Source organism: Nelumbo nucifera, chromosome 4 (genome assembly GCF_055504915.1).
Source record: "Nelumbo nucifera cultivar China Antique chromosome 4, China Antique-T2T, whole genome shotgun sequence".
In the NCBI taxonomy this organism is placed as follows: Eukaryota; Viridiplantae; Streptophyta; class Magnoliopsida; order Proteales; family Nelumbonaceae; genus Nelumbo; species Nelumbo nucifera.
The window spans coordinates 45,745,967-45,818,055 of record NC_142652.1 but is presented as its reverse complement, the minus strand read 5'-3'; the positions used below and the strand labels follow the sequence as shown (position 1 = coordinate 45,818,055).

The 72,089-nt window shown below is 38.0% G+C and overlaps 3 protein-coding genes across 4 annotated transcripts; 1 reads left to right on the top strand and 2 right to left on the bottom strand.

Annotated features, from left to right (window-relative positions):
- Window positions 1-19,210: 19,210 nt before the first annotated feature.
- LOC104606998 (lignin-forming anionic peroxidase-like) lies at window positions 19,211-20,729 on the bottom strand. Its single transcript, XM_010272487.3, has 3 exons — window positions 20,352-20,729; window positions 20,063-20,254; window positions 19,211-19,936 (listed from the first exon to the last, which is right to left on the bottom strand). The coding sequence occupies exons 1-3, from the start codon at window positions 20,577-20,579 to the stop codon at window positions 19,379-19,381; spliced, it is 978 nt and encodes a 325-aa protein (XP_010270789.1). The 5' UTR covers window positions 20,580-20,729; the 3' UTR covers window positions 19,211-19,378.
- A 10,210-nt stretch (window positions 20,730-30,939) lies between these two features.
- LOC104606997 (lignin-forming anionic peroxidase-like) lies at window positions 30,940-37,071 on the bottom strand. Of its 2 annotated transcripts, none has more exons than XM_019199378.2 (3): window positions 36,726-37,071; window positions 31,826-32,017; window positions 30,940-31,697 (listed from the first exon to the last, which is right to left on the bottom strand). In XM_019199378.2, the coding sequence occupies exons 1-3, from the start codon at window positions 36,951-36,953 to the stop codon at window positions 31,140-31,142; spliced, it is 978 nt and encodes a 325-aa protein (XP_019054923.1). In that variant the 5' UTR covers window positions 36,954-37,071; the 3' UTR covers window positions 30,940-31,139. The 2 variants fall into 2 exon arrangements, with proteins under 2 accessions (XP_019054923.1, XP_010270788.1); XM_010272486.3 differs by lacking the exon at window positions 36,726-37,071 and adding an exon at window positions 32,117-32,494.
- Window positions 37,072-61,698: 24,627 nt separating this feature from the next.
- On the top strand, window positions 61,699-63,664 carry LOC104606996 (lignin-forming anionic peroxidase-like). The gene is made up of 3 exons (XM_019199374.2): window positions 61,699-62,270; window positions 62,359-62,550; window positions 62,681-63,664. Exons 1-3 carry the CDS (start codon window positions 62,052-62,054, stop codon window positions 63,236-63,238), a joined length of 969 nt encoding a protein of 322 aa, XP_019054919.2. The 5' UTR covers window positions 61,699-62,051; the 3' UTR covers window positions 63,239-63,664.
- Window positions 63,665-72,089: the final 8,425 nt, after the last annotated feature.

Below are 72,089 nucleotides of genomic sequence, written 5' to 3'. Positions count from 1 at the left end.
CAGTCATATCTACCTCTAAAACATTCCAAAATGCCTCTAAAAGAAATAAGAGGCGGTCCAGTGAGTGCCTTTAAAAGCCATGTTGCTAAATGTTTTAGACGCGGCTGGTTGAGAATTAGAGGCGGATTTGTAATCCACCTTAAATTAAACTTTTAGAAGCACATATGACTACCTCTATTGCACTGACGCTAAAAGTCCTATATAGAGGTAGTTATAAGTGCCTTTAAAAGTTCAATTTAGAAGCGCATTTGAACTTCTTTAAATGACTTTGAGGCGATTTTATATGCCTCTAAAAATCTAAGAAAAGGAAAAATGTCAATTAAAAAAGTTTCAATTTTTTAGAGGCACTTTTAGCTGCCTCTAAAGCTGTATGCCTTTGACATTTAGAGACACTTTTGGCCGCCTCTAAAAAAGTTCCAACTTTTTTTTTTAAAAAAGTGCAATATATTGTAAATATTGTTTCATAAAAATTCCAATTAACACACCTATATGAAAATATATTCTTCAATCAAATCATAAAACCTGTATATTTCATCCAAAAGATACACCTTATCCATAAAGTGTGAATAATTCCAATTGACTTCCATCATCATTTCAAGAATAAAAAGAAACAAAAAACATAACATTCAGCCATCATTATATTCGTTCTTCCTTTTCACTAGATGACTTCTTTTTGACAACCAATAAATCAAATTAAATATAATCCAAAAGAAATTCCTTTTAACATATAAAGAAACAAAATGCTCTTTATAGTCTTCATCCAATCCTCTCTTCCTCTACAACGTGTAAAGAAAAACAACAAAAAGAAAAAAACAAAGTAAATAGGTATAGTTTTTGTCTATCTAATTACATATAACAAGAAATATGAAATAAAAATAATTGTATGTGAGTTTGTAATATTAACAAGAATGAAGGCCATGCAATAGTACCTTGAGGGAAAAGTTCAAAGGTCTCTACAAAGTGATAAAAGATGTCTTGGGAGATAAGGTTGAGAAGGTTGTAGTGTCAGACTATGTGGTGGTCTCTCCTTGTTGTTTGGCTACCAGAGAGTATGGATGGACTGCCAACATGGAAAGGATCATGAAACCCCGATTTTAAAAAAGCAGATATGATTTAAAGCTATTAAATGTTGCTTCACATTTCCAGAAGTTCGGTGAATCAATCCCCTCGAATAACAGTAAAGTTAAGCCTATTTTCAATGTTTGTTTCATTCCGATGCAAGTCGTTGTATCTTCCAAAATTAATCAGTTCCAAAGTCTGTTGATACCTCTCCCAAGGTGAGTTAATGAGTCTTCGTTCATGTACGTTGGTTCACTTTCAACCGACTCCATCTTTTATATAAATCCCCCTTCTGTACTGCTTCGTATTATTAGAGAAAAACATCAGAATACAACTTCAATTTTTTCTCTCGATCCATTAAGCTCAGTTCAGTTTTCTCTATCATAATTTTTTATTTTATTTTACTATTACTATCATCCGCAAATCATCAGTAGTATCAAAGCCCGTTCGATCAATCTCTTGGGCGTGAGTTCTTCTAAACAATATGTGTGCAAAAGCCAATCGTTCCACCCTTTCTCTTCCAATCTTCAATGGAGAAAACTATGACTTCTGGTCCATCAAAATGAAGACCTATTTTCGGTCACAAAGTTTATGGAGAATCGTTGAGGAATGATTCTGCATTGCTGAAGACGCCTCTACTCTTTCAGCAAATCAAAAGAAGATCTATGGAGAGAATCAACAAAAGGATTGTCAAGCACTATTCCGCTCACAACAAGCAATGGCTGAGGAGATATTTCCTCGAATCAAGGGCGCATCAACCGCAAAAGAAGCATGGGATACACTACAGGAGGAGTTTCAAGGATTTGTCAAGGTACGCACTGTTAAATTGCAGAAGTTTATAAGGGATTTTGAAAATCTTAAGATGAAGGATAATGAGACTGCAAAAGATTACTATTCTAGAATAAAATAAATAGTAAATCAAATGAGAGCCTATGGGGAGACTATTTCTGACAAGAAAATTGTCGAAAAAATTCTAATCTCTTGTACAAAGAGATATGATCCAATAATTTCGGTGATAGAAGAAACAAAGGATCTAGAAACACTATCACCAACTGAATTGATGGGCTCTCTCGAGACATATGAAAATAGGCGTGATAGGCAGAATGAAAATTTGGTTGAAGCTGCCTTTCAGTCTAAAGTTAATCTACGGTCTCATAAACCAAAAGTTGATGGAAGAAAGTCACAAGAAAAACCAAAAGAAAATAATGACAAGTATTCTTCATGTGGTATTTGCAAGAAGAGAAACCACTTGGAGAAAGATTGCTGGTTCAAAGGAAAACCACAGTGCCAAAACTGTAGAAAATTTGGCCATGTGGAAAAAGTTTGTAGATTCAAGAAAATCCATCAAGCTAATTTTTCAGAAAAAGAAAAATGAGGAAAATAATCTATTTTATGCTTGTCATTCTGCAATAGAAGAGAAAAATGATACTTGGTATCTTGATAGTTGGTGTAGTAACCACATGACTAAAAATGAAAGCATCTTCCATAGTCTTGATAAAATCAAGACAAAAGTCAAAATTGGTAATGGCGACTTCATGAAAACAACCGGAAAAAGCACCATTGTTGTTGACACCAAACAAGGTACTTTTGATCCCCAATATTGATCAAAATCTACTTAGTGTGGGCCAAATGATAGAAAGAGGTTACTCTCTACATTTTGAGGGAAACTCTTGCACAATCTATGACAAGCAAGACAAGCAAAAACAAAAATGACAGAAAACAGATGCTTCCCCATTCAATGGAAAGATGCTAGTTATATAGCAATGCAAGCACAAGTGGACGAGTTGCAGCTATGGCATAGAAGATTCAGACACTTTAATCTCCATGGATTAAGGAATCTTCAGCAGAAGAACATGATACGTGACCTACCAGCTATCAAGGAGTTCAATAATGTCTGTGAAGGGTGTATGTTCAGAAAACAACATCGACACCCCTTCCCATCCGACAAAGCTTGGAGAGCCAAAGTGCCATTGGAGTTAATTCATACAGATGTTTGTGGTCCAATGCGTATTCCATCTAATAATCAAAACAGGTATTTCATCCTCTTCATTGATGATTATACTAGAATGACATGGGTTTATTTCTTGCGAGAAAAATCGTAGGTTTTTGATATTTTTAAAAAATTCAAAGCCCGTGTTGAGAAGCAAAGTGGTCACAACATCAAGACCATAAGAAGTGACAGAGGCAAAGAATATACTTCCAATGAATTCAACAAGTTCTATGAAGATGAAGGCATGGAGCATCAATTTACAGTCGGGTACACTCCAGAACAAAATGGAGTATCCGAAAGAAAAAATAGAACAGTTATAGAAACTACAAGAGCCATGCTCATGGAAAAAAGTCTTCCCAAAATTTTCTGGGCAGAGGCAGTAAGCACTACTGTCTATCTGCTCAACAGATGCCCTACTAAAGCTGTGCAAGATAGGACACTAATTGAAGCTTGGAGTGGGCAAAAGCCATCAGCAAAGCATCTCAGAGTTTTCGGATGCATATGCTACACACATGTCCCGCAAGAGAAAAGAGGCAAACTAGATGAGAAGACTGAGAAAGGAATTTTCTTAGGCTATAGTACTCAATCAAAAGGCTATCAAGTCTATAGCTTAAGGAAAGAAAAACTCATAATCAGTCGAGACATAAGCTTTGACGAGGATGCTGTATACAATTGGGAGACAAAAGAAGTTGAAAGAAAGATTATCAACTTGCCTCTATTACCAAGTCAAAGAATTGAAGAAGATCATGATCAAATCTGTTCGCCAACACAATTGGAACCGGAACAAGCTTCACAGTCTACTCCGGACTCACCACCAAGGTGAACTAAATCCTTAACAGAAATATATGAAACATGCAATTTGATGATCATAGAACCAGAAAGCTTTGAAGAAGCTTTTAAGGAAGAAAGTTGGAGAAAAGCTATGGATGAAGAAATAAAAATGATTGAAAAAAATGAGACTTGGGAACTTGTGGATCGTCCACAAGACAAAGACACTATTGGAGTTAAGTGGGTCTACAAGACAAAGCTTAACTCAGATGGCTCAATCCAGAAGCTTAAAGCAAGGCTAGTTGCCAAAGGATACTTACAACAATACGGTATCGACTACAATGAGACATTTGCTCTAGTTGCTTGCCTTGACACAATCAGGGCATTGATAGCACTTGCTGCACAGAAGAAATGGAAAACTTTTCAACTTGATGTGAAATCTGCATTCCACAATGGCTATCTTAAGGAGGAAATCTATGTGGAGCAACCTCAAGGGTTCGTGGTGCAAGGACAAGAAGACAGTTCTCAGATTAAAGAAGGCATTATATGGCTTCAAACAAACTCCACGAGCTTGGTACAACAGAATTGACAATTACTTCTTGGAGCAATGATTCAGGAGGAGCTATAGTGAGCCAACACTCTACATCAAAACTCAAGGTACAAATGACACTCTCATTGTTTCTCTATATGTTGATGATCTTATTTATACTGAAAATAATGAGAAGATGGTCAAGAAGTTCAAAGAAGACATGATGAAGACTTTTGAGATGACTGATTTAGGCCTTATGCACTACTTTCTTGGAATTGAAATAACTCAAGAAGAAGAAGGGACATTCATCTCACAAAAGAAGTATACAGAAACTCTTTTGAAGGAATTCAAAATGGATGGGTGCAAAACAATCTCCACTTCATTAGACAACATTAAAGCATTCAAAAAGGAAGATGGCTCACCAAAGGAAAATGAATCACAATTTCGAAGTATGATTGGAAGTCTTCTCTATTTAACTTTTACAAGACCAGACATCATGTATGCAATTAGTCTATTATCAAGATTCATGCAGAACCCAAGTCAAGTTCATCATGGAGCAGCTAAAAGAATACTAAGGTATTTGCAAGGAACAAAGAGCTATGGAATTTGGTACAGAGTCACACATGACTCTAAGCTCATTGGCTACACCGGCAATGACTGGGCAGGTTCGGTAGATGACAAGAAAAGTACATCTGGTTATGCTTTCACACTTGGATCAGTGATACTTTCTTGGGCTTCAAAGAAGCAAGCAACTGTTGCCCAATCATCAGCTGAAGTAGAATATATTGTAGTAGCAATAACAACGAGCCAGGCTATATGGCTCAAAAGGATATTTGATGACATGGGAGAACCACAAGTTGGTGCTACTGAAATCTACTGCGATAGCAAATCTGCTATTGCAATGGCAAAGAATCCTATATTTCACAGCAGAACCAAACATATTGGCATCAAATATCACTTTATCAGAGAAGCATAAGGAAACAAAGAAATAGAGCTCAGACAATGCAAAACTGAAGAACAATTAGTTGACATATTCACAAAGGCTCTACCAAAAGGGAAGTTCAAATTGTTACGAGACATGATTGGAGTTGCTGAAATGTGCACCAAGGAGGAGTATTAAATGTTGCTTCACATTTCCATAAGTTCGGTGAATCAGTCCCCTCGAATAACAGTAAAGTTAAGCCTCTTTTCAATGTTTGTTTCATTCCGATGCAAGTCGTTGTATCTTCCAAAATTAATCAGTTCCAAAGTCTGTCGATACCTCTCCCAAGGTGAGTTAATGAGTCTTCGTTCATGTACGTCGGTTCACTTTCAACCGACTCCATCTTCTATATAAATCCCCTCCTGTACTGCTTCGTATTATCAAAGAAAAACATCAGAATACAACTTCAATTTTTTCTCTCGATCCACTAAGCTCAGTTCAGTTTTCTCTATCATAATTTTTTTTTTTTTTTTTACTGTTACTATCATCCGCAAACCATCAAAAGCATCTTTCAATTCTAAAATTGTGGACTCCAAGTCAGGTTCAGCTAGGTTAAGTTGGGTTAAGTTGAGTTGAGTCTAGGTTTAAGTTAATGGTTTGAATAGGTTAGGTTAGGTGAAGTTAGGTTCAGCTAGGTTGGTGTTCAAGTTTGGGTAGATTAGATCTGGTTTCATACTGCAAGTTGAGGTGGAGGGAGTGTGGCTCAGGTCTGTTTTTCTGCTTTGAAAAAAAAAAAAAACAGTGGGTAAAGGGTTTAAATGAGGTGGGTTTGGGACTAGTTTTGCGTCAGTTTTCTGCTGCAAATTGTAGTGGTGGCACGGGTTACTGGGAGCGGGTTCAAGGCTGGTTTCTGGTAAGTAGATAAGAGGGTTTAAGGAGTTGGGTTTGGGCTGGTTTCACACCAATTTTCTACTACAAATTGCAACAGCGGCACGGGTTACCTGGAGTGGTGTTCTAGACTGGTTTTGACTAAAAAAATCAATAGATAGGAGGGTTTAAGGAGGTGGGCATGGGCTGGTTTTATGCCAATTTTCTGTTGCAAATTGCAGCAGCGGCACAGGTTACTGGGAGAAGGTTTGAGGCTGGCTTCTGCTAAGAAAAATTCAGTGGACAGGAGGGTCAACGGAGGTGGGTTCGGGGTTGGTTTTGTATCAGTTTTCTGCTACAAATTGCAGCAGTGGCATGGGTTACCAGGAGCCAGTTTGAGGTTGGTTTCTATTGAGAGAAATTCAGCAGATAGACGGATTAAGGAAGGCAGGTTCGTGGTTGTTTCACGCCGATTTTCTGCTGCAAATTGCAGTGATGGCGTGGGTTTCCGAGAGCGGATTCAGATCCGAAAACTTGCTGCAAAAATATAGTAAGCGGACGGGATGAAGGTGGGCTCGGGGATGGTTTCAAGCTAGTTTTTCTGTTGCAAATTGCAGCAATGGTATGGGTGACGGTCGATAGTTTTGGCTTCAGGGCTGGTTTTTAGCTCTTAGATGGGTCGATAATGATGGTTTTAGGGCTGGTCTTCTGCTGCAAAAATACAGCAGATGGAAGGGTTCAAGGGGTGAGGTTTTGAATCGACTTTGAGTAGGTTTTATACTGCAAATTACAGCAATGGTATGGGTCAAGGTTGATAGTTTCGTGGCTGATTTCGTGCCAGTTTTCGGTGGTGGGTTGCAGTGGTTATGGGGAGTGGGTTCAGGGGTAAAGTCACCTGCAAAGAAAAAAGCAGTCCAATGTATGCATTCATTAATCCATTCCACCCTTATGTCCGAGGGTACCTCCCTCTCTTCATCCATCCATTCCAAGACCACCATTCAACACAAAAATCATAAGAGCATCATATTCATGACAAACTTCATCATAAGACAATAGGAATGAACTAAAGAGAAGAATTTTACCTGACACTAGAAAATTTGTGTTTAAAGCCAAGGCTTCCAGATGCCAATAATTTCTGAAAATCATATTAGAATTGTCAAATTTAAGTCGGCCATCTCTGCTATCAAATTAATTTAGATGTTAACTGATACAGTAATACTTAGTTTCAAAGAAAGGTACGAGGAAGACTTGCTATCAAACTCCAATATGATGCTCGATAGATTAAGAGAGAGTATAACCTGAATTGCTATCTTGAGAAGACTTGCTGCTTCTTTTAAGCCAAGTAAATGTGCAACCTTCAAGCAATTTGGTAAATAAACCAATCAGCATTCAACACAAGATACGTTGCATTGAATTTTAAGAATTGATATTGTGATTGATTTTGGAATTTGGGGATAACATTAATAGTGCCTACTGGATATGCTACTTAGACATTGTTGATGACTTCTGCATATTGGGTGGGGTACCTCCTAAGTATGGTGACTATAAACTATAAGATACTAGGATGGGAATTAGAGGAGCAATTAGAGTTGCTGGGCTGTGAGAATGACATATTGGTTATGTTTGTCTTCCATGGTGATTTGTGTGAGATAGTATTCTATGTTATACAGAGGTTAAATGTGTAAGTGTGGATGACAAATGTAGTGTACCAAATGTGAATGTTGGTGGCCATGGAAAGGAGAGGATAAAATTGAAAGGTGATGGTCATTGTTATGTTGTGGAATTTTTTTAAGATGATGGTGTTCAGTGGGATGGTTTTAAGGGTGTAGTTGATGAAGAACATGATTATGGTGAGGGTTTGGATGGTGATGGTGATGGATTAGAAGATGATGATGCTTGTATAAATAATCACAAACATGATTTTGATTATTGGTTGGATGGTGATGGTCATGGGATTGAAGCTGATGGTGGTGTAGTTGATAATGCATAGGATTATGGTGAGGGGCTAGATGGTGATGGTGATGTGTTGTAAACTGAGGGTGATGTAACTCATGAAGAACAGTATTATGGTGAGAGGTTGGATGGTGCTAGTGATGGGTTGGAAGTTGAGGGTGTTGGTGGTGTAGTAGGTAATATTGAGGGTGTGCAAGGTGGTGGTACACCGGTGAATGAAGAAGAGAACATAGCAACATGGCATGATGGTGCTGGTGTATCATGTGTTGTTAACAAAGATGGAAATGGGGCTACAACTGATTTATCAAATTATGAACCAGTGAGTGATTATGACAAGCCAGATTGAGGGGAATCTGGTTTGAGAAGGGACAATTGATAAGCTCCACATGAATTTGATTTTTCAAATCCAAAATTCCTTATGGGAATGGATTTTGCAATTATGAAGGAGTTTAGGCAAGCCTTAAGGCAATACTATGTGGTAGAGGGTGTGGAGATAAAGAGAAAGAAGAATAAGAAGTGCAGGTTTACTAGTGTGGAGATAAAGAGAAAGAAGAATAAGAGGTTGAGTGTATGTATATTTGCATAAATACATTTATATAAGTATAATTTTAGAGTGGGTTCATTGACCAACCCGAGCCAGGCCCGGGCCCGAGCCCAACACAAGTGCATCAAATTACATGGTGGGCTAGGCTCGGGTTGGGAAAATTGGGCTTGGCCTCAGGCTCAGGCCTTAAGCCCAAATTTTAGGGTTGGGCCTGGGTTGACCATAAACTCAGCCTAACCTGCTCGACTTGCACCCCTACAACAGATGACACATTTGGCATCTTCAAGAGTGTGTTCATCTGCCTTACAAGACCAAAGAATGGTTTCTTGGAGGGGTGTATAAAAATTGTTGGGCTGGATGTAGGGATGAGCAAACAGTTTATTTAGTAAATAACCGAACCGAATAAATCAAAAATTTAAATGAAAAACTGAAACCAAAACCAAAATATTGAAAAATTGGAATAACCGAAATCGAAATTTTCAGTTCGGTTTTCGATTATAACCGATTTTCAACAGTATATATATTTTAATATATACTATATATTAAAAAATATATATAATACAATGTATATAATTAATTATATATTTTAATACATAATATAATAAAATATAATATAGAGAGAGAGACCAAAATTTTACAAAACCAAAATAACCAAACAAAAGTAACCAAAAACCAAAAAAACCTAACTGAAATTTTCGGTTTTAACCGAATAATGCTCACCCCTACTTGGATGGTTACCACACTAAAACTGGTGCAATAGGAGTATTACTCTCTGTTGTAGACCTTGATGGGAATAATGACATATTCTCTATTGCATGTTCTATTGTGGAGGCTGAGAACAAGGAAAGCTGGTTGTGGTTCTTGAATGACCTCAAGGATGCATTGGCTATTGATGACTCACAAAGATGGATTTTTATGTCAAATAGGCAGAAAATATGTATGTTAACAATTGATTGTATTTGTTGTTTGATTGGATTATGTGTATAAGTAACACTAACAAACCCATTGATTGGTGGCATAGTATAGTTGATGGGGTGTTAGTTTGCATGCATGGTGCAAACCATCGCTTTTGCTTGCAACACCTATACAAGACCATGAATCTAGTGGGTTTAAAGTGGGCCTTTCGCATAAAATGAAACCCTAGTGGATCTATAAGCATATATAAGGCAAGACTTGTTGCTAAAGGATTTCATCAACGATTCGGCATTGACTATGCTTAGACTTTTAGTCCATTAGTAAAACCTAATACTATCTACGTTCTTCTTATTATGCTCAAACTTGGTCTATTCATCAACTTGACATACAAAATGCCTTGCTTCATGGTTCTCTACAAGAAACTGTTTATATGCAATAACCTCTCTAGGATTTTCTCATCTTGATCATCCAAATCATGTTTGATGATTGAATAAGTCCATCTATGGCCTCAAACAAGCTCCTCGAGCTTGGTATGAGAGGTTTAGTTCATTCTTATCAGTTTCCCTCTGTATGTTTTAATTTATGTTGATGATATTATTATTATGGATTTTAATACTTCTGTGGTCTAGACAATTATAGCAGTTATGGGGTGATCTTTTGTTGCCAAAGACCTTGGCACTCTTCATTATTTTCTTGGTATTGAAGCTCATCATATCAACGAAGGTCTTTTTCCTCTCAAAGAAAATATACTATTGACTTGTTATGTTGAGCTCACATGGAAGGGTGCAATGACCACAAAGCCTTTGTTGAACCTTGCAAGGATTCCAAGACAGGCTATGTACTACAAAGTTTCATAGCTAGTCATGTTTCCCTTTTTATTTCCTTGTAAATTTATTCTTTGCTTTTTGCTTTCACTTTCTATAATTGTAAAGCTTACCTTTGTAATCATTCTCTCTCTCTTTATATATATATATAGACCTGTTCATGGGCCGGGCCGGGCTTTTACTCTTCATTAATAGAAATATGTTAGGCCCGAGCTCGAGCCCGGCCTGACCAACGGGCCTACAACTTGGGCCCGAGCCCGGCCCTAATAAAAAGCCCGAAGCTCGAGCCCGAGTCCGAAGCCCAACCTAATAAAAAAAATTAGAAATTTTCCCTATTCAATAATCAATATAAATCAGAATTTATTTACATTAAAAAAATATATATAAAGAAGGGAAAGAGGATGTGGAGAAGAAGAATTTGATTGGAAAAAGAAGGGAAAGAGGTGAAAAAAAGAGGGGTATTCAACTAGGGTTTTTAGGTTTATTTATAGGTCGGGCCGGGTCGGGCTCGGGCTGGGCTATTTTGGCAAATCCCGAGCCTGGCTCGAATTTATTGCGGGCTGGGCTTTTTGGCCCGAGATTATGCCCGCGGGCCTATATACCTATTCAAGCCCGTCCGGGGACCGGGCCGGGCTGGGCCAGCCCGTCGGGCCACCCGGCCCATGAACAGGTCTATATATATATATACGCAACCTATCAATTATTGTCTTCTTTAGGGTTTCCCCCAAAAGAGATCATCCCTATACGGACAATCAGGTTAGAATGACTTATTTAGTTAAAAAAAAAAGAAGAAAAATAGAACTGGGGCTTGATCTCAATTTGCTTGCTTGGATTTTTAGGTGGGGCTTGAAATGACTTATTTATTTAAGTTCATTTTGTAGGATTGGATTGGACAATGCCTCAATCATACCCGAACCTGAAGTTAAATAATAGGGTTTATATATTTTAGCCCTAACCTTAAGATAAACTCCAAACTGAACTTTTTGGTTGAATTTTAGATGGATAATATTTACCAGATAGATGTACTATAGAAAATTTCACCTAGAGAAAACTCCTCATCTCTTGCCCCCACCAAGAGAAAATTCCTGGCTCCATCATCTCTTACCTCCTACCAAGAGAAAACTCCTGGCTCTATGAAAAGGTCTTTGCAATGCTGGGTCATTGGTTCAACTGCCTGATCTGGCTGAGTCTGACAACACAGGTTAAAGTTGCTAATCGTTTAGGTTGGCGTTCTTCAAGAGTTGAACCATTCCAAAGTTGATTCTTGATGCTTTAAATATGCAACAAAAATTCAAGATCCGGTTCAAGAGTGGAACCATGCATTATATATATGCAATGTTGGTCCCAGGTTCCCAGATTCCCAGCTACCTGGGGTCTTGAGAGGAGTGGACATAATATGATCCTAATGTGGTCATTCTCACACTTGACAACCCTAATTAAATAATGGCCTTTCACCCTTATAATTTAATTGACTTAACAACCTAGCCTACACCCTAATGCTTCGACATTGATCAACTGGTCTACATCAGTAAGATTCCAACATTTCGATAACTCATATATGCTGGATAAGCACGTAATTTGCTCCATTACTGAATTACAATAACCATCTTACCCAATCCAGTAAAGACACCACTAAAGATGAAAGAAAACAAGTAATTGCACTGGTTGGTACGTAGAAGCTATGTTGTTGTTCTGGTGCTTGCTTTGTCAAGTATCACAAAAGAAAACGCTGGCTTTTGAAACTAATGTTAAAAACATGTAAAAAGAAACTTGTGAATACAATTGATCCAACTTTTGATCGATGGAAGAATGGAATTTAGGCTGGAAAGTGGCTCTGGTATTTTGTAGCTTAAACATTCAAACACTTAAATAGCTATGTTGCAGGTTCTTTTAATGGTAGTTTCTGTTTGTAGTGGTTGGTCACAGTGAGAGCACTTCAGCATTTCCTGACTCCCTTTATAAATGTTTTTTTTTTCTTTTTGTAGGTATTGACACTTTGACTTGCATATATAGAGACCTTATCAGAGCTTTATCACATGTATTATATGAAGAATCATACCCACACTGAGTATAGAGACCTTACTTAACAAATGGATCGATCGAATCGATATAATATCCAAATTTGATTGATGCATATTCAGATTCAGATTAATTGAATCTTGTCAATTGATTATATATCAGATTCGGATTGAATTAGTATATTAAGCATCATTAAGAAAATAATCAGTATTTTTGTATAAATTTACTAATAAACTAAAATGAATTTGTTATCAATATCATGTAAAAAATGATTTAAAATTAATTTTTATAAGACTTGAATCTATAACTCTTTACTAAACATAACATTCAAACTAAGGATCTCTTTGGTTTCCTGGAATAAGAATTGGTTTGGCTGGAATGGATTTTCGATTCCCATTCTTGGGTGATAGGATTTTCGATTCCCATTCTTTGTTTGGCTGGAATGGATTTTCGATTCCCATTCTTGGGTGATAGGGAATGAGATTCCCATTCTAGAGTCTGTCAAAAAGTAAAGAACAAAAACCCTAATATTTGGGCTTCTCACCACAAAGAATAGATCTGTCAAATCCATGTCAATTGTGGAGACTTAAAGCCCATTCTTATTGCCTATTGATAGTCTTCTTCAAGATAACTCATTTGAGGCCCATTAAGGCCTATTTTCAGCTCTTTCTTTTTCTTTTTAAGCCCACTGAGGTATTTCTATTTTGGCCCCTAGAGGCCCTATCTATATAGGCATTTTGTTGGCCCAATGTGGTTTTTATTGGCGGTTAATTTCTTGCCCATTTCGGACTGGCCCGTGGTGGCTTGTTGTCATGTTGACTCAATGATCAAGTGGTTACGTTGAAATGGAGTTTTTGAGATTAGATTAGGATAAGATTGATTAGTTACAGTTGGAGTTTGAATGGGTTGTCTCTTTCTTCTTCTTTAAATTCTCATGTAATTATCAGATTTGGTAATGCAATAATAATGCAATATCTTTTCATGTTCTCTTATGTATTTTAGAGTCTTAAAGGCTGCGTTTGGAAACGACGCAAATATGTAGAGTGTAAAATGGTCCATATAAATTGCAAAGTTAGGTTAGTTTTGCATTGACAAATTTTAGCTGTAATGGATGCAAACACAAATTCCAATAAAGCATATGCCTTTTTTTTATCAAAAGCCCACTGAATGCAAATTAACTTCTTTTCTATTGATGTACTTTTACATCTTATTATCAATGTAAATATGCATTGATCTATCATTTGTCAATGCATAATTGTAATGTTATCAAACTGATACGAAGCAATAAAGAAGACGAGAAAATAATATTTCTTCATTCTATACTTCAACCAGGTTACAACCCTTATTTATAATAGGGCAGGAATACAAGGTCGGCTAGTTTAAGTTAGAATACAAGGAGGATAGGTACACCAACTTTCGATAGGACTGTTTCTCCTAGAATGACATTATCTCTCCTTAATTCTAGGATAGTAATGTCGATATAATACTAACATCCCCCCTCAAACTCAAGATGGTAATGTGTCAGTCATCTGGAGTTTGCCAACTAGAGCACGGAAGCGAAGAGGAGAGTGAGCTTTGGTAAATATATCGGCAAACTGATCTTGGGAAGAGACAGGAACAAGGCGAACAGTACCCTCGAGCACATGATGGCGAATAAAGTGACAATCAGTCTCAATGTGCTTAATGCGCTCATGGAAAACATCATTGTGGTTTGTGGGCAATCTGTATGGCGCTACGATTGTCATAGTAAAGTGAAGTTGCAGATGAATGAGTAAGTCCCATGTCATGGAGTAACCATCATAACCATAACAACTTGGAGGTAGTGTCAGCAAGAGCTCGATATTCAGCTTCAGTACTAGAACGAGAGACAACCATTTGCTTCTTACTACGCCAAGATATAAGAGAATCTCCAAGAAAGAAGCAATAACCAGTAGTGGAGCGTCTATCAGTAGGATCACTGGCCCAATCAGCATCAGAGTATGCGATCAACTGAAGAGAGGAAGAGTTGGAGTAGTGAAGTCCATGAAACCAAGTGCCTTTGACATAACGGAGGATACGAAGCATAGCAGCATAATGAGTAGTGCGAGGGGCAGACATGAATTGACTTACAATATGAACAGCATACGCAATATCAGTACGAGTAACAGTAAGGTATACAAGACTGCCAACTAGTTGCCGATATAAGGTGCAGTGACTAAGAGGAGTACCATCAGTGGCTGAAAAATGGGCATTAGGCTCAATCGGAGTGTGAATAGTCTTAGTATCAGTGAGTCCTGCACGACAAATAAGATCAGTAGCATACTTGGCCTGAGACTGATAATATCCCGATTGGTCGGAGGAGACCTCAACGCCTAGGAAATAATTGAGGTGACCAAGATCTTTCATTTCAAACTGTTTGTTAAGAAAAGTCTTAAGAGCGGAAATGCTCTGCAAATCATCACTAGTAATGATCATGTCATCCACATAAAGGAGGAGAAGTACACAACCCTGAGAGGTCTTACAGATGAACAAGGCATGATCATAGGTGCTAGATTTAAAACCAAACTTACAAACAGTAGAGTTGAATTTGAAGAACCATGCTCGAGGTGCCTGCTTAAGTCCATATAGAGCCTTACGAAGACAACAAACCTGATTAAGTAGATGATCATAACCAGGAGGGGGCTGCATATAAATCTTTTTAGAAAGATCGCAATTGAGGAAAGCATTCTTAACATCCATCTGAAATAGCTACGAGTGCTTAGCTGCAACAATTGCAATAAGACTACGAACAGAGGTGAGACGAGCAACCGAGGCAAAAGTCTCATCATAATCAATGCCATACTCCTGTGTGAACCCTTTAGCTACCAATCTAGCTTTATACCTCTCAATGGAACCATCTGCCCGGGTCTTGATTTTGTAAACCCATTTACAACCAATCACAGATTTATCTGGAGGCAGGTCAACTAAGTCCCAAGTGTGAGTGCTTGTAAGAGCTTGAATTTCGTCTACCATTGCTTTCTGCCATAGAGGGTCAGTACTAGCCTTGCAATAGGTGCAAGGCTCGTATAAAGATACAATGGTAGAATAACAATGAAAATCACGAAGAACGAAAGGTTTAGTGACCCTACCAGAACGACGGAGTGGAGCATCAGAACGGTCAGAGTCGAACTCGTCAGGAGAAATCAAGGGCTCAGAAGAGGCTAGGGCTGGAGGATCCACAACCAAGGTAGATGCAGTCGGAGAGGTTGTAGGTTGTGTAGTACTGTTAGAGCTATCAGAGGAAGAAGTAGTCGGACCTATAGGCAAATCATCAGGAAAAAGCGAAATAGTAGGATCAATAAAGAAATGTGAAGGTGTCGTGGTAACTTGAAATGGGGAGAGACTTGAGAACATTTTGTATTCCCAAAAGGTAACATAAAGAGATATGCGAAGTCGTTGGGAAAGAGGATCCCAACACCGATATCCTTTATGTTCAATACCATACCCGAGAAAATAACATAGACGTGCTTTTGCTTCCAATTTGGTATGTTCATGAGGTTGTAATAGAACAAAACAGGCACAACCAAACACACGAAGAGATTGGTAATCAGGGCAATGGCCATACAAACGTTCATAAGGAGAAATGTTACCAATAACAAGAGAGGGAATGCGGTTGATGGTATAAACCGCAGTGAGGGCTGCTTCCCCCCAAAATCATTCAGGACAAGAGGAAGAGATTAAAAGAGCTCAAACAGTATAAAGAATATGCCTATGTTTTCGTTCTGCACGTCCATTTTGTTGAGAGGTACCGGGACAAGATCTATGAATGATAGTCCCATTTTGTGAAAGAAATTGGATAAGGGTAGAATCTCAATATTCCATGGCATTATCAATGCGAAAAAATTTGATGATAGAGGAAAACCGAGTTTTGATCATGGTGGCAAATTGAATATAAATAGCAGGTAGTTCAGATTTATTACGCATGAGATAAATCCATGTATATCGATTGAAGTCATCGATTGAAAATCACAAAATAACGTGAACCACCCATAGTATTACGAGGTGAAGGTCCCCAAATATCAGAATGAATAAGATCAAAAGGTGCAGAAGAAACATAATCACTTGTATTAAAAGGCAAAGCATGATGTTTTGAAAGAGGACAGAAAACACAATCAAAGTGGGTTGTTTTAACAGGACCCAAACACCCATTATAAATTAAAGATCCTAACCTAGAGGTAGAAATGTGACCAAGGCGAGCATGCCAGACACTAGAAGTGATAGCAACAACAAGGGATGGTAATTGGAGAGATGATAGCTCAAACAGTCTCCCAACCTTACGGCCTGTCCCAATGATCTTCCCTGTCTGTGGATCCTGCACAGTACGACCACGACTTGAGAAATGTATTTCAAGACCAAGTTCGCATAATTGTCCAACAGATATAAGATTTAGAGATAATTGAGGTACCAAAAAGGTGTTAGGAAGTGATAAACGAGGTGTTGAAATAGTTCCTACACTTTTGACAGTTAAGGTGGAACTATCAGCAGTATAAACAATTGGTGCAATAGAAAGATGTGACTTAGAAGTAAAGAATGATGAATTGGATGTCATATGATTGCAACAGGCAGAATCAAAATATCATGATGAGGTAGTACTTGGAGTGACGGACAAGACTGAATTGGAAGTCATACCAGAAGCAGGTTGGAGCTGGTGAAGAAGGGCTTGGAGTTCTCGAAAAGAAAATTTTGGAGAGGTGTTATCAGAAGAATCCTCTGTGGCAGTAGCTGCAATAGAACTCGAAGCCTGAGAACCCACGTACGAGGACTTCTGTCCAGACGCCTTTTTGGCTTGCAATCGGCGGCACTCAGAGATAGTATGACCAGTCTTTTTGTAGTAATTGCAGAAAGTCTGTTTTGAAGATTTAGAGGAAATTGAAGAAGCAACAAACGTACCCGGAGTAACAAGAACGACATCAGTAGATAATAAGGATCGCTCATCTCGAAGTGTTTTTAGTCGGGTTTCTTCAGAGAGCAAATCTTTGATTACAACGTCAAGGGAAGGCAATGGGCTACGATGAAGTAGAGTACCACTAATAGGTTCATACTCATCCCTGAGAGTCATTAGAAGATGTCAAACACGTTGGCGATCGCGAAGTTTAGAATAAGTAGTGGCTGTAGAGGTACTATCCCATTCAGGTTCATACTGTGCTAACTGATCCCAAAGAACTTGTAATTCAGAGACATAACTATGAATGGTTTGTTCGGGTTGCTACTTCATACGGTGAAGACGCCTATAGAGCTGAAACTGATGTACATCATCAGAAATAGAATAACGAGCTTGTAAGAAATCCCATACCTTTTTAGGAGAGTTATATCTGCGAAATTCCAACTTGATGCTTGCAATACAAGTATTGCGAAACCATATCAATATTTGATGATTTTTTTCGTCCCATCTTTCTACACATTCAGCAAACTTATCTTCTGTTTCATCAGCAACTTTAATAGGTTTGGGAATCTCACCAGTCACATATCGCCATAGAAGTCGTCCCCTGAGAAAACTACACATCTCTTGGGACCATAAATCAAAATTTGAGCCATCGAAGATAACAGTGATAGGATGAGAAATATGTTGAGCTGCTTCAGATGAATCCATGAGGAAAGACACAAAACTTTACAGCAACACGAATCAGGGAAAACCTAATACTGACAAGCTTTTGGAGAGAGGAGCTCTGAACAAGTATCTGGAGGAGAAAATCTTTCCTCAGTTGCAAAGAAAAGCTGCAAGGAAAAGCTTTTACGTACACACCAATGTTCAGAGGAGGGAACACTTCCTTAGAATTGCGACCTTGCGATCAGTCTACGAGGCTCTCCCTGTCAACGTCAAAGAGAATTCTAGGCTTCCTCGCTACCTTCGGTCGTTCTCTTCAGCCGACATCCTTTCCAGTGGTTGGATCCTATTGAAGCCAAACACCATCCCAAGCCTCAGCCAGTATGGGTCTTCGGCATTGAGACTGGAATATCGGGAAAAAAACCGTTCCACGAGTTGAGAGCTAGTAAGGCTTGCGGCAGCTGTCAGCTATAGCCTATAGAGTAACAGATCAAAATAGAGATTGACAACCGCAAACCAGATGGATTGGCAAGGACAAAAGCTCTCGGAACAGCTGATGCAGATCTTGCTCGTCTTATTTGCCACGGTGGCTTTTGTCACTGGTTACCTCATGGGTTCATTTCAGATTATGTTGTTCATCTATGCAGCTGGAGTCATCCTAACCACTTTGATTACGGAGCGCTGTCAGTTGAAAAAAGTTAGCAGGCTGGGATTTTTTTGGGAACACGTCCTGAGAAACGAAATTGAGATCCCTGACTTCGTGTATGATCATGACGAGGAGCTGGAGTACCGTCCGATGATGGATTACGGGTTGGAGAGTGATCACCCGAGACTGTACAGCGCACCGGCGATTGATTCTCTGGTTTCTATGGGCTTTGATACCATGATACGAAGCAATAAAGAAGACGAGAAAATAATATTTCTTCATTCTATACTTCAACCAGGTTACAGCCCTTATTTATAATAGGGCAGGAATACAAGGTCGGCTAGTTTAAGTCAGAATACAAGGAGTATAGGTACACCAACTACTGTCTCTCCTAGAATGACATTATCTCTCCTTAATTCTAGGATAGTAATGTCCATAGAATACTAACACAAACACAGGCAAAAGTGAACCAGACTGCAAATTTACCCTGAACCAGGATTTACACTCTACTTGCATCGTTTCCAAATGCAGCCAAAAAGATTAACCAAGCCTGGTCATTTAACACACACATGGGATAAACAGAAGGAGACGGTAAAATTCTTACATCACACTTGGAAAACGAATCAATTTAACATTCTTTTTGGAGAGTTTACAACTTATATTTCAAGAGGAAAAACGTAGAAAAGAAAACTGAAGGAAAAAAAAAAAAAAAAAAAACTCATATAAACACTTGGTACATAAAAATTAAATGCGTCCTAACTTATGTTAGGATAATTTAATTAGTTAACTGCACTGCACAACCTCCTTATCTCCCCCAAGGAGCCTGTGAGAGGATTGATATCGCCCATCTTTATCATGGCAGATGCAAAATCTGATTTAAAAGTATTAGGGCTCTTGCTATATTCAGTGACAATGCTGTCTGTGGATCCTCCGCTGAAGAGAACTTGATCAGAATGAAGGAGACCCTTTCTCTGGATCAGATTCTTGAAGTAGTTATTGTCAAAAGAGTTGGGTGTGACCAAATCGAGAGGGGCCAAATTGCCATCCCCTGAGGCATCAGTAGGACAACGACGTTTCCTTGTGCTTGCAAAGCCAGCATCAATGTCACTAGAATTATCATATATCCGGCCTCGGAATGTCAGGCAGCTTGCTTGTCCTATGGTGTGAGAACCTGAGAGGGCAACCATATCTCTTGCACTGAGACCCTTCTTAGCAAACTGGCCGATAAGTGTGTCAAGGCTTGCTGTAAAGCTCGGAAGGTCGCTGTTAGCTAGGTCTGGGCTTGCAGTGGTGGAGTCTCTTCTTCCAAGCTTCACTGTCCACGATGGGCCTCCCACCTGATTTTCAGAAATATAAATGACAAGTTATTAGTGTATTCTGAATTAAGCAGCTATAAAGTTATACATTTATATGCAGAGCAAAACATATATTCTTTATGAGAAAAGATATCATCAAATACTCACAGCGACAGATGCGTCCCGTGCAGCAACTGCGACGATGTCTGCACATGAAACAACACCCGGACAAATGTTCTCCACCTGAGCTTTCGCCTTGTCTATGACTTCATAACCTCTGGCTGAGTTTTTATTCGCGGGAGCATTCTTCTCACTTGTGATTGAAGAAGAATCATCAAGTAAAATTGATGCATCGCAACCCTGGAAATTAAAACCCATGATCACAAGGTCAGAGCAAGAATTTATCATGCTTGGGAGAATAAAGAATTGAAAGAACGTAAGGAACAATCACAAGTACCTGAACGAAGCAATCATGGAAATGAAGGCGAATGAGTGAGGCGGCCATTCGCCGCTCAGCTGAGACAGCAGATCGGATGACAGTTCTAATGGTGTTGAGTGCCCCAGGACACGAATTATCGTAGAAGCTAGGCGTCAACTGTGCTTGAGTTGGCGTGGTTGACGATACCAGAAACAGGGTAACAACGATACAAGTTAGGGAGATGCCTGAACATCTTCTTGAACCCATATCTACCAACCCAATCTCTCTGTCTTTCCCACTCTAAATAATCAAGAGATGACACAAACTAAAGTACTGGAGAAATAGTAGGGAAATGCTTCGTCTCAAGCAGCTAATGAATGTGTAGAAACGATATATAAAACAAGAACGCAATGCAATGAGCAAGAACGAATGCAAAGCTCATTTTATAGGCAGAGTATTCACGTAGTAGTTTTTCAGGGTGGCTGATGAACTGGTCAGGAGTCGGCTAACGCGTTATTATCAAAGGTTGTTGAATTTCTTTTGCATGACTCATTCAGCCATTCTCTTAACTTACCCTCATTAATTAGTGATCAACTCAACGCTTCATGTAACTCAACGCAGATGTGAGACGATCTCAATATGTGTCCCTCTGTTCTTTCTCATGTTTTTTTCTTAAAATTTAAGTTAAAGTTCAGAATTAATATATTAGAATTAACAAGTTTGGAAAGTCAAAAAGCCAAAAAACGTGTATTCAACGCTGATAGCTGCGTTCCATTGTATTGGTGGAAATTGGAAAGAGAGGACATTCCTAATAAACATGTTGGGCTGAACCTTTCAGCTTCAACTTCAAAGTAGCTGAAGCTCCCCCAAACGGGGCCCTTAATAAAATGCACCAGATCAATGCCGATGGTAGCATGTTGGGCTAATAAACATGCACCATTCATGGTATGACACGTCAAGGCTTCATGATAGCTAGGTGTACAAATCCTCATCAGAACTGGACGTTACTGGGTCAATCACGTATGCTACGACAGACCGAAGTCTGGATCCACATGTATATATGTTACATTGACATTGTGTATATATCTTGATTAACCAGTATTAATTATGCATAAAACTGTTGACGATTGGAACTCGAATGAGCCCTGCATTCTTCTTCGGATAAAATAAGAGGAATTCTACATAATAGCCTTTATTTAACGGGTCACATGCATTAAACGACAGAAAGACAAAAATAAAAAGTAAAAGCTAAGGTCTTAAGCAAAATCTTGATATAATTTAATTAGCCAATAAGAAGATGATTGGTCAAACTCTGACCTCCTGTGGTTGGGCAAACCTTAGCTGTTCATCAAAAGGCAAAAGTCAAATTAACGTTTGTTTAGAGTCTGTGACGTCTCACAATTCTGCAGGGCACTGGTTTGTGTCGCTTTCTTAAAAAAAGGGTGCACTCGTTGGAGGGTAAAGTGTGAGTGTTTGACAGAGACGTTAAAGTGAAAAATGAATGGATAAGATTTATACTTTGAATCAATGTAAAGCTAACTATATATTTATGGTTAATAAGTTAGGCCGGAGCAGTGTGATGCATGGGTTTTGTTAAACAAAATTGAAATAAATGAAATAGGAGTCTTATGATTAATTGGGTCAAGCTAGATCAAATCGAGGTTAGTTCTTGATTCTGTCTCCACATCGATCTGTTCTTGATTCTGAGTACATGTCGTTCTGAGAGGTATGAGCCTTCACTTCACCAGTGAGGTTAGTTCTAAACCATTCTCGTAAATGAGGCTCTTGCTCCATAGTGTAGGATACCCCAAGAAATTTCTCAAAATCCATCAGTTTCAACACTTGATCTGCAATAGCCACCTATCAAGCGCAACCTTCTTCCTCTTGCAAGTCAATATAATGGGCTCGCTCACCAAATCCTCATCTATACTAGGCTCACCTTGCTCCAGAGGGAGCAACTAACTTGGAGAATCCTTGATTCTCTTAAATCTCTACCAAATAGAGTTCAAACTTCACAAAGGGACCTAATGGGCTTCAACGCGGAATAGAACAAGCCCAACCCAAGGCCGACTGTCCTACAACATTGTATCACTTGATAGGAAAGATTTTAGGCTCTTGATTAAGTAGTGTTGTATGGTTTCTAAATAATGCATGAGCATTGTGTTTTGTATATGTATGTACATTGTACTTGTTGTAAGCATTACCCTAGGCCACTATATTGACAATGTCATTAACTTTTAAGAATCAGAGTGTTTTGCTTCTTTATAACTATTGAATATTGAACACTAAGCACTAATATTTCATTGAGCATTGAGCTTCTATTTCTACTTCAATCTTTGAATCTTAAAGCTTTTTGATGGAATTGAGTTTGGGCACTGGGATTATGACGTGCAGCCTTTGCATTATAGAGCTAGACCTTGTAGTGGCATGGAGCCTTTTGTATTGTAGAGCTCGAGCCCAATTAATTGAGGCGTGATGCCTTTTGTATTGTGGAGGTGCAGAGCCTTTTGTATTTTGGGATTACCATTGAAACGGAGACCTCCCAAAGTTACTGACGAGTGTTGAGCTCGTGATGTTCTTTTGTGTGTAGTAGTGATCAATCAAGCCACTATTTAAGCCTAACCTCAAGCCAAAGTCCTAAATTTGACCCCTTGGCACTTATTTAAACAACCCCTATAAGGACCACTTAAAGACCCCTTGTGATCCCACTCCCTAAAATGGACCTATAAAGTTTACCACTAAAAGTCCAAATTCCCTAAAATCTTCATCCTACCTCACCTTTCCCCTGATTATGTAAGATTCTAATCTGTGCTCCTTCATTGGTTAAGGACAAGAACCACAATTGTAGAGACCGACAAAGGATATCCAACTGCAAGTCTCTAACCCTTGATCCATTGACCACAAGAACCAATTCATGAGACCTATCCAACTACAGAATTCAATGTAAGTCCCATTACATCATTACTCAACCCATCGTAGCCCTTCACCTTGTAACCAAGCTAGTTGCACCCTCACCCAACGTACCAAGACCTAAAACCAGCCCATTGTATTCCATTATCCTTTAAACCACATGATTTGACTTAGCCTCCCGTAATCCCAAGCATATCACTTAACCCCTTAGTTTCAACCTTGTAGGTTGTAACAACACATTCAACCATAACCTTGACCTTACAACATTGACATCAATTTAAAATCTCATAAGCCCCAAACTGACATGCTAACCTCACCATGAAACCAAGAAGCCCCTAAAGCTCTAGACGTAGACCAGAAAATCACATTGCCATCTGTAGCTACGGAGCCTACCGTAGAACCAACCTTCCCTCCTAATTCCTAAACTTCACCACAACGTAGCCAACCTCGCCCTATACAACCCCCATTGCAACCCTATGAATCCAAAAGCTTGTTCCCCCAAACTCATATCGTAGACTTCATTGTGCCACCCATCTCGCCATGTCCCCTCACTTAGTTTCCTACATTGCCATCTTAGTGTCCCAAATCAATTCCTGGGATCATAACTTCATTGCTCCTCACTCATCTTTACTTAACTTGATTTCTCTAGTCCTTACTTCGCAGCCATACACCTAGCTCATAGAGACCTGGTGGCAACCCATCGCATCGAATCCATCATAGTATGATCCATTGCCTCACCAACCTATAGCACATTATACCCAGCCCCCATCTCATTGTAGTCTGCTTGACCTCCCATCTTGCAACTCCTCGCTCCTTAACACATCTCATCGTAGTCCACTCAACCAACCTATAGCATAGTTGCAGTCTCTATCACAACCAGGCAACTATGTCTATCTTCTCACTACAATAATGCTCTTCTCATAAGCTTTACCATTGCATCACAACTCGACCTTGCAAACCTTACCAATGACCTCTGAATTCTTCAACCCCTACCTCACAACTTCGCCTTGTCACCTTGCCTTGCTCAACCTCAGCTGTGCTGAATCACATCACACTCGATCTCAAGCCTATCGGCCTCGATACTCAGTGTCTTCATTTTCAAAGTTACCAATCAAGGTCCTACACCCCCTAGAATTCCAAACCTACTATGAGGCCCACTTCATCAAGAGAACCAACCTATGATTCATTGTGTTATTCCTCATTAATTGCACCAAAATCTTTTCTAACCCCGGATCCAATGTCTTGACCAAACCGCATCACCTCATTGCATCAAACGAGAATCTCTTTAAAATCCCTTAATGACCCTCGCCCTCTCCTAACTTACTCCTATTCCCAGAGCTACTTCAAAATACCCAAGGCTACCCCCTTAGGAACAAAAGACCATCCCTAGGAACATCTACCATCCATCTTAGGGACAACTCCTCTCTCTCCATTCACTTGCAACGGTCTCCCAAAACTCCAGTCCTCACAGCTAGATAGCCAACCTCCTTGCACCCTTATGCACCCTAACTGCATATCCCAGCCTTTTCCAAATTCCATTCCTAAAGTTTTGATCACTTGAAATTTCCAAAATATCCTCACTCTTCTCCTTCACTACTAAAACTAGCATGGACCCACCTATATGGCTCCTTTTTCCCTTCAATCTTTTTAAAGTACCCTAGTTGGTCCTCACTTGAATCCTATAAATAGAGGAGTTAGGGGACCCTTCAATAGGGACTAGGAAAAGGAAGAAGGGGCATTGAAAAACCATCAAAAGAAGACCCCCCCTTAAGTAGAGAACCCGTTAGAGATCTTTCCTGTTCTCTTTCATCACTATGCTTTCCCTCCCCTATTATCCTATGTATAAAATTTCACCTATTAAACACCTCCATGTCTTCAATTCTATAACATAAAGAATCTTTTCACTTCCATCAAAGAGCTCCCTTGAATTGAAGGTAACAATAGGAGCAATAGAGCATTGCCTTTTTTCTTCTTTCTACTTCACTACGAGGATTGCTTGGGGTAGGATGTAGAGACTAAAACCTATAGTCTTTTCTCACTATGAGGGATTTAGAACCAAAAATAAAATGTTGAAGAGGGGGGACTCAAGGCCACCAATCAACTAGATTTTAAGTTGATTCAGTGGTGAGGTTAAAGGAGCTTAAGCACCCCCATGACACGAATAGTTTTAGTTTATTGATGTTGTTGTTCTTTCAGTTGTTTCATTCATTTGTATAATTCTTTGGTTTGTTTTTTTATATAGTAAGGGAGATATATATAGGGGTTCACAAGAATGTGCCTAGTCCCTTCCTCCTTTCATCCTTAGAACTAGAAACCCCTAGTGAAGTAGGCTAGTGGTGGAGTCACTATCAAATCAAGTTCTTATCTTCTTTATGGGAGACTCATAACTCCTAACGTGGTGAGTGGCAAATCCAAAACCCAAGTGGGCATCTTCCTGATGTTCACAATCACATCAAGAAAACTTATGATGATTGATAAGATTTTTCATCAAGCTAGAAATCCTCAAATTTATCAATTAGGCATTGGGCCTTAGGCATTGAGACTTTGTACATAGAGCACAGAGCTCATTGAAGAGTTGGACCTTTGTATATGGAATATAGAGATCATTGATGTACTGGGGCTTTTTGTGCAATGCTTAGTGTTACCATCGAGTCAAAATCCTCTAGAGATACTTGGTCTTTTGTGCGATTTTAGGTCTTTGGGGATGGAGTTGAATAGATATAATAAAAATGACGATAAAGGAAAATATATATTTCATTGGTATGATCAATTGAATACAAAGCTCCCTGGTTACATTGCTTTCTTGTTGAAAGAAAAAAGGGGGGAAATCTTTTCTAATTACAATATTCATCATTTTAAAAGACAACAATCTATTATTATTGTATGGGAATGGCAACTTGATATGTAATGTTATGCATAATACATTTTTAATTATTTTTCATTTAATGTTTCATCTTGCTATTTTTATATAGTATCATATAGTGTATACACTACTTCTCATGGATTTGCTTTTTGTATAATGAAAAAGGACCTTGCCAATTAGTAGGTGTGAACTTCATTAAGGTTTTCCTTGTGTAACATGGGCTGCCACCTTAAGGACCATGCATGTTTCCCTCTTTGAACTCTCTTATTGTTATCATTTTATTGTATTAGGTTGCGAGTCTATTTATATTGGAGTTAGTTTAGTAGACTTATTTCCATTTTCTTGTATAAAAGGTCTAGTTGACAATACATTGCCTCCTCCTAAAGTCAGTTTCATTCTCCTTTCTTATTGACATCTATACCTTGGTTGGCAAAATTTGTATCTCAAATAGGGGACTATTTTCTACCCATACACTAAACTAAAATTAGGGGTAAAACTTTCTTTTCTTTTTATTGTTTTGTATGCTTATAATGTCTTTGAAAGCTTGCCCACCCAATTGGTTTGATTTTCCTTTGGTTTTATATGCCTATAGCATATTGTTGAATTCCATAGCCTAGCCCCATAATGACATAGGAGTCCTATGACTTCATTATTATTAAAAGAAAAAGTATTACCTACTACTGTCCTCATTGGCACTCCAAACCTATGGATGAAGTTCTATTTGATGAAGTTGGCTACATTGCTATTAGTCTCCTTTTTTTTAAAGGAATTGCCTCTACACACTTTGTAAAATAGATTGTGGGTACCATAAAATCCAATAGTATCTCCTTGATGAAGGCTTGATTTTTCAGTTAGATCCATCCTCTAAGTGTAAAAGGGCTAGAGTGTTATTACATTGAATGATTGGGTAGATTGGTGAACAAGAGGTACAAGAGTTTTGCTACACCTTAACTAGGATTACCTCAAATTAGGGCTGTTCATAACTAGATCCAAACCGACCAAACCGACCAACCCGGTCCGATCCAACCCGAGTTGGTCGGTTTTTCTTCATCACCGGTCGGTTTCGAGTTACAAAAAAACATAAACCGATGGTTCGGTTCAGCTTCAGTTTTCATGTGTGAAAATCGAAACCGAACCGACCCGAACCGACTTAGATATATATTATATATATATGATATATTTCAGTTTTACTATATATATTTGTGGAAATATATATATATATATAAACTTTATTTCAGAAATATACATATTATATAAAAAATTTCTGATATATAAAATATCAGTTTTAAACCATCAAATCATTTTTAATTTCCAGGCATCCAGCCTTTGCTTTCTTAGACTTGAATCCTTTACCGTTCACATCGAGAGAATCATTCACAAAACCGACCCAAACCGATTCAAACCGACCAGGTCGGTTTTACTTAGTACTGTATCGGTTTCGATTTCATTTCTAGGTAAACCGACTAAGTCGGGTCGATTGGAAAAACGCCAGTAAACCAACCCAACCCAACCCCCTACCTCAAATTGAAAGAATTGCTACAAATGTCGGTTCTTGTTGAACCACACTACCATGGGCATATAAGCAGCACTGCTAATCACTACTGCTACAAATCATATTTATACTAGTAGTTAGAGGGTGGGACAGAAGGGGTTTGTATCAACTAGACTGTTTCTAGTGCCTTATCATTATCTACAGTCCTATACACAAACTAGGCCTTCCAATAGCTTCCTCAATTTGTAATAGTCCATAAGGTTTTGTGCTACGGACCGGTGAAAGTTATAGAAAATTAGGGTTCCTATCACCAATAAGTTTCCTCATGGTGAGGACAACCTCTTTCATCGATAAGGGAATGGGGTTGGGATTCTTAAGTCCAAGCTCACATGTGAACCTTGTGGTGATGTCCCTAATCCTCGACCACCACGACCTCCTCTAGAAAATCACCCTCTCCATGAGTCCACTATGTATGTCTCTTTCCTCTATTGCCCCACCCCTGCTCCAAAGGTCTTTTTATTAAGGACACTAACCCTGTGAGTGCATTCAAAAACTCTCTAAACTTGAGGTCTCCATCTATGGAGTAGGGACCCATTGTGTCTTCAAACTTAGATGTTCTTCGGTACTCCCTAATTTTCCATCATACAACTATTTTGCTAGTAGCGACTGATATCCTAGCGAATAGGTTTTTTGTGTGATACTAATAGGGTATGGCCTCTAATAGATTAGATGCTAATTGGGTTTTCCTCTTGGGATGAGGGGTTGTAGGAAATCCATCAGTTCTTCTTTAGTATAAGTGTTGAATGCAGCCTCTCCACTATCCCGGTGTCACTGTTCAGCTTATATTTACTACTCTTGGCAATAGCAGCTGGTGCGACACCGATGATTGTGGTTCCCCTAAAGTAGATCAAATTGTTGCCTTCAAAATTGGTTGAAATCGAATAGATTCTATGATTTGTTGTCATGCTAGTGGAACTATCCACTCTCCCGACACACGATTGTTGTTTCGATTTCTATGCTACAAAATTGTTTTGTTGCCATTGAAATAGTTAATTGTATTTCTACTCCATCCAATCTCTACATTCACACTGTTGCTCATCCATCTTATTGAAGTAGTCCTCTAGATCGTATGTCTATCCTACCGGACTGGCCTAATTATTATCTAGATGCTCCTTATTATCTATTGTTGGTATGTTTACCTTTGATGTTAGAGGATCTAGTTCGGTTGGGTCTTTTGGCAACAATGGTGGTTGAATTTCACCCAACCTGGTTGGTTGTACTTTGTGTGGTGGAATTTTCTCCTTTGAACAATACTATAACTAGAGGTTCTTATTGTATGTTGATTGGATGAGGATGCTTTATAGGTCTTGAAATAGAGAGAATAACACTGCTAAGGTTGGGAAAGGTTAGGTTAGAAGAGAATTGGAAACTCTGAAGAATTGCTAAGTCAAGAAGAAGATAAAGGTCCCTAAAAACTGAAAAAAGGAAAAACCTCCACTTAGGCTCTAGTTCCCCTACTTATAGAAGTAGGGAAGCAAGCTACATGCATGAGAATGCACATTTCAGAATATTCTTGGCCTTAACCGGCATGCGGGAGGCAGATCCCAACTTTCTTTCCTCAGTGGAACGTGTCTGAAGGGACTATAGGGTTATTGTTAGACCACATTTCTTTTATTGTTTTCCTAAAGCAGAGTTTGTTGCTAATGTTTCATGGCTGAGGTAGTACGACATTCAAACCAATTGAGTAAATATTTACAAAGTTGGTTTTCAAACACTCATCTTAATACATATAGGAGGAAAGCAGTATTTGATGTGGGAGACTATATTTGGGCCATTTTGATAGAGGAACGCCCACCGGTTGGGCAATGTGGAAAACCAAGGAAGGTTGGACCATACGAGATAGTTGAAGTCATCGATGAGAATGTTTACAAACTAAAGCTACCCAGCCATATACATACACGATGTTTTCAATGTCGAACACTTGGTACCATATGTTGACGATTAGTTAGATGATGATTTGAATCCAAGGACGAATCTTCCCAACCCATGGAGGATGATGCAGTACAGGAGAAGACCAATAAGTTCTATGCAAGTTGGGACCACTCCAAAACACATAAGAAGCTCAGATAACGTCATTAATCCAACCGAGTAATCAATTACCAAGATAGCGCCAGCACGGAATTTCCATTTTAGTTTGAATTTACCAAGCTGTCAGCATAGGACTTCTATTCTAATTCATAATTACCAAATTAGCATCAGATTATGATATCCGGATTTTTGTTCAATTAGGACTTTCTTTTTGAAAAGTTTTAGTATGTTTCTATTATGGAGTGTTTTCATAGATTAGGAAGTTTTCTTATAGGAGCCATAAGGGTGTATGTAAGAGTAGGTAGGGGAAAACTAAGAGAGTTTTTTTTATATTGAATTTTCTCTTAATTATTCAGTGAAGAATTCTTCCTCCTAGTAGTTTGACTAAAGTTCTATTTTTGAAACTTTTCTCAACGTGTTTCATTTTCGTACTACACCAATGACTGATAATAGGTAAGAATTTTGATGCATGTTCTTTAATTAGTGTGATAAATATACAAAATTCCCCATTTTTTATTTATTAAACTATTTATTTTTTCATAAGATGAATATAACATTTTTTTACAAAGATTTTGCACTTTTTTCTAATTAATTTTTATATTTCTAAATATTTTATCATCTTCTTTATGATTTTTGATGCATGAGTCAACCCACTGAAACTGGATGGTTACGTTGACGTAGTGACCCTGAAATCGGAGGTAAAGTGTCTCCATTTTCAGGTTGTTTCTTAAAACATTATGAAAAAGAAACATTCAAGCTTGTCTTGTACTCCATCTAGAGTTTTAGAGCGTTTTACAAACTTTAATGACTAATTTGGGTTGTGTTTGGTTGCATTGCCACATCTACTTGCAACAAGACAATTGTTTCTTCAATACAACACTTGGTACCACTGTTGTTTCTTCAGAATCCTCAAATTAGGTGTTTTTACTATTTGTGGATTAACTGATTATCTAATATGACATGACAAGACAATTTCTTAAAAATTTGCATCAACGAATCTAAAGCGTTGCAAGTAGAAGTGGCAATGATACCAAACACAACCTTGATAGCCCACACCAAGATTGACCATCAATTTGGTATGGCGTTAAACCATAATTGGCTAGATTCTCAGCTAGATGTCTAAATCAGCAATTGTTGAGAATTTGCTGCTTCTAGAGCAAAAAAAGTTGTGCATGAACACAGAATTTAGAACTTCAATTCCTTTGGAACAAGTGAACATTCTACATAATTTATTCTTTTTGGACACGCACGGGGGATAAAAATTAAGACCAAAGTGTAAAAATCAATACATCTTCACTCTTTTTGGAGGAACTAGAACTTATATTTCTAGAGAAGAAACAGTAAAAACTGAACAAAAAAAAAAAAAAAACATATACATGTACACTTGGGACAAAAAGATTAAATGTATTTCACCTGTATTTTGTTTTTTTTTTTCTGTAAATGTATTCCAACCATTAATGCTTGCTTATATAAATTAGTTTACTGCACTGCACAGCCTCCTTATCTCCCCCAAGGAGCCTGTGAGAGGATTGATATCGCCCATCTTTATCATGGCAGATGCAAAATCTGATTTAAAAGTATTAGGGCTCTTGCTATATTCAGTGACAATGCTGTCTGTGGATCCTCCGCTGAAGAGAACTTGATCAGAATGAAGGAGACCCTTTCTCTGGATCAGATTCTTGAAGTAGTTATTGTCAAAAGAGTTGGGTGTGACCAAATCGAGAGGGGCCAAATTGCCATCCCCTGAGGCGTCAGTAGGACAACGACGTTTCCTTGTGCTTGCAAAGCCAGCATCAATGTCACTAGAATTATCATATATCCGGCCTCGGAATGTCAGGCAGCTTGCTTGTCCTATGGTGTGAGAACCTGAGAGGGCAACCATATCTCTTGCACTGAGACCCTTCTTAGCAAACTGGCCGATAAGTGTGTCAAGGCTTGCTGTAAAGCTCGGAAGGTCGCTGTTAGCTAGGTCTGGGCTTGCAGTGGTGGAGTCTCTTCTTCCAAGCTTCACTGTCCACGATGGGCCTCCCACCTGAATTAATTTTCAGAAATATATATGAATGACTGAATCTAGATCATCGTTTAGTAGTGATTACTCATTCAAACGTCCTTACGGGAGAAAATTATTGTAAAGATAAAGAGCATAATTTTAGTACTCACAGCGATAGATGCATCCCGTGCGGCAACAGCAAGGATGTCTGCACATGAGACAACACCGGGACAGATGCTCTCCACCTGAGATTTCGCCCTGTCTATGACTTGATAACCTCTTGCTGAGTTTTGATTAGGGAGAGCATTCTTCTCGCTTCTGATTGAAGAAGAATCGTCAAGTAAAATTGATGCATCGCAACCCTGGAAAATGGTCATCACAAGGTCAGAGAAATTAAGAACTTACCATGCTTAATTGGGAGAATAAAGAAAGAACGTAAGGGAACAATATATCACAAGTACCTGAACAAAGCAGTCGTGGAAATGAAGGCGAATGAGTGATGCAGCCATTCGCCTCTCCGTTGAGACAGCGGATCGGATGACAGTTCTGATGGTGTTAAGTGCACTCGGACACGAATTATCATAGAAGGTAGGCGTCAACTGTGCTTGAGTTGGTGTGATTGGCCATACCAAAAACATGGTAACAACAATACAACATAGGGAGAATCCCGAAGCTCTTCTTGAACCCATATCTTCCAACCCAATCTTTCTCTCTCTCTCTGAAGAAGCAAGAGATGGCACAAATGAAAGTACTGGAGAAATAGTAGGCAAATGCTTCGTCTCAAGCAGTTAATGAATGTATAGAAACGATATACAAAACAAGAACGCAATGCAATGAGCAAGAACAAATGCAAAGCTCATTTTATAGGCAGAGCATGCACGTAGTAGTTTTTCAGGGTGGCTGATGACCTGGTCTGGAGTCGGCTAACGCGTTATTACTTATTATCAAAGGTTGTTGAATTTCTTTTGCATGACTCATTCAGCCATTCTCTTAACTTACCCTCATTAATTAGTGATCATGTAACTCAACACCGATGTGAGACGATCTCAATTTGTGTCTCTTCTTTCTCATATTTGTTTCTTAAAATTTAAGTTCAAGTTCAGAATTAATATATTAGAATTGACAAGTTTGGAAAGTCAAAAAGCCAAAAACGTGTATTCAACGCTGACAGCTGCGCAAGACGGTGCCGTTTTATTGGTGGAAAGAGAGGACGTGGAAGATCCACCCATCAGTGGCATGAGATGAGATCTTCTGCCAACAAAACATTTTCCAAACCTGGCCATTTGATCCCTTCCCCTGTTTGACCAGTGCTCTGTAGGCTGTGTTTGATTCGAAACTCTGACGGTGCAAATAAATTTTAAATTTTAATTTATTTTGTGTAATTGCATTACAAATGAAGTAAATTAAGACAAGAATAAAGTAAAACCTAAAATAAAATTAAATAAGAATTTAGATTTCTTTCATTTGCACTCCCTATTAATGAAAATAAAATGGCACTGCAACCAAATGCAGGAAAACCCAAAATTCTGGGGATGGGGGATGGGGGATGGGTGGGGTGGAATTTATCCACCCTGCACTGGGCCGACCCAGATCCATCCTGACTATAGTATATAATTCTTAATGTATATTATATTATATTTATATAATACGTATAATATTAAATTAATAAATATATTATATTATATTATATTGCATATATTACAAAATATAATATAGTTTTAGGTAAATTAAAAAAATAAAAAAAATACATTTATAAGTAGGAATGACTGGAATAGGGGCCCGCCAGGGTGAATTCGGGGATCTCTATTTTCCAAGAAAGGAAGATGGGGTGAGAATGGGGCAACTATTTGAATCAAGGTAGAGAATTAGACATCACATCTCCTCCTCACAAGGGGCCACCCCACAACGCTCTATAATACATCCTCGCTGTATATTCGGAATATCTCTCCATAATAATACCAAAACTGATGATATCATCAATACATGTCCAGGATGTGATGTGGGGCATTGTGGGGAGGAGATGTGAACTCAGAGAATTATAGCTTTATAGGGCATGCAAAACCCGGCTTCGAACGCCCAACCCTGTGTTGCCGGGCAAGTAAAAATCCCTGTTAAATTAGCTTATCTGGAACCCCTTAAAGTAGCTGAAACAGCTTTAGCTCCAGCTAAGCCCTTCATAAAATGCACCAGATCAATGCCGATGGTAGCATGTTGGGCTAAACCATTCATAGTATGTCATGTCAAGGCTTAAAGAGTGGTGTACATCGTACAAATCCTCATGAGAACCGGACATTACCGAATTAATCACGTATGCCACGTCATCCCGAAGTCTGGATCCACATGTATATATGTGACATTGTGTATGTATCTTGCTTAACCAGTATTAATATCTATAAAACTGTTGACGATTGGGACTCGAATGAGCCCTGCATTAAACGACAGAAAGACAAAAATGTGGTTGGCAAGCCTAGGCTTAGCTATCCATCAAAAGTCAAAAGTCAAATTAACGTTGGTTTAGAGTTTGTGACGACGTCTCACAATAATTCTGCAGGTGGGTGGGTGACGCACTGGTTTGAGTCGCTTTCTAAAAAGGGTACACTCGTTTGAGGGTAAGTGTCTGCGAGTCCCTTGACAAAGACGTGAAAGATAAACATCAATCAATGGATAATCTTTTGGGTCATGTATTGTCTTTATAAATTTGCATTAATTATTATTATTATTACTAGATTAATTTGTATTATTTTTGTGAATTTTTATTATATTTTAAATTATTTGTAAAAAGAGCCTTAAGACATTTACATTTGTGAACAACAAAGTATTACTTTTCGTTTATGAATTGTTAATTAAATAAATATGCATTATTTCATATGGATTTTAAATTAAAAATACTCTTAAAATTAATAATGTTTTATTCATTTTAAATAGAATCTAAATTTTAATAATGAATTTTAAATTAATAACTTTTGTTATCTTTAGTATTTATATTATTTTAATTATTTTTTTTTGTGGATTTTAAAGTTTATTAATTATTAATTTCATTAATTTCTCTATTCTTCCATTGGTTTCATAGATGAAATGGCAGATTTTGGTAGGGTAAATTTCTTAAACTACCCTTATGGTTTAACTAATTGACTAAGTGTATTCTTACGTTTTGAAAATTGACTAACACTACCCCTACTATTTCTGACAATTGTCTAAGTCTTACCAATGTCGTTAAACATGGATGAAAATTCTAAAATGTCCATTTTACCCTTTAACTCAAACATTTGATTGATCAATAAAATTACCTTTTTATCCCTCATTTTACCATTTAACTCATTGTAGCTGCCGCCAATCTCTACTCGAAGGAAACAGTACAACATCAGTTGTCGTCGATCTCTAGAAGCATACTTGCTGGCATTGGAGCCAATTTGCCTTGCGGTCTAAACCCAAAATCTCTCGCCAAAATACCAAGAAACTCATCCATGATCTATCAGTTTCTTTCAGCTTCCCCAAATCTTGGCGCAATTGAGATGGGAGGGGAGGATCCAAATGAGACATTTCGATTCTCAGAGTGCTAATAAGGGTGAAGCAAGGTGGGGGATTTATGCAACGCCGTTCGATCTCAAGTGATGTGATTTGTGATGAAGGTAGAACAAGAAAAGGTGGACCAGAGATTGAGGATGCATCCGGCGAGCCTAGCCCCCTTGCTTCAGTTGACGAGTCAAAAATTCAGGATGCAGCTAGCGATTGAAGGAGTTGTACTATAAGCTAATGGACCAAAGATCGAGGATACAGCCAACGAGCCCAACCCCCTTGCTTTTGTTGATGCACCAAAGATTGAGGATGCAACCGATGAGCCCATCCCCCTTTCTTTAGACGTCGACTACTGCTATTACCTGAAAATCGGAAATGAGGAGAAAAATGAACCAAATCTTAGATCTTAGTATCTATCAGATCTCGGGAGATGCCGGTCTGGCCCCTTTCTTTCTCTCTCTCCTTCTCCTTCTTCTTCCCCTTGTTCTCTCTCCCCTGTTTCATCACCGTCGTTAGCAGCAGACCCCTCCAGCCCCACCCTTCTCTCTCTCTCCCTTCTTCTTCCCCTTCGTTCTCTCTCCCCTGTCGATCTGTTTCATCTCCTTTAACTTTGATCACAGTAAGGGGATGAGGCCTCTATGTCTGTGGATGAACTCGGAGAAAGACACTGATACAGAAGTCGATCGATGTTGCAGAGAGACGATGACATCACTATAACATGGTTGAAGCTCATTTCCAAGGATTCATCAACCCATGAACCACCCCTACCATAAATCAAACATACGAGGGTCGGGGGGAAGATTTCAGCTAATTGTTGTCACTGCCCTCAACCTTCGGGTACAGTGCAGCAGTTGACTAAGATGGAGATGACTGTAGGAAGATAAAGGGAAGAGAGAGAGGTTAGAGGAGGAAGGGGGTGTCGGGTCGAGAGGAAAGGGACGAGGGTAAAATTAGGTTTCAAAAAATTTTAAGCATTACATGGTATCACATATGTACGGATTTTGACGAAATATTAACGGATGCTAACCATAAAGTTAGAACTAGACAATTGTCAGGGCGCTGGTCAATTTTCAAACTTCAAACAATAAGGATTCATTTAATTGAATCAATTATCACAACGATAGTTTAACAAATTTACCCATTTTGGTATCACTGGGGAAGGGCTAGCTTTTGTATGAGTGTTGGGAAGTTAGATGGTAATAGTAGCAATAGGGTTGTTCACGGATCGGGTTGGGTTGGTTTACTGCTATTTTTCTAACCGATCCGACCTGATCGAGTTGCCTGAAAATGAAACCGAAATCGACCTTGTCTTAGGCAAAACCGACCTTATCGGTTTGGGTCGATTTGAGTGCTTAAATTGAGGGGCTAAGGGAGTAAGGGCGAACCAAGTTAGAAGTTACTAAGAAAAGAGAAAGTCAAATTGTGTTAGAAAAAGAAGATTAAAATTTGGAATTTTTAAGAAGGCTTTTAATCTAAATAAAAAAGGCACTTACTTGTAATTACCTATTTGGTGTAAAGGACCTTAGATAATAAGGAAAGAACAATGACAAGAACCTGAACAAAACAATCATGGAAATGAAGGCGAATGAGTGATGCAGCCATTCGCCTCTCCGCTGAGACAGCGGATCGGATGACAGTTCTGATGGTGTTAAGTGCAGTCGGACACGATTTACCATAGAAGGTAGGCGTCAACTGTGCTTGAGTTGGTGTGGTTGGCCATACCAAAAACATGGTAACAACAATACAAGCTAGGGAGAATCCTGAAGCTCTTCTTGAGCCCATATCTACTAACCCAATCTCTCTCTATCTTCTATCTGGGCACAAGTAATCCAAGAATGTTTTCTTTTTTCTGAAACCGCTAAGCTAATACGTTAGAGAACTTAGAACAACCATAAAACGAGAATGCGATGAGAAAGAATAAAGAGCAAAGGTCCTTTTATAATTATAGGAAGGGCATGCACGTGATAGTTGTGGTGGTCATCAGGACTGCAGCTAGTCGGCTAACGCGTTTTCAAATGATGTTGAATTTCTTTCCCATAACCGATTCAACCAGTAATTCTCTTTACTCAGCCTCTTTAATTATTTAACTCAACGCTTCATACAAATTCAATGGAGATGTGGGACTAGTCTCTCTCTGTCTCTCTATTCCTTAAATCTAACTTTATCTCCCTGTCTCCATTCATTTCCTGATGCATTAATAATTGAAATTTTAAGGTTTTGATTTAATAAAGTCGAACTGTCAAAAGCCAAATACGTGTATTCAACACTGACAGGCGACAGCTATGTAATTTGGTGGCTGTGATAGTAGGTAGCCATGTGTGTTACCATGAGTCCTGATTCCACACATCGCATATATCATGTTGGAAGGTTTTAGGGACAGATTTTAGTATGAATAGATCCCGGCTTAATAATTATAAGGCCTTTCGAGATCAGTTGGGCTCTCCTGCCAATGAATTTATAAGTTTCAACACCCTTTCCAATAACATAATCTCAGACTATACATCTTAACATGATATTGGGGCCCACTATAAAATTGGGACCTGTGCATGTATGAAGTGAGTTTGGATCTCTTGCAAATAGAATACATTTCATATATCTCACATCTCATATATGGTAAGTCTCATTTTTACGGTAGGTCGTAGTTTCATGGTGAAATATGTGATGTCAGATCATAATGGTAGGGTGTTCGAGCGTATTCTATTGGCAGGAGATCCTAACTCATATAGAGTCATGAAGAAGCGTGTTGGAACGTATATTATTGGTAGGAAATCCGACTTGATCAAATTTGGGATTACAAAATTGTATCCCAATATAGAGTCGACAGTTTCTTTCTCTTTTTTTCATTATATTGTTTCTATCATGGTTTTTAAAATTAAATCGGTCGGGAGTTCGATTATCGATTCGAATGATTGACCCATTTTAATAAAAAATAAAAAAAATATTAAAAATTTAAAAAATGGTCAAAATCGTTCGAACGGTTCAAACAATTAACCGGCCAGTTCAACGATTTGCTGACCAAAATCAATGATTTTAGAGAAATAAACGATTTTGAGGAAAAAATGGAACCGGTCCTGACTGGTTCCCAGTTTTTCTGGTCCAATCATCTGGTCCAGTCCGGTTTTAACCATGGTTTCTATTTTGATTTGAGCAGGACCAGACCCTGTTCAAGATATATGTTATAATTCAGTAGATGTACAAATCCTCATGGGAAACTGGACATTTCTGGATCAGTCACGTATGCCACGTTAGCCTGACGTCTGGATCCAAATGTATATATCTGACGTGGTGTATCTTGATGACCTGCAGTATTACGTGCGTCTTATAAAACCATAAGGCTTAGCTAAAAAGAGTACAAAAATGTAAAATCTTGTATTTTGTATTATTTTATATATATATATATATATATATCCTACATGTTTGTATTTGTATTCGTACCAAACTGAGCGTAAACGATTGAAACTCAAATGTGAGTTGCATGTGAAACACGGAATGCTAACCACACAAGCACTGATGCACCGCGTGCATTAGACGAGAAAGATAACTGAAACTAATGTCTTGAGCCGTTGAGCGAAATGTTAATAATAAATCCAATAAGAAGATGACTAGTCAAACTCTGACCTCCTGTTATCAAGCAAAAGCCTTAATTGTGTTTTGGAAAGAGAAAAGTCAAGTATTGTTTGTTTCATGAATTCATGACGTCTTAAAATACAGCAGGTGAGGTGATGCACTTATTTGAGTCTTTGACGAAGACGTTAAAAGAAAACGTCAGGTCAATATTGATGGGATGGGACTCTCGGTTAATATTATATCTATATAAAGTAGCGGGGCGCATGCCATGTCCAATTGGATGAAAGAAAAGGATCAAAGGATATATTAATTTATGTAACTGAAATAGTTATATTTAATTATAGGTTCAAATTATATTTTTTCAAAATAATTTTCTAAAAATACAATACATAATATGGTTAGTAAATGGAAAAAGTAATTTTCAATATTACACAATTTTTCAACTTCCAAAAAAGTACATTACATCATCTCTAATTTTCAACTTTTTCTTCTCTCTCTCTTCCATCCATTTCTTTGGAATCAATGGTAGCAATTAGACCAATTAGACCTGTTCACACGCTGGGCTTCGGGCTTAATTTTACATTGTATCAGGCTCGGGCTTATTGAAATTTTGGCAAAAGTCAAGCCCAAACCTGGCCCATGAACAGGTCTAGTAGCAACCAATTTCGCTTCTACACTTTCCCCAAGCCACCAAATCAAAGCATTGTTTTTAAAAATGGACCGGACTGGACGGTCGGATCGGAAAAACCGGGAATCGGTCACATGACTGATTCCGTTTTCCTCTAAAACCGCTTTTTTCCTCAAAACCGTTGATTTTGGTCAGAAAACCGCTGAACCGGCCAGTTAATCGTTCGATCCGTTCGAACGGTTTTGACCGTTTTACAATTTTTTAATTTTTTTTTTATTTTTTACTAGAATGAACCGATCATTCGGGTCAAACGGTCGGACCATTCAAACCGATTCATTTTTAAAAACCATAAACCAGAGACCACACGTTAGCGCATGAGTGATGGAACGATGAGGTTGGAGTGCTGAAGAGCATGAAACCTCTGCCGTGGAAGAAAGTTACGAGAGGGACATCGGGGTAGGGAGATCTGGAGAATGTGGGCTGAATCGGGTTTGCCAAATGCCTTCATTACTATTCCTCAAAATCAAAAGAAAAATAAAGAATCCATTCTTTTATCCAAAATTGATCCAATTTTAGCGAAGACTATACATTTGTAGGCCTTGATTTTTCTCAAAGAAAAATTTTACACATACTTCTAGTAGTATTAAATCAAATGATAAAAGCTTTTTTTATATCGTACTAATGGGTTTGTTATAACTAATAAATTAATGAATAAATAATAAATAAAACGTATCAAGCCATTGCATATGTGACAAGGAAGCTAAGAGATAGGGTAATACGGAAGCCCGGATCATCTTTTTGAAATTTTTAATTATCCAAACATTGATCAACCACGTGATCTCATTGTATTTACATCATTCAATGCATCTAAAACCCAATAAGCCACAAGGTTGTATTTGATTCTCATAGGTGCCCAGACTATCCGGTATATAATAGACCGGATAATGTTCAACAAATTTAGGCTTTAACTGGTAACAAACAGACCAAATGGTGTTTTACAGGCATGGCAACCATCCAGTATTACAAAGATTAATGGTTGGTTATAGTTTTGAATTACCAATTGTGGTTGCAAATATCTATCACTCTGATGATAAAATAGTATTTATACTCTCAAATTTATCTAAAACCCAATAGACCACAAGGCTTTATATGATTCTCACAACTATATAGGCCATCCGGTATAGTGGAGGCCAGTGATGTTTTACAGACTTAGAAACCATCTGGCATTACACAGGCCAAATTGTTGCTTACAATTTTGAATCGTCGATTATTGTTACAATCATCAATTACACAAGTGATTTAACACACTCAAATTCCTTTAATACCAAACAGACCACATGGTTGTATATAATTCTCATAGATGCACAGATAGTGTACTACATAAAGACTTAAAAACCATCCAACATTGAAAAGACTGGATGGTTGCTTGTAATTTTGGAACATCATTTATAGTTTCAAACATCTATCCACTAGATGATTTAGTTGTAATTACACCATTAAATGCACCTAGAACCCATTAAACCACAAGATTCTATATAATTCTCACAAGTGTATAGACCATCTGATATAGTGGAGACCAGATGGTGTTTTACAGATTAGAAACCAACTAATATTACATAGGTCGAATGGTGTTTCACAATATCAATCTAGTGAGCGAGGAAGCTCCATCTTTCCCGATCGTTTGAGATGAACAGTGTACGCTTTCATGAACTCATGAGACGAAACATCCTTCATTGTTCTACCAGTCTCCATGATTACAACAACATGTAAAGTTGTGAGATAGTGATTAACTTCTATGGTTTTTACTCTCTATGAAGTGTAGAAGGAATTCTTGTAGGAGATTTTACTCTTAAACAAGTGACAAATCTAGCGGAAATTAAGTTCATTATTTCTTCTTCAAAATAAACCAACTTCAGACTCAAGCCAGCCACAATTCCAAAGAGCTCGAGCCATGGATACCTAAAAGTCGTGGTTATAGGTACTACGGACAAATTGCTTTTAACCATGGACAAAATGACAATGACTAAAGTTCAACTTTTAGCCATGAACAGGAAGATGTTTGTTGCTATATCCCAACTTTTAGCTATGGTTTTTATGTCGGTAGCTAAAGTATAGTAGCTATCCTATAGTGTAAATGGTTATCCTATAAAATAAAATGTCAAACTAACTTGAATTATTGAATTTATAGAGATAAAAAAAAAAGAAGAAAAAGAAAGAATTGGTAGAAGTGGGTAGTGGGTAATGGGTAACGGTGCAATCTACCAACCAGTAATGAATAAATGAAGAAATGTAGAAATAAATAGAAAGAGTATAAAAGAATTTTCATTGAAGTTTGCCATAAAAAGCATTGAAGTCTGACTATATGTAAAAACTTTTGTGATTTAATAAACTTTCAACTTCATCTTGATGGAATTGTCAGACATTGTTGAAATGGTTTTCTTATTATCTTGACCTTGCTTTCAGATGAAATGAGCAAGAATAAGAGCAAAATTGAGTATCATCCAGACATAGAAAAGAAAAAAGAGAGTGAGAGAGAGAACCAACACTATTCTTCTTCCAAAGCTTCAAAGCGTCCATCTTAATAATGCAAAAACAAAGAAAAAGAAAAAACCACATACAGATATCATAATGAAAAAGAACAATAAGAATATAAAGAAAAAAAAGCTATGTGTACCTCACTTGTATCAAAACATCCATCACCAGTGGCAACTCAAATTGAAACTTGACATCATCACTAGAGAGGTCTCATTGCAATCCACATGAAGTAGGGGAGGAGCAAGTTAGAGTTTAGCTAAAAACCCTCTAGGCAAGGGAGAAGACTCTTCCCACTCTCAACTTGAGCCCAAGAATTTTTCATAGTAGAAAACCAAGAGCCCTTACCAATGAATGCTCTGTAGAAGTCTTACTTTCAAAGATGGAACTAGGATAGAGCTTACGAACCTCAGTGTGGGAGAAAAGGGAGTCTCTTAAGAAAAAGAGACATAGAGAGAGAGAGAGATTATTGTGCCATTCCCAAGGGACACAAGTTTCCACGACAAACGTATAAAGATGTTACTATGCCATTCCAAATGTTAAATTTTCAACATTTTTATTGTATACACACACATGTTCCCCCTTCTCTCCTTTCTCCTATACCCCATCCGCTTGCTTTCTCATTCAGTATTTCCCTTGATTCCATTCATCATGCTGAAGCCTCTCAATAATTATGTGTAAATCCATTTTTTTGTTATTTAACAACAAAATTTCAATAATTATTGGAGATTAAACTACTGTTATTTAACTTTTAAATTTTATTTATTGTACCTATTGGATTTATTGTTATTTTTGTTATAAATTTATTTTTAGTTCTCATGTATTTTATTTATCATTTAATGATTAAAATTTATTATATATTCAACTATTATTGGGGATTACACTAAAAACATTTTTTATAAACTTATTTTCAATAATTGTGTATTTTTGTTGTAAATTTTCAATAATTATTGGAGATTAAATTGTTATTATTTATTAGAGATTAGACCATTAATTTAGCTAAAATTAGGAGTGTTCATGGGTTGGTTTTGGCCAACCAAACCGACTTGGTTGATTGGTTCAAAAGATTAAAACTTAAAATGTTAAATTTAAAAAACTATTGTGATATTATTAAAGACTAAGGAATATAGGAATTTTCTAATTTTCCCATATTAAAAAATATATTTAAAATATAAAATATTAATAAATAACTATGGTCAAGTTGGTTCGATTTTGGTCGGTTTATGAATGGCCAAACCGAAACTGACTTGACATGGTCAGGTTGGTAAATTGCTGAACTGAAGTTGACAAAAAATACTAGAAGACCAACCAACTTGGGTTGAATTGAGTCGAGTTGGTTGGTTTGGCCAGTTTCATCGATTTAATGAATAACCCTAATTGAAATTAATTATTATTATTTTTGTGTTACAAAAAAATATTAATAGTATATAAAATAAAAATAATTATTAATTATTTAAAAAATAAAAATATAAAACAATTATTATTTAGCTTTCTTTTCACATAACCAGGCATCATATGCCTTTGTTTAACATTTCTATGCTTTTCTCAAATTGATGATAAACAAATATTGATTACTCTCTTAAAAACCCTAAAACAACCTCTTTGAGGGTGTTTGATTTCGTTTACGTTTATTCGTGTTATATCTGTGTGATTGCAAAACTAATAAATACAATTAATGAGAGACAACTACCCATTTTAAGAAGCTACAAAATGATATTTACTGACACGAGAGAGGCGCACAAAAACCAAAGTTTGCTTTTACAAACATGGATTAAACGGAATGCCATTGGCTTAGCTAAAAAGTGGAACAAAGGAATATTCGTTGACTAGTTGCCACGTTTCTTTTGAAAACCAACAACAGCTAGCTTTTATTCTCTTAAATGAACTTCACACTTCACACAGCCACCGCATCAAGTAGCTGTCAGTTTTGAACCGAGACATGGAAATAAAGTTATTAACACAGAGAAAGAGATCGTCCAACTGCACCGATGAATTCTATGAAGCGTTGAGGTGTTCATCAACTCACAGCCTAGTCAAATTGAATTTTGACTTGATGTTTGCTAGAAGTAAGTCCTTGTTACCTACAAGGCTACAAATCTTTTCTATTTTCATTCAATCTAATATCTTTGTTGTTTGTTCATGTTAATTCATCAAAAGTTATTATTTCCAAAACCATTAAGTCTCAAACAACCCACTCCCTCCCCCAAATACACAATACAAATATACATTGCATTCATACACACTAGGCAATTGGTTCAAGTCACTTTATCTTTCTATTACATATCTCTCTCTCGCTCTAGATAAGCTGCAATTTTGTCTTTTAATGCCTTATCCTCCTTGTTCGGTCTTTATTTATTTTTTTGCAGTATGACTAATGTTGGTTAAATCAGTTTTTGACAAGAAAAAAAAATGGAATTTGAATATAGTGCGGTTTTATGTTTTATGATTTGAATTTATTTGTTTATTTTATGTAAATGATTGGTGTTACATGCTGTTTCTTTTCATCCACATTTCAACACCAATCACCATGCTTCATTTTTTATTATTAAATGTTGTTGCATTACTTCATGCTAATGGCTTCTCTATCCAAAGTGAATTGGTTTCTATTTTGCCCTGCTTTTCAGAATATTGTAAACGTTTTACCCTGCTTTTTAGTATATGGACCTTTGGATATTGAAACCAAAATGAATTTTCCAATTGGACAAATTACAACTCCTATGATAGAAAAATCACAGAATCATCTGCTTATTGAAAACGACTGATTATTGAAGCCTCTTCTTTAACCTTGAAACAAGAAATTGAATTTAATCCTTAGAGAAAACATAACAAGAAATTACCCAAAGCGAGCAGGTTATGAGAGAAAAGAAAATTGTAGAGATACAAATGCATAAGAACGATTAAAAGAGACTATCCTATTTGCAGAAACTTGAACATTCATAGCACAACATCATGCATTTCGATGAGTCTAGTGTCGGTTTGAAAGATTTTAAGGAAATCGATTCAATAGCATTATCGATTCTAAAACCACCCAAATCTTTGCCTTTTCATATCAAAATAAATAAATAAATAAATGAATAAAAACAAGAATAAAAGAGGAGTTAGAAAATTGAGGAAGCTACGACTAGGATGTAACTGACCTGAATCGTATTTCGGCGTTAATTCAAACAATGCAATAGAGAGAACCAAAGCTTTCCTCGTTTAGGACCGTTCTCTTTGAATAGAAGTGACAACCGGGTGGATCACAACCATAGGATTTAGAGAGAGGTGGTGATGCTTCAGATGCATGTCCCTTCGAATCCAAGAGAAGGATGGTATGGCTAAGTTGCCACTGCAACTGAGGTCGCTACTCAACTGGTGTTAAAAACAAACCAAGGGACCAATTGGGTGTCTGGGAAATGCAGGGAGGAGAATAAATGTTAAGAAAGAGGAATTTGATAAGAAAAGTTGGGAAAGGAGGTGGGAATGGGAGAAAGAGGTTCGGTCGTTGCTGGTTGGATTCAATTTTGCCACTACTGGAAATATCGCCAAAGAGAAAACCTTGTTTCATTGTTCGTTCAATCGTTAGAGGGAGCAATGGAACCCTAAGTCTTTGAAGAAATTTCTGAAATCTTCAAATGAGAACCCGACACTTTCAACCAACGGTTTTGTCCAAATCTGGTCCACAATATATATGGACCATTTCTATTTGCATCAGTTCAAGTCCATACCATCATTTGCACCATCCAATCTGTTCATAACACCTTCGGTTTGGATGGGTCCAACCCAAAACCGGTCCATTGATACCCCTAAACAAGACGAAAGCTCAGGTGGAGAGCATTTGTCCTAGTGTTGTCTCATGTGCAGACATCCTTGTTGTTGCCACACGGGATGCATCTGTCGATGCGAGTACTAAAATTATGCTCTTCTTTTGAAAGAACGATAATAGTGGAACACAAGAAGAAATAGAGAGGAGAGAATGATGAGTTGAATTGTAGATGTTGAGCTTCTCATTAGTGCATGTATTTATAGTACAAGAGTTAGAGTTCGATTAGGGGAGTGGTTGCACCCTCCTAATCATAAAACAGTAATTTGAGATAATACAAATCCTTTGTGATAATACAAATCCTAGAGCCTTCTCTAGATTAGTTTGGGTTAATCCTTATCCCTTAGTGTTGGATCTCTATCCAACTTCTTTTCCTTAACACATCCCCTCAAACTTGACGTTGATGAAGAAACATTAAGTTTGCTGCGGAGAAGCGCATGGTGAGAAGATGAGAGACCCTTGGTAAATATATCAGCAATTTGATCCTCAATATAAAGATGATGAACAAGAATCTGGCCAGACATCACCCATTCCCTAATGAAGTGGAAATCAATCTCCACATGTTTGGTACGTCCATGATAAATGGGGTTGGCGGCTAGGTATTCGGCACTGATGTTGTCACAAAACAATGTAGGGGTGAAGAGAGAGAAACACCAAGTTCTTTGAGGAAGGACTTTAACCATGCTATCTTCGAAACAACCTCAACAAGTTCTTGAAATTCAGATTCAGTTTTGGATCATGCAACTGTAGCTTGTTTGTGGGTCCTCCAAGAGATCAAGTTTGGGACAAAATACACTGCATACCCTCTAGTAGATTTTCTATCATTCAGACATCTTGCCCAATCCACATCACTGAAGGCTGAAAGTGTGAGATGAACAGCTGGTTGAAAATGAAGTCGCATGTCAATCATTCCTTTTAGATATTGAAGAATTTCTTTTAATAAATTTCCAATGTGTGTCAGTGGGGTTCCGGGGGAATTGACATGCACGATTAGTTGCGAATGCAATATCAGGCTGAGTCAATGTGGCATATTGAAGTGCTTCCACAATGATTCAATACTCAGAAGGGTCAAATAAGAGAGTGCCATCGAATTTGGAAAGCTTCTCATTGAGAGAAACTGGTGTAGAAATGGGATTTACTCCATCTAGATTACATTGGTAGAAAAGATCATAAATGTACTTGTGTTGGGAAAGCATGAGCCCAAGAAAGTAATGAAGAGTACCGAGATCTTGGATAGCAAAAGCATCACCTAGTGTGGAGACTAACTGAGAAAGGAGCTGAGAGTCATTGGAGGTGACTATAGTATCATCAAAATATACTAAAAAGAAGATGATGGCACTTTTTGACTTGTAGATGAAGAGAGAGGAGTCGGCATTAGAAGAAGTAAAACCAAGCTTAAGTAAATGTTGACTTTACTTCCGAAATCAAGCACGAGGTGCTTGTTTCAACCCATAAAGAACTTTCTGCAATCGACAAACATGATTGGAAAAATAAGGATGCTCGAAGCCTTTAGGTTGTTGAAGATAGATTTCCTCTTATAAATCACCATGGAGAAAAGAATTTGAGACATCCATTTGTTTGATTTTCCAACTAAATGTGGAGCAAGAGATAGAACAAGCCAAGTGGTAACCGGCTTAGCCACCGGACTAAAGGTCTCCCCAACATCAATACCAGGCTATTGTGAATAACCTTTCATGGCTAAATGTGCTTTGCATCGCCAAATGGAACCATTAGGGTTAGTATTAAGATGGTACACCCACTTGCTACTGATCACATTCATGTCAGGCTGAAAGGGGACTAGTGTCCATGTGTGGTTTTTGAGGAGAGCATCAAACTCAGAGCTCATTGCCTCTCTCCATTTTGGATATTTGGAAGCTTGATTGAAACTAGTAGGCTCAATGATGGAGGTATTTAGCTGAGAGACAAAGGTTGCAGGAAGCGGGTGCGAGTTGAGAGATGAGCATTGGCACGACTATTGGTAGTTTGAGAGCGGGTCACCATTGGATGGGTGCGGTGTGGCGGCATAGGTTGAGTAGTACGTAGCAAAGAATCAACCGTGTGCACACGCTACTGAATGGGACAAGCATCAAAGGAGGATTATGGAGCTGATGCAGTTTGTGACAAGAGTTGTGATGGAGAAGGTGATGGCAGCTGTTCTGGAGGAGAAGACTGTTGGAGAAGATGGGGTCACTGTAACTTTGGAGGAGAAGCTCTGAGGCGCGTCTGAAGACACTGTCTTTAGAACGTTATTTGCCCCCACTCAGTTTTATTGAGTTTGCTGTTGGGTTATAGGCAAATTCGTTCCTAAGATACAACAAAGCCTTGGACGAGAATCTGCAACCAGCAAAGTTGAAGAGTCTCCAAAGAAACATTCTGTGAGACTGTAGCAGACCGGACTGAGAGAGAGAGAGAGAGTGAATTTCGAAATTGTGTGTTTTGGAGTCTGATTCATGCTCCTTAAATAATTTGTTAAGAGGTATGAAGAAAAGGTACGTGCTGGTTTAGAGAAGGCACCTTAAACAGTCACAATTTCAAACATTGTGACTGTTTAAAAAGTAGTTAACAGTTGGTGACTGTTAACTTTGAATTGTGCCTCTTGATCACACCCGATCGAGTCGTGACCGTTGATCTCATCAATGGTGATCAACGGTGATAAACGCACCAAAACCAGACGCGAAGTGCGAGCAAAGTGCGCCTCTAAAGCGCCTCATTGCGCCGCACACACACATGTGCGCGGTATTGAATCCCCATACTCTCCTCTACTAATTCTAAAGAGTGTAAATCAACACCTATTGAAATACTGAAAACAAAAATTATAATTTTCCATTGTGGGACAAGTTCAAAACTGGGTTTTGTAAGAGAAAAACAGATTTTTTCAATCAAGTGTACAGGTGCAATTTCTCATGTAATTGATCAATCAAACCCATTGGATTTAATCTCTCATGAGATTAAAATCCAACAATCCCCCACATTGATTGATCAATTACATAGTTCTCTCTCAATCCAAACTACTATGACACAATTATGCATACAAAAGGTGTTTATCAACTTAAACCTCTTGTTAGTATAGTTATCTCAGAGCCTTGTCAAAGTTATTGGTGGTAAGACCTTAAACCAATTACTCTCAAGACAGACCGGAGACACCTATACACACAAAAATGTCCAGTCTCTGCAAGAGTTTCAAGTTTTGCTCAGCACTGTTATGGCCATGTGCTTCTTTCCTGGTTTCATGAACAATCCCGAGAGCAAACCCAAACCCTCATGAGAAGCGACACCACTTCTATGTTCACATAGGTGAAGTTCCACTATGTGCTCCGTTATTTGACACATTTCAGAACTTCATTAAGAGTTTATCTCAACCTCTCATCATAACGGACAGCATTGCTTATGTTGTGATGGGAAATTTCTCAATGTCAGTGCTAACAGTCACATTGTTGTAACTTGTTGTTACCCATTAAACCCAATACTGATGGTTTTCAGTTCAGGTTGGGTTACCATTACAGGTGACTAAGTAAAGGGTTTTAATCTCATCTCTTTGGTTGTCATTCTTACCAATTCTCTGGCCAAGCCCTTCGTAAGAGGATCAACCAAGATTTTACTTGCCTAACAAATTCATGTCTCAGACTTATATGTCTGGACTTACCATTGTAGGTACCACTGTAGGCCCTTGACAGAGTTGCCTCACTATTACAGTAAATGGAAATTGGAGGCATAGGACTAGGCTAAAGTTTTATGTCCAATAATAAATTCCTAATCCATTCAACCTCTTTTCCAGCAGCCGCTAAGGCTATGAATTCGGATTCCATGGTCGAGTGAGATATAAAAGTTTGTCTTTTGGATGCCCAAGAGATTGCACCCCCACCAAGGACGAAAATCCATCCAGATGTGTACTTGTTATCTCCATTACTGGTAATCCAACTTGCATCAGTGTACCCTTCTAGTACAGCTGGATAATCACAGTAAAACAAGCCAAGTTCCAAGGTTCTCTTGAGATACCCAATAACTCTCCCAATTGCCTTCTAGTGCTCTGCACCGGGATTACTTATAAACCGATTGAGTTTACTTACTACAAATGCAATATCAAGTCTGGTACAAAGCATAACATACATCAAGTTTCCTACTGCACTAGCATACTCAAGTTGTGCAATTGCTCTACCAGTATTTTCTACTAGCTTTATACTAGTCATATGGCGTGCTATATTCTTTAAACCCTAAATGCTTAAATTTCTCAAGTACTTTCTCAATATAATGTGATTGGCTTAATGCATAGCCCCTACTATGCTTTTTAATTTGTATTCCCAAGATGGTATCTACTTCTCCTAAATCTTTCATCTTGAAGACAGAGGATAAGTAGTTTTTAGTTTCATTTATGCCAACCATATTTGTACTCACAATAAGCATATCATCAACATAAAGACATACAATTACTCCATAATTTTCAGTGAATTTTGAGTAGATGCATCTATCAGTACTATTATGTTTAAAACCAAAAGCTAGAATACAAGAATCAAATTTCTCATGCCATTGTTTAGGTGCTTGTTTTAATCCATATAGTGATTTAACCAGTTTACAGACTTTCTTCTCGTTTCCAGGAAGAACAAATCCTTCTAGTTGTTCCATGTAAAACTCTTCATTTAAATCACCATTTAAGAAAGCAGTTTTAACATCCATTTGGTGAACAGACAAGTGATAAATGAATGCTAATGCTATGAGTGTTCTAATAGAAGTTGTTCTAGCCACTGGTGCATAGATGTCAAAGTAATCAATCCCTTCCTTTTGACTAAATCCTTTGACTACCAATCTAGCCTTAAAAGTTTGTACAGTTCCATCAGTGTTGTATTTTCTTCTAAACACCTATTTACATTTTATTGGTTTTGATCCTAGAGGCAGGTCTACTGGTACCCATGTGTTATTTGATATTATTGAATCCATTTCAGCATTTATAGCTTCCTTTCAAAAGGCAGCATCTCTAGAGGTCATGACCTCACTATAGGTTTTTGGATCATTTTCAATGTTTAGGACAATAGGTATCTTATCTAAAATCTTCTCTCTATCAGCCTCAACCAAAAATACAATTGACTGAGTGGAGATAAAATTTGAACCTAAGTGTTTCTCTATTCTTTTTCTTTGACTTCTTCTAAGTCCTATTGTAGGTGTTACAGTTGTGTCATTTCTTTTTTCAGTCTCATTATTATCAACAGGTATTGAGATCTGAGTTTCTTTGTCATTTTCTGTGGATTCATTTTCTGTAGGTTCAGAACACAGTTTATTTTCAAAGAATTCAACATCTCTAGTTTCAATTATTATGTTGGACTCTAAGTCTAGAAGCCTATAGGCCTTGTTATGTTCTGCATATCCAACAAACATACCTTTCTTAGCTCTGAGTTCTAATTTGATTCTTTTAGGATCTAGAACTCTATAATATGCTAAGCACCCCTACACTTTTAGATGTGCTAAATTAGGCTTTTTTTCTGTCCATAATTCATATGGGCATTTGTTATTAACTCTAGAAACAATTCTGTTATGTAAATGGCAGGCTGTTAGTAGTGTTTCGCCTCACAGGTTTAAGGGTGCATTAGCTTTTAACAACATGCAGTTTATCATTTCTGCAAGTGTTCAATTTTTTCCTTTCAGCTAGGCCATTCTGTTGAGGGGTATAGGGAACAGAACACTGATGTATTATTCCAAATTCTTCATAGAAATAATTAAACTCATTTTTAAAGTATTCAACACTCCTATCACTTCTAAGGATTTTAAATTTCTTTTCTAGTTGATTTTCAACTTCAGTCATATATAGTTTAAACATGTCAAAGGCTTCATCCTTAGTTCTCATAAGGTAAAACATAGGTGAAGCTAGAAAAGTCATCTATAAGTGTTATGAAGTATCTCTTACCTCCTCTATTTAATACACCATTGAGTTCATAGATGTCAGAATGGATTAGTTGTAAAAGTTGAGAATTTCTCTCAACACTAGGAAAAGATTTCTTAGCCATTTTAGATTTTACACATATTTCACATTTTTCAGTTGATTTATTGTTGTAAGCAATTATACCTAGTTTGCTCATGTTCTTTATAGATTTAAAATTCAAGTGTGCTAATCTATCATGCCATAAAGAGAAAGAATCAACAATATAAGCAGAAACTTTTCCTTCATTAATACTTAATTTGAACATACCATTACAACCATATCCCTTTCCAACAAACATCCCATTCTTGGATAGGATTAGTTTGTCGGATTCAAATACAACTTTGAATCCCCTCTTACAAACAAGATTTACTGAGACCAAGTTCTTTCTAATGTCAGGAACAAGGAGAACATTCAGGAGAGTTAGTGTCTTTCTGGAGGTGAAGTTCAACTCTACGCTGCCTCTTCTAGCAACTTTGGCACATGTTTGGTTTCCCATCTGTACCTCCTGGCCATCAGTCACTTCTTCATATGTCTTGAACAAGGACTTGTCCTTGCAAACATGGACTATGGCGCCTGAATCAAACCACCATCCAGAAGACGATTCTACCATGTTGACTTCAGTAATCATGGCCACGAGATTGTCTTCTACCATGTTTGCAGACTTGGTTCTGCCTTTCCGATGTCGGCAGACTCGGACATAATGCCCCATCTTTCCACAAACATAGCAGGATCCTTTCTTATTGTTGCTCTTCTTGAAGTTCTCATCCTTTTTCTTTACTTGTAATGCAGGGTTAGTCTTCTTCGATCTGTTTTCCACAAAATTGACCTTAGAGTTCAGCATACCGGTCAGGGTCTTATCCCTACTATCTCTAATTCGAGACTCTTCTTCAATACGAAGGTGTTGTTGAATTTGCTCCAAGGTAAGTTCTTCAGCCTTGTGCAGAAGCTTCTTCCTGTAATCCTTCCAAGAGGGTGGAAGTTTGGCAATGATTGCTCCCACTTGGAAAGATTCAGGAAGGATGATGTTAAGGGATCGAATTTTGTTGAGTATCACCTGTAGTTCATGAACTTGCTCTAGTATGGGTTTATGGTCGTTCATGGTGAAGTCAAAGTATTCTGCAATAAGATACTTATTCGTACCTGCTTCTTGCACCTTGTATTTGAATTCCAGGGTCTTCCAGATTTCTTTTGGAGATGTAAGTTCCTTGTAGAAGTTGTAGAGCCGGTCTGATAAAGCATTCAGTATGTGTCCTCAGCACAAAAGTGAGTCCTCTTCTCATTTTGCTCTTTCCTTCTTTAGTTTCTCTGAGTCTTTGTCAGTGGGTTCAGGAAGTGATTGCAGATTCAGGTCCAGCAGATAGTATAGCTTCAGTGTGGTAAAAAAGAAGTTCATCTTGTCTTGCCATCGGCTGAAATTTGCTCCATCAAACTGGTCTAATCGAACAAGATCTTGGTTCATCATCTTGATCGAAGTCATGCTTGCTTCTGCCTCCATTGCAGTATAACGTTCTAAAATTGTTGGAGAAGATGGGGTCATTGTAACTTTGGAGGAGAAGCTCTGAGGCACGTCTGAAGACACTGTCTTTAGAACGTTATTTGCCCCCACTCAGTTTTACTGAGTTTACTGTTGGGTTACAAGCAAATTCGTTCCCAGGATACAACAGAGCCTTGGACGAGAATCTGCAACCAGCAAAGTTGAAGAGTCTTCAAAGAAACCTTCTGTGAGACTGTAGCAGACCGGACTGAGAGAGAGAGAGAGAGTGAATTTCGAAATTGTGTGTTTTGGAGTCTGATTCATGCTCCTTAAATAATTTGTGAAGAGGTATGAAGAAAAGGTACGTGCTGGTTTAGAGAAGGCAAACAGTCACAATTTCAAACATTGTGACTGTTTAAAAAGTAGTTAACAGTTGGTGACTGTTAACTTTGAATTGTGCCTCTTGATCACACCCAACCGAATCGTGACCGTTGATCTCATCAACAGTGATAAACGCACCAAAACCAAACGCGAAGTGCGAGCAAAGTGCGCCTCATTGCACCGCACACACGCGTGCGCGGTATCGAATCCCCATACTCTCCTCTACTAATTCTAAAGAGTGTAAATCAGCTCCTATTGAAATACTGAAAACAAAACTTATAATTTTCCAATGTGGGACAAGCTCAAAACTGGGTTTTGTAAGAGAAAAACAGATTTTTTCAATCAAGTGTACAGGTGCAATTTCTCATGTAATTGATCAATCAAACTCATTGGATTTAATCTCTCATGAGATTAAAATCCAACAAAGACACCAAGGAGAGAGGTCGTAGTGCCGGTGCAAAGATTATTACACCCCTAGAGGATGGAACCTGTATTGAAGAAGTAGTAGTAGCAAAGGGAAATAATGTACCCCTTGTGTGATGAACTATACCCAAGAAAAACACATTGAAAGGATAGAAACTCAAGTTTATGCTTATTGTATGGTCACAAAAGTGGATAACGAGCACACCAAAAAACTTTTAAATGAGAATAGTCAGGGGATCATCCAAATACTTTGGCATAAGGGGAGATATTAGAAAGTACTGGTGTAGGCATTCTATTGATAAGGAAAGCAGCAGTCTGGGCAACATCATCCCAACAGGAGAGAGGCATAGAAGCATGACACAATAGAATAAGAGTAGTCTCAATGTTGTGAGATGTTTCCTCTTAGGAGACCCATTTTGTGCATGCAAATGGGGGCAAGAAACACGATAAGTTATACCATGTTGAACTAAATAGGATGAGAGTGAACGATACTCACCACCCTAGTTAGACTGAAATTGTTTGATTTTAGAAGAAAATAATTGTTCAACATGTAATTGAAATTGAATAAATATTGACGATGCATCAAACTTATTAGCAATAGGAAAAAGCCAAATGAACTTACTATAGCCATCCATGAATAAAATATAATATCTATAGCCATTAATAGAAGGTTCAGGGGAAGGTCTCCAAATATCTGAATAAATTAAATATAATGGTTGTTGTGAGGAGATATGAGAATGTTTGTGCAGAAGCCGATGTACCAGGTGGGAATGCTAAAGACTCCATGAGGATGCATATGTACCAGGTGGGAAGAGTTGATAGAGTCTGCCCTTATTGAAGTCATGCAAAAAGGTGTTCCCCGAGGACCAATCCTTAACAAGAAAGAAAGAGGGATGAAATTCAAAGAAGCAATCATTATCTTGGGCAAACTAGCTTACAGAAAGAAGATTTTTGGCAATGTCAAGAACATGGAAAATAGCTTTCATATTAAATAGCCAATCATTATAAGTAAAGGATGAGTTCCCAACATGAGCAATAGACAGACCTATGCCATTCCCAACGTGAATCTAATATTAGCCATTGTACTCTGAATGAGTTTGTAGATAATTCATATCTAGCCTGAGATGATTTGTGGCGCCAATATCTAGATACCAGGCTGCATCAAAGGTACTAAGCTCACCCCCTGCTTGATACGCATTATGCAAGATCTAAAAGGTAGAAATAAAATTTATATAAATAAGAAGGGTGTTATAGGTACTTAAAATTTTTAACATCCACTAAAATTGAGAAGTAAAACTTTCACTTTTTACATAGGGATATGGATAAACAGGCCAAAGTCCATGCCGGATGGTGGATAGACCAAGAAGGGCCATAGTTTGGTTTCCGTCTCAAATATATGGGAAAGGTTTTGGTCTATATCTTCAGAGTAGAGGAATAAGCTCACCACAACTCAGTTGAAATTTTTTAAGAGTTTAATTCTAAGGGGGTCTGCAAGAAAAATGGTTTGAGACTTCTTGCAAATGGACAGGAGGGAATTGAAGATGGTGGAGTACTCGGTACATCTTCTTTAGGGGAAAGGTTTTGCTGGAGGGGGGTGAGTTTGGAAGTTAGTGCGTTAGCCAGAATGAGCTAGATTTGTTGATGGAAGAGTCGAAGGGAGGAGAAAAGGTAAGAGAGCAGTTGTTTCAGAGGGTGATTAAAGTGATTGCAGCAAGCTTGGTAAGGTAAGAGAGAAGTTGTTTAAGAAAACAATGGTCGAAAACTTGAAGACGGCCAAGACTATGGCTGTGTTTGGTTGCAATGCAAATGCAAATATGTATATTGCATATTTACCATTTTTTCAGTTCATGAATTCAAACACAGTTCACATTTTAAATTGTTTTTGCACTCATATTGTTTGTTTTAAGTGTGGGCCTATCATTAAATGCTCCAACTATCTTATGCTCCAATGCCTTAACTTTGATCGAAAAATTAATTATCAAAAGAACACAAAATTGTATCAAAAAAACAAGTACAGTAATATTCTCTTCTCAAAGTACAAAAGCGTCATAAAATACATTTTTAATCTGATAATCATTACTTGTTTACATATCAAATAAAGGTTCGCAAATGCGAATACCCCGGTTCACATTTGTATCGTAAACAAACGGAGCCTATGGGTTTGCTTCTTTTTAGAGGGAGAAAGTGTGAAATTTTTAAGAGCCTGGAGAAGGAAGAGGAGGTTCCAAGTGGGACACTCTCAAGGGGGAGAGGAGGACAAGGAAGATAATGAATCTTTGGTAGAGGCAGATGAAATTTATAAATGGGAGGATGAGTGTCATCCAAAGGAAGGGGAAAGAGAGGGAGGGGTAAGTAGGTGCGAGGAGCTTTTGTGTTTGAGCGTAGGTACTCCATAGATTTTCTTCTTCTCTAGGTGAGTATGTTGTTTCTTAGCACGCCTATAAAGGTGAGTTTGCTTAGATAAGGGATGTTTTGAGTTTTGGGAAGTGAGTTTGCTTAGATAAGGGATGTTTTGAGTTTTGGGTTTTGGCTTGTTTTTGGTTAAGTGAGCTTAGCGCGCTATAAAGTTGTATTTATGTTTTCTTTTCCTTTTATAAATTCATTTTTGCTAGTTATCTTGAAAAAAAATATGGATAAGTATATATAGTTTATTGGGTATGTTATTAGCCTTTGCTTAAATCCTCATATACCAATTTATCTTTTTATCACTTAAATACAAGCAGTAAGCTTTGATAGTCCTAGGATTGGCAATTTTGACACCAACCCACTTGACCCACACACCTAATACCCCCCATATGCCATACCCACCCAATTCAATAGTGGGTCAAGATGGGCTGAATGACCCATAAGGGTCTCTCTCTCTACTGCTCAGATCTACCTTTGAAGTTTGTTGCCGCACCACCACTCTCCTTCTCTCACTAACTCATATTTTCTGTTCGAAGATTTGAAATAATGATGACTATGATAAAAAATTTCAGTGATTCTTTTTGTTTGTGTTTTGAAATATTTGCAATGTCTTGTAAATCCGTGCAACTTGAATCTAGAATGTAAATGCTGTCATGGGCTCTACAAATTTATGCCAAAATATCTTTGTAAATTTTTATCATTGAAATACATTTTGAAAAATTGCTCCAATATTTTGTGGATGCAATGCCCAATTTTGGTTTGATTTTTTTGAAAAATTTTATCATTTTATTAGTTTGTTGTCCACAATTTTTTACTTTTTTTGCTCTAATATATAACTTTTGAATTTTATCATTTTATGTATTTTTGCAATTTTTTATCCCATCTTTATATTTGTCTAATTTTGTCTTTTTCAAAATTCTTGTATTTTTTTTTCATTTTTAGTGCTTTGCTATAATTTCCATTGTTTTTATATTTTTTTTGCATTTTCTATTTTCTACAATCTATACATTTTTTTGTATTTTTTGTTATTTATTTTCAATTTCTTTTTTATTCTATAATTTTAGCTGTTTTTCTAAAAAAATATTTTTCTGATTTTCTTTTATTTTTTGAAATTTCTGTAGTTTTGTAATTTTAAAATAAATTCTTTATTTTCTGAAATTTTTATTATGTTTGCAATTTCTATAATTTTTAGTATTTTTGGAAATTTCTTAATTTTTATGTTTTCTATATTTGAAAATATTTTTTGAACTTGTTTCCTTTTTCATGTTTTTTAGTTAAAATATGTATGCATATATTTTACATTTTTCTGTAATTCTCTTCCAAATTTTGCATTTTCTGAATTTTGTTACAACTTTCTTGCATTTATCTGCAATTTCCAATATTTTAATATGAAATTTATGTTTTTTACATTTTTATAAATTTTTTAATTTTTAATTTTTATTTATTTAAAAAAGTGGAACTTTTTATTTTTAATTGAAATATATAATTCTATATTTTTATGCAATTAAAATAGAGAAAAATTGAAAATTTATTCTACTTTGAATTAGAGGATTAAATGGATGGGTTGTGATCCACCTTGAACCACTCGGGTGGCAGATGGGTTGGTGGGTCAATATGGGTGGGTTGGTACTCAACCCACACCCAACCCAACCCAATCCACCCATTTGCCACCCCTAATACAGCCCCATTATTATTTGACACCGCACATCTTATACATGTGGTTGGATCTACTCACAACAAAATATTTTTCCAACAAGTTCTAATATGATCTATTTTCGCACATCTTAGAATGAGGCTGGGACCCACACCTTGGTAAAATGTGCATATTGATCTTGTTGAAAAAATATTTTGTTGTGACTAGATCCTATCTGGTTATACATCATGGGTCCTAGTTTCTTGGTGAGATGTGCAGTGTCAAATCATATTAGAAAGTTGTTGGAATATGTTTTGTAGGTAAGAAATCCTATTGTGATTCCTAATGCAGTATGGGATTCAACCCAACTGAATAAACATTTATTAGGTTGGTTTCCAACAACCCAACTCAGTTCGTATTTATGAAGATAGCATCAATTCAGGTTTTTTGTATTTATATATCTATCTTGGTTTGCATTTACCAAGTTAGCGTTCTAGAGGGATTTTTGAATTGTATTCAATTAGGACTTTCTTTTTTAAAGAGATTTAATAAGATTATAGTAAATAATGTTTTAGGAAACTTCTTTATAAGTAACATAAGGGTGTAAAGAAGTCTATATAAAGAGTAACTAGGGCAAAGATGGGGCAATTTTTGGTCGATTTTCTCTTAAGTATTCAATGAAGAGTTGTTTTTCCTATTTATTTTGGCTTTAGTTCTTTTCTTTGAAGCTTCTTTTAACATGATTTGTTTTTTTAACCGTGCCAAATCCAGATTTTGTCCTCAAAAAATTGGTTTTTAAATGCACCTCACAACACTTCAAACATGCATTGAGCGCATCTTCCTACAAGAAATGTTCCCAATGCACGTACCACTACAATATTGTTGCAATGTGAGGACAAAATCTGATCTCTCCCAACTCGTCCTATCCACCTTTAATACCCCCTCCCCTCGTAACTAGAGGCAAAGGCCTCATTTCCGCACTACAATTAATCGCTGATCCCACCAACAAGGCCACCAATCAGTTGGGCTGTTTGCCTCTACTTATGTGGTATCATCACTCATCATATAATGATATAAATGCAGAATGCAGAATTCTTATCCAACTTCGAATCCAATACTACCTTATACTGGTCAAAGAAGGAACATCTCTTAATTTAGATATAGAGTAAATTGCTGAAACCTCCCATGAAGATTTTGACAATTGCTGAAATTTCCTTTAAAATTTGATAATTGCAACATCTTCCCTGAATTTTTTGACACAGTTACAAGTAGATATTTTCTTTTAAAATCTTTTAACAAGAGGCATGAAAAATGTCTAAAATACTCATACAATTTGTTATGGTCACACCATCCGACAAGGCACCGCGGCGTAGTCATAGGCAGCAGCTGCACAGCAGGCCGCACAACAGTGGGCACCGCTTGGCAGCACCGCAACATACACCGCCGATAGTGCGCAGCACGCATCGCCAGGCAGCAGCACGCACCGCCGCACCGCACGGCAGCACGCACCACAGTATGGCAACTATACCGTACGTGCGAATGCGCTCCTTTGACGAAGGCAGGTGGGCTTGGCGATGTTGCTGGGGCTTTACCGAAGGCCTTGGCTCGGCGTGGACATAAAGCTATGGTTACGGCACCACAGTATGGTAACTATACAGAAATCCAAGAAACAGGAGTGTGCAAGAGATGTAAGGTGGAGGGGCAGGATATAGAGGTAATTTTCTTCCAAGCTTATACTGATGGCATAGATTTTGTGTTCATGGACAGCCCTATGCTTCGTAATATTGAGGAAAATATATATGGGGAAGGCCGAGAGGATATTTTAAAATGCATGGTCCTCTTCGGTAAGGCCGCCCTTGAGGTCCTCGACTGTAAGCATACCCGGTGCATTCTTATGATCCACAACATAGCACACCGAGGTCGTGGTCCAGTACGTGATTTCTGTTATGTGGATCTTCCACAAAACTACTTCAATCTATATGACCCAGGAGGTAGGGAACACTTCAATGGCCTTGCGGCTGGCCTGAGTGCAGTAGAGCGGGTGGTCACTATAAGCCATGGTTACGCCTGGGAGCTGGAAACTAAAGACGGTGGCGGGCGTCTACATCAAATAGTCCAGCGTTATGCACTGAGAGACGGGGCAGTCCCTGTTGTCCATACTATTGGTGGACTAAGAAATAGCATGCAGCCGTTTGATCCATTCGCAGAGACCCAAGCCATGTATCCTGAACACGAGCTTGGGGACAAGCTCGTAGTCCGGGAGGGGTGTGATGTTATGGTCACACCATCCAACAAGGCACCGCGGCGCAGTCATAGGTAGCAGTCGCACAGCAGGCCGCACAACAGTGGGCACCGCTTGGCAGCACCGCCACATACACCGCCGATAGTGCGCAGCACGCATCGCCAGGCAGCAGCACGCACCGCCGCACCGCACGGCAGCACGCACCATGCACACGCCCGGCACCGCACGGCAGCGGCACCATGGCGCACAGCACGCACCGCCAGGCAGCAGCACCATGAGGCGCGTGCACGGCAGCGGCACCCTGAGGCGTGCGCACGCACTGCGCGGCAGTAGCACTGCGCGCACGCACCGCGCGGCAGTGGCACCATGAGCCGCACGCACGCACCCGGCAGTAGCAGTAGGGTGGGGCCCACACGACAGCTCATAGGGGTGGGCCCACCCTTATCCGGACACATCTAGCCAACTCACCGCCAGCTTACCTTATCCTTATCTTATCCCTTATCCCTTAGCTTATCTTAATCTCATCTTTATCTTATCTTAAGTAATAGTGAGTTACCAATAGGAGTAGGTAATTAGGAGTTTGAGTTCAAATTGGAGTTTGAGTTTAATTAGGAATTTCCTTCTGTAAGCTCCTATTTAAGGAGCCACGAATTGAAATAAAGCATTCAGTTTTCCAGCCAAGAAAAGAGTGAGGAGAGTTTGGGTGGTCTCTTGGACAAATCACCCCAAGGGAGAGTTCGGGTGGTCTCTTGGACAAATCACCCATTCAGTTTCCGTAATCGGGTCTGCAAGCAAGGGAAGGCGCAAGGGGAAGCAGGGCTTTCACACCGTGGACCGACCCGTGACGGGATCCTACGTGCGGGACCATAACAAATTACAGTTGAGGCTGATTTCTACTGAAAAAAACCAATAAAAATTTTATGAATAATAAAAAATGAGAACTTAAAATTGTAACTTTACCTTTAAACGATTGATATAAAAGTAAATTTAGAAATTAAATAAATTTTAGAAAAGAGATTAAAAGAATTTAAGGTAATAATTGATATAAAAAATAGAAAATAAACCTATTAATCAAAAGTTATTGCATGAATATTTTAGACACTTCAGAAGGGACTCTATCTTTAAACTATATGAAAAAGTTGATGGGAGATAATTACAATTACCAAACTATAACAGAAACTTCAGCAATTTACCCTTAGATATATAATCCCATATTCAGACAGAGGTGGCTTTAGTGAGCGAACTAGTGGCGTCTTTCTCATGAGGAATCGAACTCCTCTGGTTAATCGCCGGACACAATTGAACAGAGAATGTCTTTTTGTCAAATTAAAATGAAAGCTAATGTCGTCTCAATGATCGATACAAGTTCATATGGTCCCCAAGCCCGGGCGTATAACTTTGCAACCAGCGGTCATTCACAGCCACCGTATTACAGCAGCTGTCAGCGTTGAATACACGTATTTCGCCTTTTTGGCTTTCCCAAATTTGACAGTTCCTACAGATTATTAAATCTCAACTTACACTTATAATTATCAGGAAATGAAGTAATGTAAATGGAATTCAACATGATTAGATAAAGTTTGATCATGCGAAGGAAAGAGAACGGGCCATGTAAATGGAATTCAACATGATTAGATGATAACGCGTTAGCTAGCCGACTACTGACCAAGCAAGCCACCCTGAAAAGCTACTACGTACTTCCTTGCCTGCTTATAAAAGGACGACCTTGCTTTGTTCTTTCTCTTGCATTCTTGTTTTATCTCTTATTCATTAGCTGTTTGACAAAAAGCTTTTCCCTTCTATTCTTGTATTACTTTGTGTCATCCCTTGCTTTCTGTTCAGAGAAAGAGAGAGATTGGGTTGGTACTTGGTAGATATACCAATATGGATTCAAGAACTGCTTCCCTACCATGTTTAGTTGTTATCATGCTTCTGGTGTCGTCAACCACACCAACTCAAGCACAGTTGACGCCTACTTTCTATGATAATTCGTGTCCGAGGGCACTTAACACCATCAGAACTGTCATCCGATCTGCCGTCTCAGCGGAGCGCCGAATGGCTGCATCACTCATTCGCCTTCATTTCCATGATTGCTTCGTTCAGGTACTTGTCATTTTTCTTTCCTTATTCTCCCAATTAAACATCGTAAGTTCTTAGTTTCTCTGATCACCTTGTGATCATCATTTTCCAGGGTTGCGATGCATCAATTTTACTTGACGATTCTTCTTCAATCAGAAGCGAGAAGAATGCTCTCCCTAATCAAAACTCTGCAAGAGGTTATCAAGTCATAGACAGGGCGAAAGCTCAGGTGGAGAGCATCTGTCCCGGTGTTGTCTCATGTGCAGACATCCTTGCTGTGGCCGCACGGGATGCATCTGTCGCTGTGAGTACTAAAATCATGCTCTTCTTTATAATGATTTTCTCCCGTAAGGACGTTTGAATGATCAGCAATCACTACTAAACGATGATCTAGATTCAGTCATTCATATATATATTTCTGAAAATTAATTCAGGTGGGAGGCCCATCATGGACAGTGAAGCTTGGAAGAAAAGACTCCACCACTGCAAGCCCAGACCTAGCTAACAGCGACCTTCCAAGCTTTACAGCAAGTCTTGACACACTTATCGACCGGTTTGCCAAGAAGGGTCTCAGTGCAAGAGATATGGTTGCCCTCTCAGGTTCCCACACCATTGGACAAGCAAGGTGCCTGGCATTCCGAGGCCGGATATACGATAACTCCAGTGACATTGATGCTGGCTTTGCAAGCACACGAAGACGTCGTTGTCCTACTGACGCCTCAGGGGATGGCAATTTGGCCCCTCTCGATTTGGTCACACCCAACTCTTTTGACAATAACTACTTCAAGAATCTGATCCAGAGAAAGGGTCTCCTTCATTCTGATCAAGTTCTCTTCAGCGGAGGATCCACAGACAGCATTGTCACTGAATATAGCAAGAACCCTAATACTTTTAAATCAGATTTTGCCTCTGCCATGATAAAGATGGGCGATATCAATCCTCTCACCGGCTCCTTGGGGGAGATAAGGAGATTGTGCAGTGCAGTTAACTAATTCGAATAACCAAACACTAATTTAAAGAGCTGTGATATATTCAATTTGTTTGTACCAAGTGTCAATATGATATTATTCATCAAAAGACTGTTGATATGAGATTTATTTTTCTTCTGAAATATAAATTGTGTAATTCCTGAAAGGAAGTTGTAATATTCTTTTATTAATTTATGTGCGAAATAATTATATTAACTTTCACTCTGTATAATTTTCTTTGGTTAATTACTTATACTAAAGTATTTGACAATTACTTAAGCTATCCCTGAGTCCCTAACCTTTAAAAACTCTACGTAGTTAGTTGACCATCAGAAACCACGTAGGAACAACGTCATACGTTTAAATTTTCAAAAGCCCAATTTTTCCCCTTAAGTTGTCACTGGGTACGTTGGGCTTCTGTCGTTGGGCATGCTCTTACATGAACTGACCTGGCACACCGCACACCCAAGCACCCATCCTGCACCCCCTACTCACCCCCCTGGCCCCTATAGGAAACCCCATACTCAAGCCATCCCCTGCATACCTTTGCATGCCCATGGACAAAAAGCACCATTGACGATGTAAAAGTTTTTGGAAGTGGGAGTGTATTAAGTTTAGGATTGACAACAAGGCGGGACGGGGCCGGGTTTTGCCTTCCCTGTACCTGACACCGGATTGAAATTCTCACCCCGTCCCTAGCCCGGGCCGGGTTGGGTTTGGGTCAGGTTTTGTCTTTATATCAACAGAATATATTCAGGCCCGAATCCGGGTTGGGTTGGGTCCAGGTCAGGTTTTGCCTTTATATCAATAGAACATATTCAGGCATGAGCCCGAGCACAGTCTGACCAACGGACTTAGATCTTGAGCCCAAGCCTGTCCCTCATATAAAGTCCAAAGCTCAGCTAGGGAATTGAGAAAAAAGAATTTTATTTTTTTATTTAACAACAAACTGATTTATTTATATTAAATTGACTTCAAGACTGAAAAAATACTCAAAGATCTCACTATAACTTGAAAAACAAAAAAAAAAGAAGATGAACAAAACATATATATTATTTCATTAAATAAAAATATATTTTTATTAAATAAAAATATTTTAAGGTTGGGCTTGGGCTCAGACCAAGCTTTATTTTATAAAACTTGAGCCTGGCCAAAAAAATTGAGCCTAGTGTTTAAGACCTGAGTCCAGGCCCAACTAAGAGCGGGTCGGGACAGGCCAGCCCGTCAGGCTATCCGACCCATGAATAAGTCTATTCCAAACGGGCTGGCACGAAGGGGAAGTGCTTTTGGGTCTACCAGAAGGTCCCGTAAGATTTTGTTTTGACCTAGCATATTATTGATACGAAATAGTTAATGAGAATTTTCTAATGGGACATTCCCTTCACTAATTTATGTTGTAGGAAGACGACAGTTGTGATTTCTTTGCATGGATACCAGATTAAGGTCAAGATGATTCTAGTACTAGAGAGAATATAAAAAGGAACTTTGCCATATTAATTTATAGACGAAGAAAATTAAAATAAATATCTCAATCTAAGCTAACTCAAACTTTGCTTTATCCTAGTTCAATTCAAATACTCTACTCAATCTTATCCTAACTACCAAATATTCCTATCTCATTACAACTTTCCCTACTACTTCAACATAGCGATCTTGAACCAAAGCTAAATGGAGTAAGTACAAACTCCATTAAGAGATAATAGAAAAACCTTTGCAAAATACTGCAAAACCATTAGACCACATACAAAGACTCCACAAGGAGAATGAGCAATTTACCAAGTGGCAAAGGAAGGTCGATTGAATAGCTGATCAACTAATTTCATGGCAATGGGCTCTGCAGGTGTGTTCCTTATTTAGTTTATTGTTTTTTGGTACATGTTTAATTGACATTCAGTCAACAAATAGTGGTATCAGAACAGGTCCTTGTAGACCATTGCCTGGACCATGGTTGGATTGATTAGAAAGCCAACGATGGGCTAAGGTTTCCTCCTGATTTTATTAATACTTGAGTGTATCTTTTAGTTTAGTTATAACAAATTAGTTAATGGGTTTTGATGATGTTCATTATTCCAAGACATGGCCTGATATAAAGTTGTATTTGCGAGAAGATCATTTCCCTGTATTGTTCTTTGTTGATGTAATTCTTGGTTTATTTATATACTTTAAATTGTAGGTGCTGAAATTTTAAAATCGTCCTTGTTGTAAGAGGCCATGTTGAGGATGGATAAAGTCCACCATTAACGTAAGTTTCATTTCTGCATTTTTCTTTTTTTTAGGGTTTAAAATGAAACACTCAAGCATTACATTTCAGTATCATTAATTAATTTATTTTCAATCAATATTTTATTTCTGATTCTTTAATTATGTTTTGGTGCATCATTGGCTGAAAAGCATGCATGCTACGATCCAATCAATTTTATGATTCCTTTGTGGTGGTGTATGACTGATTGGATTTGTAATAAATTTCATCGCGTAGTAGCATGCAAGATATAAATCTTTTCCAAACACTATAAGAAAAATATCCTAGTCCGGCGGTTTAAAACCGGTGGTCTTAAAGACCGCCGCCACAGTGACAACAAAGGTGACGCTCCTCCCATGACTGCCACCTACAAAACTAAAATAACTAAAAATAATAATCAGGCAGCGGTCTTTGGAAATTGACACGACAATTTCTTATTCTGAACCGGAGAGAGAAAGAGAGGTTGAAACCAAAAACTCTCAAGGCTCCGCACTCTCCCACGTTCCATAGAAGAAAAATTTTGTAGACAACTCCACCAAGAAGCTGAGATCAATTGAAATCAAGGGAAAGCTCCATACCATCTCATTGATCGACTGAGAAAGCTAAGTAATTTTATTCCCTTCTATAAATCGCCCAATCAAGTAATTTTATTCCTTTCAATCCTCTTTAATGGGTTGTTCTCTGTTTAATTTTATTCCTTTCCATTCTTCATTGTTGTAAGCTCCGTTAATGTAGGGTCTGTTAAGTGTTCTACATTGGGTCTCAAATCACCTGAGACTTCATAAAGCAATGAAAAAGCTAAGGATGTTGCTTCAGTTGTTGCTATTAACACCATTAATCAATCCGAACTAGGGAAGAGAAACAAGAGGCCAAGTAACAAATGAAGGCCTATAGATAGCGCTTCTGGATGGTCAGGTACGTATGCACTACATGGTGGCTTCTCTTGTTACTGTTCCATTTTCTGTTAGACTTTCAAGCTCCTGAATCACCGGGGTCAAAGCTCAACCGGGAAGGGTTGAAAGCATTGCATCCCGTCATTGTTAAAATACAACACCAGCACCTGAAGTTTGTTATTTAGTTTTGAGTTACCGAGTCAAATGTTAGGGGGTTAGTCATTAGCTGTTAAGTTGTTTCATTTATTGTAGTTGAGTTAGTGGAAGGAATAAGGCAACATGATCTTCTTTTGTATGCCTATATAAGGCAAAGTAGTTCACTGGTTACTGTATCCAATTTTCAAAAGTAATAACAGCTTGTTTGCTATTCACTCCACGGTGTGCTTTTTCTTTTGTTTTGTGAGATCCTTTGTGAGTGTAAATTCCTCCTCTTTAGTTACACTTCTTTTTTTTTGCTTTTCTGATTTCTTCAATCTGGTATCAGAGCAGGACGGTCGTGGGTATCATATTTGGTGAGCTTTTTCTCTTGACAAAATGAGCGATCTTCAAGTCGTTGGCGGAATAAAAAAACTCAACAATTAGAACTACAATACTTGGTCTACATGTATGATGTCCTACATGCAAGGCCAAGATTTGTGGGAGGTTGTCAATGGAAGCAAAGTTACGCAACCGGAGGCAGAGGATGCAAATGGTACATTACGGAAGTGGAAGATAAAAGCGGGCAAGGCAATGTTCGCTTTAAAGACTACGATCGAAGAAGATGTGCTAGAACATATCCAGGATGCCAAAACTCCCAAAGAAGCTTGGGATACGTTCACCATGCAGTTCTCAAAGAAGAACGACACAAGGCTTCAACTTTTAGAGGGCGAACTTTTGTCGTAAGCACAACGCGACATGCCGATCGCTCAGTACTTTCACAAGGCGGAGTCACTATGCCGCGAAATTTCCAACTTGGATTCAAAAGCTCCAATCGGGGGAAACTAGGATGAAAAGAATAATTATCCATGGTTTGAGGCCCGAATATAGGGGCTTTGTTGCTGCAATACAGGGATGGAAAAATCAACCATCACTTGTTGAGTTTGAAAACTTGCTTGCTGGACAAGAAGCACTAGCTATGAAAATGGGAGGAGTCTCGCTAAAGGGTGAGGAGAAAGCGCTCTACACTAATAAAAGCAGAGGGAACTCCAAGCAGCACACATTTGGTGGGTCTAAAAAGAATGATGACAAGGCAAAAAGTCATAAAGGCGAAGGAAGTGCTTGTACAGGGGGAGCTTTGAAGAATCATGGCAACGGTAGAAAGTTTGAAGGAAAGTGCTACAATTGAGGGAAGAAGTGTCACATGGCGAAAGCTTGTTGGTCGAAGAAAAAGCCGGTGGAGAGTAATGCGGCTACTTCCAAAAGCGAAGAAGAATGGGATGTTGAGGCATTATTTGCAGTAGAAGGAGGAGTTAGCTCTTACAGCAACTACGTCTGAACATATTAATTATGAGAAAGATTGGATCATTGACTCCAAATGCTCAAATCATATGTACAAGGGAAGCCGAGTTGTGGTGAGAAATACTTGGTGTTCTTTTTCTCAAAACAAAAGAACTTGGTCAGCTCAAGCACTTTCTTGGTCTAGAGATTGATCGTGTACAAGGGAAGCCGAGTCAATGATCCAATCTTTCTCATAATTAATATGTTCAGACGTAGTTGCTGTAAGAGCTAACTCCTCCTCTTCTGTTGCAAATAATGCCTCAACGTCCCATTCTTCTTCGCTTTTGGAAGTAGCCGCGTTACTCTCCACCGGCTTTTTCATCGACCAACAAACTTTTGCCATGTGACCCATCTTCCTGCAACTATAGCACTTTTCTTCAAACTTTTTGCCGTTGCCATAATTCTTCGAAGCTCCCCCTGTACAAGCACTTCCTTCGCCTTGATGACTTTTTGCCTTGTCATCATTCTTTTTAGACCCACCAAATGTGTGCTGCTTGGAGTTCCCTCTGCTTTTATTAGCATAGAGCTTTCTCCTCACCCTTTAGCGAGACTCCTCCCATTTTCTTAGCTAGTGCTTCTTGTCCAGCAAGCAAGTTTTCAAACTCAACAAGTGATGGTTGATTTTTCCATCCCTGTACTGCAGCAACAAAGCCCCTATATTCGGGCCTCAAACCATGGATAATTATTCTTTTCATCCTAGTTTCCCCCGATTGGAGCTTTTGAATCCAAGTTGGAAATTTCGCGGCATAGTGACTCCGCCTTGTGAAAGTACTGAGCGATCGGCATGTCGTGTTGTGCTTACGACAAAAGTTTGCCCTCTAAAAGTTGAAGCCTTGTGTCGTTCTTCTTTGAGAACTGCATGGTGAACGTATCCCAAGCTTCTTTGGGAGTTTTTTGCATCCTGGATGTGTTCTAGCACATCTTCTTCGATCTAGTCTTTAAAGCGAACATTGCCTTGCCCGCTTTTATCTTCCACTTCCGTAATGTACCATTTGCATCCTCTGCCTCCGATTGCGTAACTTCGCTTCCATTGACAACCTCCCACAAATCTTGGCCTTGCATGTAAGACATCATACATGTAGACCAAGTATTGTAATTCTGATTGTTGAGCTTTTTTATTCCGCCAACGACTTGAAGATCGCTCATCTTGTCAAGAGAAAAAGCTCACCAAATATGATGCCCACGACCGTCCTGCTCTGATACCAGATTGAAGAAATCGGAAAAGCAAAAAAAAAAAAGAAAAGTGTAACTAAAGAGGAGAAATTTACACTCACAAAGGATCTCACAAAACAAAAGAAAAAGCACACGGTGGAGTGAATAGCAACCAAGCTGTTATTACTTTTGAAAATTGGATACAGTAATCGGTGAACTACTTTGCCTTATATAGGCATACAAAAGAAGACCACGTTGCCTTATTCCTTCCACTAACTCAACTAATTCCTAAAGAATATGACAAGTAACAATAAATGAAACAACTTAACAGCTAATGACTAACCCACTAACATTTGACTCGGTAACTCAAAACTAAATAACAAACTTGACGTGCTAGTGTTGTATTTTAATAGTCATGTTGGTGCTCGGTATTGTTATTGGCGGTTTAAAGCTCTAGGAAGGCAGACCCTGTGCAGATGGTCTGTTCCCTAAGTGACTTTGGAGCAGTAGCTTTACAAAAAACTTAAATAGGTTTGGATTTCTACTCTGTATACCGTCGTTTCTAAATCAATTTTCAATTGCTTGGACGCTCATTTCTTATTTCTAAATTGAGTTCTTGCAATTATACCATTGTGTTGGTTGGAGCATTTGCTTCTGGATAGTGAGACAGGGTTGGACTCACTAGGCATCTAGGTTTGTCCTATTATTGGGTTGGCTGCGATGGACTATTTTGCTTCTGGGTACTTTGTTTGGGCTACCCTTATCGAGAATCTGACGAAAATTGGATACACAGGGGGAAGAATTTGCACATGGCTATTTATAATTGGAGGTTCTCTTTTGAAAATACAAAGTTTATTTAGTTCCTCCTACTTTTTCTATCTCTAGAAATTCAAGCTTTGCATTCATTTCATTAATTTTGTATGGCTAATTTCATTAATGTTGAAGCACTGACTCCTATGGGTGGAGATGGTGGTCATGGTGTGCTAAACACATCAAAGCAATCGTGAACATTGGTCTGTTGTTTCTTGGTGTTCCAAAGTCAATTAGTAACATACTCTTTGCTAAGAATAAAGACATTGCTTTTGCCAGGTTAGTTTTCTCAGTTCTAGTACTACTTGGCATGTGGTAACCAGTTAGATTCGTGTTGAATTGTTGATACCAAATTGAACTCTTTGCAATTTAGCACTTATTTGTCAAAATAGAGGCACTACTTTAACTACATGAGGTGAATTTTATAAAGAAGCCACTTTTGTAGTTTCACTTTAGCTATGTTTTTATTTGTTGGAATAACTTAGAAACATTTTGCCAACTTTTACAGCATCTTTTGTTTCTTTAATGAATCTGAATCTGCAACATAAAATAATATTCTCCTTTCAATCCTGAAGGTCTTGTATGATTATGAAGACAAAATCAACCAGGTTGTCTTCCAAGGGCTTCAAGGTGGTCCACACAATCACACAATTGCTAGGTTAGCAGTTCCATTAAAGTAGGTTTTGTATTAATAAATGATTTTTTGGCCTATTTGGAAGTGTACGGTTAATAAATAAAGATTCACTTTTCTTGTTTTATTCTTTAATGTTCTATTTTCCTGCTTTACATATCTAAATTACAATCGAGTTTATTTTCTATGCATTCCTCCTAATAAGTCAAACCCAGATCATGTTAATCAAAGGCATTGTTCTCGCAATAGACCAAGTCATAGTTCAATTTTTAGCTAAATTTGAAATATGATATGTTTAGGTTTTGTTTGGAGGTCTCTTTAGCCTTTTGAACTTATACATCGTTGACAGGCTAGAAAAAATGTTGTCAATAGTCTACAGGGTCACCTTAGTCCATTGGAGTGTGTTTATGTTAAGTAGGTTATTTCTGTAGCCGTTCCTGATCAATATAGGTTAGTGTTATTCTTTCCTTCCTACTTGTTCTGAAAGGAAGTCATTAAGAGATTAGGAGAACAATAGAAGTTAATCATATATTTGGAACAAGATTGACAATTATTGTGAGACATCATTATGCAAATCCTTTCACATAATTTATGATTTAAGAACAAATTAGATTAAAGTTTTCTTATATATCTATATGTGTCGTTTTAGTTAGTCATTTTTGTAGATTCATCTACTATAATCATTTACATGGATGTAGGCCACAACTCCAGAGTACAAAGCCTATCAAGAACAAGTTCTTAGAAATTGCTCAAAATTTGCAAAGGTATAGCTGACAAGAATTTTCCATCATTTGCCTAAGATATATATTCCTGCCTCCATGGTGATCCATTTTCATTATTCTTTTGTTTTGATTTGACATATTCTAAGTGCTACTTGGTGTTCGGTTATTATATAATAGGTTTAGTGAACTTCTTTAGTGCACAAATTTTGCAGAGCTTGGTAGAGAAGGGCTATGAGCTTGTCTCTGGTGGAACTGGAAACCATTTGGTTTTGGTAAATCTCAGAAACAAGGTAAGCAGGCAACGTTCATTCTTCCTTTTCTCTTTTTATGATTTAAGTTCTTTAGATTTTACTTTTCTTCTTCAAGCAACATTATGATTGGCACTTGATTAACTAGTGAAGTTTGGGCAAACTCTTCTACTATAGAACCTTGATGTCTGGTCATTTTATAGTTTCAGCGAAATACTAGATATGCATTTAGTTCAATATCTATAATAGAAATTATATTATTTTTAGCATAAAATGAGAATGCATGAGCACCACAGGACTTCTGTTCTACTGGGTATTGATCTCTCTAGAGTTGAAAAGGTATTGGAATTAGTGCATATTGCAGCCAACAAGAACATTGTTCCTAGGGATGTGTCTGCCATGGTTCTTGGCGGCATCAAGATGATTTGAGTTGAACTTTCTTAATTGAATTGGATTGAACTTTCTTCATCCATGCATAATTCATCTTGATGAGCCTCCATCTATTGTTATTTAGGAACCCTAGCCCTCACATCAAAGGGATTTGTTGAAGAGGATTTTGCAAAAGTAGTTAATTTCTTTGACACCGTTGTGAAGTTGGACTTGAAAATAAAGGCTGAAACCAAAGGGTCCTAATTTACAAGCCTAGACTTCTTTGTAAATGTTGAGCACTTGAGTGTACTTTATTGAACCCATGTGGCCTTCCA

Excerpts from the sequence above, each read along its gene's own strand:
- LOC104606997 (XM_019199378.2), bottom strand. The coding sequence starts at position 36,953 with ATGGGCTCAAGAAGAGCTTCAGGATTCTCCCTAGCTTGTATTGTTGTT. Across the intron at positions 32,018-36,725 it reads TCCATGATTGTTTTGTTCAG|GGTTGCGATGCATCAATTTT; the intron begins GTTCTTGTCATT and ends ACCATTTTCCAG. Across the intron at positions 31,698-31,825 it reads CACGGGATGCATCTATCGCT|GTGGGAGGCCCATCGTGGAC; the intron begins GTGAGTACTAAA and ends AAATTAATTCAG.
- LOC104606996 (XM_019199374.2), top strand. The coding sequence starts at position 62,052 with ATGGATTCAAGAACTGCTTCCCTACCATGTTTAGTTGTTATCATGCTT. Across the intron at positions 62,271-62,358 it reads TCCATGATTGCTTCGTTCAG|GGTTGCGATGCATCAATTTT; the intron begins GTACTTGTCATT and ends ATCATTTTCCAG. Across the intron at positions 62,551-62,680 it reads CACGGGATGCATCTGTCGCT|GTGGGAGGCCCATCATGGAC; the intron begins GTGAGTACTAAA and ends AAATTAATTCAG.
- LOC104606998 (XM_010272487.3), bottom strand. The coding sequence starts at position 20,579 with ATGGGTTCAAGAAGATGTTCAGGCATCTCCCTAACTTGTATCGTTGTT. Across the intron at positions 20,255-20,351 it reads TCCATGATTGCTTCGTTCAG|GGTTGCGATGCATCAATTTT; the intron begins GTACTTGTGATT and ends TTTAATTTCCAG. Across the intron at positions 19,937-20,062 it reads CACGGGACGCATCTGTCGCT|GTGGGAGGCCCATCGTGGAC; the intron begins GTGAGTATTTGA and ends TCTGAAAATCAG.